Raw genomic sequence first — 61,840 nt, 5'->3', positions numbered from 1 at the left:
CCTAACCCTAACCCTAGCCCTAACCTTAACCCTAACTTAACCCTAACCATAACCCTAATCTAACCCTAAATTAACCCTAGCCCTAATTCTAACTTAACCCTAACCCTAACCCTAACCCTAACCCTAATCTAGCCCTAACGCAAACCCTAACCCTAATCTAGCCCTAACCCTAACCCTAACCCTAACCCTAATCTAGCCCTAAACCTAACCCTAACCCTCTGAGAATGCCAGCACCACCCCCAAAGCAGCTTCCACTTACAACCTCGGAGAGAAGGTTCCACTTGTCTATGGGCCCTGTTTCCAGAAGGCCCTGCAATCCCATCCCTTGCTTCCTCCGCCAGATGGTCTAGCGCCTCTGGTGTAGCCTGGAGCAACCCTGAGGACATCAGGATAAGTGGAGAAAATGCCTGGTGTGAAGCCAACCTGAACTGGGGTGGGGGGTCACTCTGTGCTGTTCGATTAAAAAGCAAGTCACACAGGAAATAGCTACCATTTATTGGGCGCTGCCCATTTGCACTATTGGCACTTTACAGACATTATGTAGTTTCATCCTCACCACTACCCTGTGAGGTAGGTAAATCACCCCCATTTACAAATGAGGAAACTGAGGTTTGGAGCAGTGATTCATTTGCCTGGAGTCATGCAGCTGGTAAACAGGGAAGCTGGAACTTTAATCCAGACGGGCTGAACCCAAGGCTGAATTTCCAAAGTTACGAAGTCAGCAGTGTTTGTTGTGTCTCCTTCAGGGGCCACATGGCCCCAGGTTCCTTTCGAGCTCCGATCTCAGGGTAGGGTCTCAAATTCCTGCCGACAGAAAAGGCTCATGTGCTCTCCCTCCCTGGTGGACCTGTGTCTCACTTGGGGTGCAGCCTGTAGCAAAGGAATTAGGTTGAAATGGTGCAACTGCAGGCAGCAGCCCTGCTGGGTGAGCCCCAGGCCGCACCCCTCCTTGGAGTCTTGCCGCCCTGCTGCCTCTGGTTTTGACAGAAGCGCCGGTTGTTCTGGTTCTGCCCGGCCTGCCATGAGACTTCCTTTCCAGGCTCCCTTTCTCCCCGGGGGAACCACAGAGGAGGCAGAGACCTCACCGTCCATCAGATTAGGTCATGAAACTGGCCAGGAATGGGGTGAGGAAAGGTAGGCTCCTGGAGAACTTTGTGTCCCGCGCATTAGCAGCCGGACCCTGGATCTCCGGGAAGTTGCCCCGCATTAACTCCCGCACTCTGGGGGTCCTGTCTGGCCCTGCGGAGGTCTGCGCACCCACACTCATCAGCACACACCCACTTGCACAAGATGTGTGCCTGGAGTCCTCGTCGTCTTTCGCTCCAGCCATGGCAGGCCCAGTGGCCCCCTTCCTCTGGCTCTCTCCAGGGCCCCCTCGAGGCTGGGCCGTGTGCACGGCGCGGCTGGGTTGGGAGTGTTGGCAGAGGATGTGGGGCTGGGTTGGGGATGAGGAGGAAGCCCAGGCTTGCCCTGCTGTGCACTCAGGGCTCCCACTGCACAGTCAGGGCCAGGCCTCTGAACAGAGAGTCCAGCTCTGCAGGCGGCTCCAGGTCGAAAGCCGGAGGGGCTGCGCTCTTGGCCTCAGTCTCCGACCCTGGACCCTCGTCCTTGGGATACACGAGGGACTCCAGCAGGCCCCAGGGACTTGAAACCTGGTCCAAGGGAGAACACGGCAGGGAAGGAGTATGCAGGGGGAGGGACACGGGGTGGCCCTCGATCTGCACAGAGGAGAGGAGGGGCAGCTGGCCCTTCAGGTATCCCGGGGTCCCTGGCTCCTCTTTGTGCAGCATACTAGTGTCAGGGGCTCTGTCCACGCCGACACACAGATGCTGGTGGAAGGATTTTGCTGCGGAGGCCACCCCCTGCAGAGAGAGGTCACCTGCGATGCCACTTCCAGCTGGTGGCTCTTTCTGAAGCTGACCCTTAGTCCTGGGGTCTTTGGGACTAGAGAGTGTCCCAGATGGGGAGTTTTTGCCAGAAACTTCCATGCACACTCCGTAGGAAGGAGGGCAGCTGTCCAGAGTGGCCTGAGGGGTGTAGGAGGAGATGGCCTGTGGGGTATAGGGCGGGGCTTGAGCTTCGGGGGTGACTTGCGGTGTGTAGGATGAGGGCCTGGCCTCGGGGGCAGCCCGGGGAGCACAGGACAGCGGGGAGAGGAGCTGGTGGGGCGGCACTCTGGAGGGCTGGAGGACGGAGATGTCCGGCTGCCCGAGGTAGGTGGTCTCAGGCAGGCTGCGCCGCGGTGGGGCTCCCGGGGGCTCCCAGGGCACAGGGACCATGACTTGGGAGTACTGAACAGGCTGGGCCAGGCTGCTGCGGCTGCTGAGGTCAAGGACGGGGATCAGGACGTGCTCCTGGATGAGCTGCAGCGGCTGGAAGGTCAGTACGCGCTGGATATTCTGCACAGGGGACAAAACAACCCATCGTTAGGTCCATTCTGAGCCCCTGGAAGGTCCTCCATGGGGAGGCAGAGGCTATGGGCTGGGCCACCGGGTGCCTTTCCAGATGTGCATCCACACATCCCTTCACCCCCCAGAGATTCCCCTAAGTGCCGGGGCTGTCGTGAAGGGACAGGGCGGCCAGCCCTGTGGCTGAGGGCCACTCCTGAGGTCTGGGTTAGCTCAGGAAGAGAAATTTCAGCTGCGGGTTCTCCAGGAGGCTGCTAATCCAGGAAACAGATAACTTCGATTTGGGGTGGCCTTGGGGTGCGCTCTGGAGATGGTGGCCCACACTGCTCTGTGCTCGTGGGTCCCTAAGGACTGATGTAGGGCAAGGTGGGGAAGGTGGCGGTAAGGGAGGCCAGGAGGGTTTACAGGAGACGGCTCGTCAGGGCTGCGCCATTGAGCAGCTGGCCTGGAAGCTCTCGGATGGTGAGGGCCACCCCGCGGGCGGGCAGCGGGGATTCGGCCGCAGATGGCCTGTGGCAGACGCGGCCAGACCGGGGCTGTGGCGGGACTGGTGTGGCTTACAGAGGGCTTCACGTTTTGAGAATGAGTTGTCAACGTTTGAAAATTGAGAGATTTCACATTATAATCTGAAATTCTGACCTCTCTTGAAAAACTATGTGAAGATCCGGCCGCCCTGGGCCTGCATATCCTCGGGTAGCACTTGGCTGCCCTTTGGGGACCCACCAGGCCCACCATGCTCCCGTCCCTGCAGGGGCCTGCTCCCTCGGGCAAGCTGCGTGGATTTTCGGAGAGAAAGTCTTCCTGATCGCCCGCCCTCTTTGTGCCTCCCGCCAAGGCACGTGTTTAGGTCGGAGGGGAGACCGGAGGCCTAGTTTTCTGCATTTCAGGGAGAGCCAGGGGTCCCTGGGCCTCTGCCCTCTGCTGCTGGGCCCCCCCGACCTCGCCCTCCTGGCCCAGGTGGGCTGCTCACCAGGGAGTTGGGAGGCCGAGGCGGCTTGGTGACGTATCTGTAGCTCAGGTAGCACAGTACTGCGATGACAAAGCCCATGACGAACAGGAAGGCCCCGGAGAGGGCGTAGGTCCAGGTCAGGTCTGCGTGAGCAAGGCCAGAGCAGGGAGGGTGAGGCTGGCGCCCGGCTAGGTCCATCCCTGCCGCCCTGGCCAGGCTGGGGAGCCGGTCCCGCCCCCCCCACCCCCGTTCTGCAGGGCAGGGCAAGGGCGCAGAGAGAGGCCCCCCACGATCAAATCTTCAGGATTTGTAAACCATGTTTTCACGCTGCTGTGCAAATATGTTCTATGCTCCCACCTTGATAAGTGTACTTCTCATAAGAACCTGGAAGGCGGGTTTGAAGTATGAGTTCTTGGACTCCTTGGGGTCTGTGCTGCCGCTCGAGGTGCGGAGAGCCTGCCACAGGCCCCCGCCTACCTGCCCTGTCTCCCGCACACCCATAAGGGCACCCCAGCCCACACTGCCAAGCTCATCCCTGCCCCCAACAGAAAGCCACCTATTGGCCATCCTTAGGGCCCAGGGTCTGCACACCAGCAGAGTGTCTCCCCTCAGGAGGAAGGACTCAGAGAAGAGATGTGCCCAGAGTGGACACAGGCTCGGGCATTTCTACAGGTGACTTCGGGGTCCAAGGTATGGCCGTAGGCTGCAGGGGGACAGGTCACTGGGACTTGAGGACTCTTCATCTTGTGGGAGGGTCAAGGCCAGACCCAGGCCTTCTAAAGCAGCCCCTCTTGTCTGGCTCTGAGGACAGCCCTGCTCCTTGGCAGGGGTGGGAAGGACAATGGGAGGGGCCTGTCCTTCCCCCCTCCCTACCCAGGTGAAGGGCTGGGTATCAGGGGAGACCTGGCTCAGCATGCAGTTTGGGGGCACATTTTCTTTCTAAAAGAAGAAAATGGACACCAAGCCTTCTCCTGTGGTCTCCCAGCTCCGGGATGGGCACAGCTGGCTCTTGGCATGTCCCACTTCTGTCACCAACCCAGGAGGGACTGGTAAGGGGCTGGATAAGGAAGAAGCAATTGGAGTTTTTTTGTTAAAACTGGCCATTTGCATTATCCAGGGCTCTTGACTCTCCAAGTCCCCCTCCTGTTCCTGGCCCCGAGCGGCTTCGGCTTGAGGAGCTAGCTGCTCAGCAGCTGACGGTGACCTTGGCAGTCGCCATGAACGCTGTGAACCGGAGCATCTGCTTCTAGCCCACTCCTCGCTCCTCCCCCAGCCCGCTGCCCGGGCCTCTCTGGGGCAGCTTCCCACTTCAATGATACCCTGTCACGTGATGCTCCCAGCACGGCTCCAGGGAGAAGACATGACCCGAATGTCTCTACGTGACATGTCTAATGGAAAACCACGGCTTCTTGTACCAGGATAGGACAGGGACATGGAACACTCCCATATGCTCTTTCACCCACGAGGAGGCAGGGAGAAATGACAGGAATAACACTAGTATGGGGTATTAGATGTCTGTCTCAGCTCTGTGTCCTTTCCTCTGTTGCACAACCCTCTCTGGTCAGTAGCCAGTGATTATTGAATTCTTAAAACATGCCATGCACAGTGTGGGGTGCTCTGCTTATGTAGAGAGCCAGGGATGCTCTCTTCTTACAGATAATGAAGCTGAGTCTCAGAGAGGTTAAGTGACTTGGCTGAGGTCACACAGCCATTCAGTAGAAAAGCCAGGATTGACATGTATGACTCCAAAGCTCATCCTCATAGCCACGGCATAAGGATGCCTACGTTTCCTCGTCTGTAAAAACTGGATATGGGGTGAAATGACCTCTAGAGTCCTCTCCACTTCAGGATACTGGGATGTTTCTCTGTGACCCTGAGAGGTAGATAAAGTAGAGATTCTGGGCTCTGGGGACAAGACAGACCCCAGGACACGGGGTCAAGGACAGGACATATCACTCTGAAATGGCAATGAGAGAAATAAATGTGCAACAGAGGCGATTAGCTGTAAACAAAATCGCAAAAGGGTGGTTAGAGCTCAAGCTTCAGGATCAGATGAACCGAACCAGGTTTACTGACCAGCTGTGTGGTCACTTTCAAGTTGCCCAACCTCTCTGAGCCAGAGTTCCTCCTCTGTAAAAGGGGGATGAGGCTACCCATCTTCCAGGATTGTGATAAAGATTAAATGGTATAATATAGGCAAAACACTTAACACAGTGCTTGGCAAACACTTAACACAGTACTTACTAAATGGTAGGAATTATTATTAATAAACTTTGTTTTCGAGGACAAGGTGCCCTCTATATGCCAGCAGGAAATAGCCAACAAGAAGTGTGATTTATATAAAAGCAGCTCCAGTCTTAGGGGGAAAAAAATGGAACCACACCTTGCAGGACCGGATCCTGCAAGAGCAAGCCAGCAGCAGGATGAGGTGGTCTGCATGTCGTCCAACAGCAAGGGGGCAGGGGCGGCAGGGAATGGGTGAGATTTTCCTCGTTTTGTCCAGGGGAGGGGGTCACAGGTCATCCAGGTGCTCCCAGCTTAGTGCCTGCAACACTGGTTTCCTTCCTCTAGTTTTCCTCTCGCCAAGTGCTAGTCTGGTCTCCTCAGGGGCTCTGTGCCCAGGAAGGGCACAGCCCGGGGCTGGCTGTTCCCCCAGGCGATCTTCCCCTGGGAACTAATGCACCATGGTGGGAAAATCAGTCTCATGTGGGCTCTTAGGGCAAATGATGAGTAAGGTTTTCGAACAAAACTGAGGACTGGAACCTATCTGGTGATGATCCTCCGAGCCCTGGTTATAACCCAGAGCCCACCTTCGCAGCCCCTCACCTCTGTTCATTAGAACAGAAATCACCTACTGACATCATTCATCTGAACGAGGTGACTGAGGTGGAGCCTGGCTTTCCAAATCCATCCCACCCACTGCTAGCTCCTTCATCCTCTGAGCTTGCTGCTCTGAGCATCACATTTCTATCTGCCAATGAAAATGAAATAAAATACCACATAAAAATGCTAATAAGAATACCACAGTGCTTATGATGAGAGTTGAGTTTCGATGTGCAGAGGAAGGGAGCGTGGGGCACCATCTCACTAAGCCACCAACTCAGAACTATCTCTGTGGTAGCCCGAGGCTGAGAATGAGGTCCCCAGAGTCAGGCCAGTTCTATTCCTCACCACCTGTGTGACCTCGGGCACGGCACCAAACCACCCTGAACCTGTTTCCATCTGTGAAACGCGATGGTGACAGCACCCACCTCGCAGGTTGCTCATGAGGATTGCGCTTAGGAGTGCCTGGTCCCTGGTTAGCACGCAGACATGCTAGTTATCATTGCTGCTGATATTACGTGACTCTGGAAAATACTGAGGGATCTTTTTATCTTCTCTGCTCCCCGCCTGCAGATAATCTCCCAGTATCTCTCACCTGGGTTAATATTAAGGTGCAGTTGCTTTGCCAGGGTGCACACTACACCCGCCAGAGAGAGGAAATCCGGACACAGGCTGGGGTGGACATTAAGCACCTGTTACGATAACCATCAGCTAACGCGTTTATGGATGAGCCAGGACTGACTCTAATAACACAGGAAGAACCTTTCCAGGGTGTTTCAGAGCGTAGCCAAGGCCACATTGGTTGGAGGGAGGGAAGCACACAGTAGAGATGGGGATTCAGGAGTCCCACCTCCCTCTAGCTTCAGCCAAACTTACCTGGCAGTGTCTTCACACGGCACATGTAGGGGGCACTCTCTTTGGACCAGGACGGAACAACAGTTGTGATGGTCCCAAGGAACTCCGTGTCAGGGGTCAGGCCAAAGAACTCGTATTCTCTCTGCTCTCCTCCAAGGTGCTGAATTTGACAGAGAACCCAGAGTGACTCCTCTTACACGCAGTCTCCGCGTGGAGCCCTCACTCCCGCCTGGTTTACCGCACTTAGCGAAGGTACCACCAGCTCCCGAGCCAGAAACTGGTGGGTCAGTCTGCGGTGCTCCACTCCCTGCCCCGCCTTCTGCTCTATCCCCCAATTCAGTCAGTCACCAAGTTCCATGAACTCTCACTTAGAATAGTGTCTGTCCATAGCAAGCACTCAAAAATACTAGCTGCTGCTATCACCACCACCAACCACCAGCCACCATTACCAATACCAATGCCACCACCACCACTACTACCGTCACCACCACCACCACCACCACTACCATGACAACCACCACCACCACCACCGCTACTATGACAACCACAAACTACCAACACAATCACCACTACCCTGATAACCACCACCATCACCACTACCATGACAACTACCACCACCACCACCATCACCACCACCAGCAACAACCACCATCATCAATACCACAACCATCCCTACTACTATGACCACCACCACTATCCCCAGTTTATCAGGAGGCTATAATAATCACGAATGTGTCTGTGTTTGATAATAGAGTTTCAAATATGCACAGAATTAAAGGGAAAATAGATAATTCCACAGTCACAGCTGGAGGTTGTAATACTCCCAGCAATGACAAGAACAATCGATTTCTCCCAAATCAGGAAATGCATAGGAGATCTGAATAACACTCCTAGCCACCTTGATCTGATTGATATTTACAGCTCACTCCACCAAACAACTGCAAGACACACATTCTTTTCTTTAAAAATGTTTTTTTCTTTATTGATTTTAGAGAGAGAAGAAGGGAGAGGGAGAGAGAGAGAAACATTGATGAGATTGAACATCAATTGGCCACCTCCTGCATGCTCCCCACTGGTGATTGGGCACACAACCTGGGCATGTGCCCTGACCAGGAATGGAACCGGTGACCTCTTGGTGCATGGGTCAACACTCAACCACTGACCCATACCAGCCGGGCAAGATACACACTCTGTCCAAGTACACATGGAGATAGGCCATATGCTGCACCATAAAACAAGTCTCCATAGTTTATAAGGACTGAAATTACAGAGTATTTTTCTGACCACAAACTGAATTAAATGATGAATTAATAACAATAAAATATTCAATAAAACCTCAAATATTTACCGAAAAGAGTTGTGATAAGGACTCTCCCTGCCCAACAATCTCAAATTGCTCCTCCTAGCTACTGTAATAATGATTCCTCCCCACGCCATCCCAGGCCTGTACAGCGTGGCCCCCACCCGTCTTCGTGGGTTTATCTCCCCTGGTTCCTCTCCATCAGTGGTTCTCAGACTTCAGTGTGGGCACGAAGCACTTGGGATACTCACTAAGATTCAGATCCCAGGGGTGCAACCACAGCATTCAAGTAAGTAGATTGGAAGGGGGAGCATTTTAATAAATGCTGCAAGGAGATTTGGAGGCCCTTGGTTTGGGACCCCGTTCTGAGAACTTGTTCAAATGGCCTCTTGCTCCAGGCAAACTGAGCAGTTTTGTGCCTTCCGACAACATGCTAAGCTTTTCTGCTTCTCTCTGGTCATGGCAAGGCAGTGCGGGCCCGTGGGGGAAATGCGGGCTTCGAACAGAGCTGAGTTTGAATCTTGACTATGCTGTTATTTGCTGAACAATCCGGAGTGAGTGACAACCTCTCTGAGCCTCTGTTTTCTCACTCGGGAAATGGAGGAGATGACAGCACCTACTGCGCAGGGCTTGGGCGAAGATTACGCGGCAAAGTAAGCACGTATTACCCGGGACACCGCAGAAACTGGTATCGGCACCAGAAAGTTTTCCGTCCAGAAGGGTTTCCAGGCTTCTCTGAACTGCTCTCCCCTCTCCCTTGCTCTGCCTCGCACAACACCCTTGTTTTCCTTTACCTGTACCTGCTTGGATTCTGGTTTTAATTCCCTTCCTACCCACTAGATTATAAACTCCTTGAATGCAGAGACAGTCACTTAATGGAATATGGGTTAGTGGCACATGCTGGAGGGAAGGCAATACCACATATTTTCTGAATGCAAAAAGAAAGAATTTGTATATTGTTTGACAATTCATGCCCTTGCTTTCCATCTGTTATCACTATGGATCTCAAGACACTGCCTGTGCCCTGGCCGGTTTGGCTCAGCGGTTAGAGCGTCAGCCCACGGTCCAGAGAAACCCAGGATTGGTTCCTGCTAAGCAGTTTATCCCTGGCCCTGGTTGGGGTCGTGTGGGTGGCAGCCACTTGATGTGTCTCTCTCATGTCCATGTTTCTCTCTCTTCCTCCTTCTCTCTTTCCGCTCTATCTGAAGATAAATGCAAATATGTCCTCGGATGAGGATAAAAAATAAAAAATAGCCCTGGCCAGTTTGGCTCAGCAGTTAGAGCATCAGTCTGTGGTCCCGAGAGACCCGGGTTCGGTTCCTGCTAAGGGCACGTACCTACCTCAGTTGCAGTTTATCCCCAACCCTGGTTGGTTGTGCGGGTGGCAGCCACTCGATGTGTCCCTTTCACGTCGATGTTTCTCTCTCTCTCCCTCCCACTCTACCTGAACAAAAAATGGAAAAATGTCCTTGGGTGAGTATAAAAAAAATAATAATAAAAATAAATAAATAAAATTTACAAAAGACACTGCCTGTATCCAGTTCCCATAAATAGTGGAAAACCAGCAAGAACTGCAGTGGTAGCAGCTGATTTCAGCATCTTCTGAAGCGGACACCTGACGATATTAATAGAGGTTGTTCCCTAGGATGTGAGGAGGCATTAGGTAAAAAATTAAGAAAAACAATATTGTGCAAACTAAGAGGTCAAATAAATCTGAGAGAAATTTTCGTAAATAAACTGGAACTGGAGTCTTGGCTTTGCAGGACTTGTCAGAGACTTTAGTGTGCTATTGTGCATGTGAATTCACTAGGGAGAGGCTGTGGACATGTTTTGGGAAATGTTCTCTGTATAACGCATCTGCTTTCTACTTAAAGCAATGCACATCTAATTGAGAAGGAAATGGGTTTCCTAGGCAGGGAAGGACCAGGGCAGCACATATACTTGCCACTTATTTACCATTTGGTAGGTTTGGTTGACATGGAGTTCTAAGCGGTAGGAGAGGTCATGGAAGATGTCTTTCAGGGTTTGCTGGTGGCCATCCTCTGCGTGGAGGGGTATGGAGGTAGGATGGACAATCATCTGGATGGATCTCACCTTGGGGATACAGGTCACATCAGGTGGTTTGATGGTAGCTAAAAAAAAAGGGAGTAAGAAAAAAGAAAAATAAAGTTGGAATCAGCCAGTAGCGTGTGAGGCTGCCCTGGGCCATGGGAAATGACTGCTTCTCGCTCCCCCCACCCCAGCCCCAGCTATGCTTCTGAGAGCATCAGCTAAACAAGGGTGTAAGGCTGGCAAAGGGATGGCCAAGAGTGAGTAGGCAGACCTCAGGGGGAGGGATACTAGCCCCCTAGGTGTTTGATCATGCTCTTGGCCCAGCCCCCACATATCCTGGGTCCTTCACCACCACCACCACCCCTTGAGTCTGCCAGGAGACCCTTCTCCCTAGCCCACTGGCAACGACAGCTTTGGGGACTGATGTAGGTTCAACAACATATCCTAAATAATGTTTGGGGTGCCCAATATTATTGATTCAGCCTCAGTGGCCAGGCCTAAGAGTTTAGTCTTTCTCCAAATGGAACTTTCTAAGTAACCAAATGACCTTTACTGGTTTACAGGTTCCTTTGGGAACTGGATGAATGCTACGGCTTTTCTCTTCTCCAAATGTACATATACAAAAACCTTGCCCTCAATTTCAGGGATTCGTGGACCCCATTCCGCCTGAAGCTAATTTATAAAAATCTTCAAGGGTCCATTGACCTCCAAGATTAAAAACATCTGAGCCAAAAGAATGTTTACTTCAGCCCAGCTGCTGTGGCTCAATGATTGAGCGTCGACCCGTGCACCAAGAGGTTGCTGGTTTGATTCCTGGTCAGAACACATGCCCGGGTTGTGGGCCTGATCTCCAGTGGGGGGCATGCAGGAGGCCAGTTGATGTTCTCACTCATTGATGTTTCTGTCTCTCTCACCCTCTCCCTTCCTCTCTCTCTCTAAAAAAAAAAAAAAAATCAATACAGAAAAATTAATAAAAAAAAGAATGTCAGTGTTATTTATAAAGTGGAAAAACTGAGTTAAATGTCTTCAAAAGTGACTTAGGGAAGTAAATTAGAGTACCTCTATAGAATGGATCGCTTTTAGCAGTGAAATATCGTGTTATGGAAAAATATTTAATGAGCATGAGCAAATACACGTTCATGATACCACTATATGAAAAGCAAACAGCCAGACTACAAAGGAGCAGATACAGTTGCTAGCAACTGCAGTTATGTTTAAGTGTTCAGATTGCTTGGGGCTTTTATTGTTCTTCGTGTATTTTTATATTTTCCAACATTTCTACAGTAAACATGCATTCATTGAACAAGACAAGGAAAAAATAAAATAGCTTGTTTATTTTAAGTTTTTATTTTATTAAAAAACAAACAAACATGGTCGTTGAGTCAGTGAACATCATCACCGCCTTAACTTGTGTGGAGAGTTTGGCAACGCATATTCCTTCCTTCATTCACTTGTTCCTTCGCTTATTCCTCCCTCCCTTCCTTCCTTCTTCATCAACTGTGCACTGAGCATCTCCTAAGTGCAGGCACTGTGCTAAGGGCTGGGAATACAGTGGATTCCACACCCACCCACACCCCCACGGAGCTTGCGTGTCAGTGGGGGAGGCCAGTGATATACAGGTAAGCAAACACAAGAATCACAGATTGAGATATGAGCTATGAAGACCATGAACAGTGAGTTGTGACAAAAAATGCCAGGTGGTGACCTGGTAAAATCTGGTGGGGACTGGTAGTGGGGACGCTCACTTAGGAGGTGATGTTGAAGCAGAGACCAGACTCAGCATTGGAAAGGAGTCAAAGCAGTAGGTGGGGGACCACGTTCAGAGCTTGGTGGTAGTCAAGAGGGGACGAAGGTGGTCTGTGGGATGGAGGTGAGGATGAACAACCACACTGGGGGTGCTCTCTATCAGGATGCCTTTCCTAAAAGCCACACCCCTAACAGCACCCACCCCTGAAGGCAGAGCCCTCTGGGCCATTCTCCTCCTTACTCACTGTCCTGCGGTAAGCTGAACCGGTCGGTCATCTTGGTGGCTGACCGGCCCCCCTCGCTGGTGGCGTTTACCCTGGCATAGTAGGGCTCCCAGAGGCTGTTCGTCTCCAGGGTCAGGTTGCAGAATTTCCGGGTGATCCGCTGGCAGCCCTTCTTTGCCTTCCACTCTGTGTCTCCGTACCTGCAGGCAAGGGAGGGGCTGGAGCACACCTCGAACGGATAGGCCTGGTGTCAGGCCTGTGGTTTATTAATAATGATAACGATATCTAATATTTACTTAGCATGTTCTGTGTTCCAGGCCTTTTATGTGGATAATTTGTTCGTCCTCACATTGATCCTGTGAGGTTTGTACATTATTCTCTCTCCTTTTCAAATAAGGAAGCTGAGGCTTGGAAGTAAATATGCCCAGGTGTTTGAAGCATGCCTGGGGGGAGCCAGGGTTTAAACCCAGCCAGCTGGATCCACAAGCTGCGCTCATTGTCACCAGAACCCTTTGAGGCAGGCCGTGGTATCCCCCCTCTAGAGGTGAGGCTCAGGGAGGGGACGTGACTTGCCACAGGATGAAGTGGCAGGACCAGGAGTGAAACTCAGGTTTGCAGCTTCCTGAGCCCATGCCAACCCTCCTTCCCTGCCTGGGAATGGGGGCATGGGCTGGACGGGTGAGCACACCTTTGTGTTGACCTAGTCTCATCAGTAATGATAAAACAATTATTTGCTAGGCACCAGTGCCAATGACTATCTTATTTAATCCACCTAACAACCTTATGGTGAAGATACTATCACTCTTCTTACTTCATGGATGGGGAAACTGAGGTTTGGAGTGGTTACCCAATTGCAGCTGGCGTTCAGACCAGAACCCATACTTTCAATCATTATTTCATCCCCCTCTGCAAAAGAAACAAAGGAGCAGAGCTATCCTGAGGGGCATAACACCAGTCAGGGTGGGGGGCGTGGGGCTCACAAAGGTGGGGCATTTCCTTGGAGGGGTTGGTTTCAGAGCAGAGTCAGAAGAGGTCGTGTTGGAAGGGAAGCCTACGTCTTATACTCGACACTGTAGACACTCTCCAGCCCGCTGTCCCAAGTCAGGATGTTCTCAAAGTTGCTGGACTGGAATTTCACATGCTGAAGAAGATCCGAGGTGTCCTCAGCAATGTGAGCTGCGGGAAATGGGAGCAAGGTGAGCGGACGGGCTCGTCCCCCCCCCCGCCCCCCCCAGCACAAACTGTCCGAGGACGGGGAGTGAGAAGCAGCCCCTGGAGACTGCTCGCTGACCGTCACTGCTTCCCTTCTTAGTTTCCTGTTTATTGAGCTAGAATTCGCGTTCCATAGGAGTCACCATTTAAAGCGTACGATTCAGTGGATTTTTTAGTATATTCACAAAGTTGTGCGACCATTCCCACTATCTTAAGTCAGAACATTTTCATCACCCCAAAAAGAAACCCTGTGTCCATTATCAGTCTACTCTCTGTTCCTCTCCTCCACAGCTCTAGGCTACCACTAATCCCCTTTCTGTCTCGATGGATTTGCTTATTTGGACTTTTCATATATGCCCAGCTCCTGTGGCTCACTGGTTGAGTGTTGACCCATGCACCAAGAGGTCACTGGTTTGATACCTGGTCAGGGCACATGCCCAGGTTGTGGGCCTGATCCCCAATGGGGGCCATGCAGGAGGCAGCCAATCAATGTTCTCTCTCATGGATGTTTCTGTCTCTCTCTCCCTTTCCTTTCCTCTCTCTTTAAAATCAATAAAGAAAAAAATATTTAAAAACAAATAGAGTTATATAGTACATGGCCTTTGCATCTAGCTTCTTTCACTTAGCATAATGTCTCAAGGTTCATCCATACTTTAGGATGAATCAGTACTCATTTCCTTTTCATGGCTGAATAACATGCCATTGTATGGATATACCACATTTCATTTATCCATTCATCAGTTGATGGGTTTTTGTGTTGTTTCCGCTTTTTGGTTATTGTAAATAATGCTGGTGTGAACATTTGTATACACATTTTCAAGTTGGCATATGTTTTCGGTTCTCTTGGTTGTACAGCTAGAAGTGGAATAGCTGGGTCATATGGTAACTCTATATTTAAGTTTTTGAAGAACTGCCAACCTGTTTTCCAAAGTGGCTGCATCAGCTTATGTTCCCACCAGCAATGTTTAAGTGGTCCAATTATTTTACACCCTTGCCAACACCTGTTATTGTCTCTCATTGATTTCTTAACACCATCTGAAGCTGGTGTCCTCATTCACATTTTAGAGATAGTCAACTAAGATGCCTAAATCAGTCATTTCAATCCAGGATGAAGATGTTTGTAAATTCTACCTCTCTGTTGGCCAAACCAATCCCTGCCCATCCACTATGTGCCTTCTTAGGAAGGCAAAGGCTCTACTTGAGGTCAGAACTGAATGGTAGCTTCTGGTGGGGTGGTAAGGTCAGGGGCTGGAGAGAGGTTGGGATTTGAGAGAAGGCCAGGGTCTGTCTGGGGGTGGGCTTAGCCTGCCCTGGTGAAGGGCTAGGGTCTGCAGAGGGAAGATTGCTCCCTGGGGTCAGCGTCCTGTGAGCTATGTGGGTTGAGGAGAGACAGGTGGCTGAGGCTGGGACGTGCTCAGGAGGCAATGGCCCTGGTTGGGTGGAGTTTGACACCACTGTTCAGGAGGGAACTGAAGTTGGCTCCCTGAAATGGGGTGGGTGGAACCTGACTGGGCCCCCTCTTTTAGGAGGTTTCAAGGGCTAACAAGTGCTCCCCCCTCCTCCCACCCCACTCCTTTTCCTCCTCAGATCCATCACCCGTCCCTCAGCCTGTGTCATTCCTCCACTTCCCGGATGAAAGTCTACATTGTGAAATCCTGGAAAAACGTGTTGTGGAGACTGACAGGCTGGCAGACTGTATAAAAGGAAGTTCTCACAGTTTTATGAAAAAACAAACAATTTTATGTCAACCAGATAGGAAATTGAGGAAAAGCAAACAAACAAAAACAATTCAACATGCCCTGGAACCAGCCTACGAAAGCTGGAGTGAGGGAATCTGGGTCCTCTGAGTGACCGTACCAACTCAAGCATCTTCTAGGGACTGTTTCCCCGGGTCCCCTGTCTTAAAGGGCCAGGAGCATCCATGATCCCGGCCAGAATGCATGGGAGTCCAAAGGAACACGTCTTGGTGTCTCTTGGGGATGCATATCTTCCGCTAATAAAAGGCCCAGTGTTGGGCCCAGGTGATGCCAGGGGAGAAGAGACTGGAGGGGCCTGAGCAGCAGCTGGAAACACTGTGGACCAGTCAGCGCTGGCCGGTGCAGCTCTGGCCCTCCGTGGGCTCATCCTGCACTTGAATTACAAGGCCTTGTACAGACCACCCCCCCCCCCTCTTCCGTAAGGACTATGCTCTTACTTCTTGAGAAAGTTCCCTGAGTTTTATTAAACTTCTCAGAGAACAGACACAATCTAGGATCTCACGCACCTGCCTGAAAGTTCTCCATGAAGAATCAGAACACCCACCAGCCCCAGCTGGGTGGCTCAGTTGGTTGGAGCACCGTCCCGTGCACCAAAAAGGTTGCGGATTCAATTCCCAGTCAGGGCACTTTCCTAGGTTGTGGGTTTGATTCCCGGTCGAGGAGGTACAGGAGGCAATCGATCAATGTTTCTCTCATATTGATGTATCTTATTTCTCTCCCCCACTCCCTCTCTCTTCCTCTCTCTCTAAAATCAATAAAAACATATCCTTGGGTGAGAATAAAAAAAAATCCACCTAATTGAATTTGAGAACTATGACCTTTCGCCCTGTTTTGAAAGGGCCCAGGTGCTTTAGGGCCTATAATGCGGCAGACCTGGCCCCTGGGGGAGAAAATGCTCTTTCCGATCTAGAAGAAGGGCTGGAAGAGGCCCCCTCGGGTGTGCAGGGAGGCTGGGGTTGGTCCCAGCACAGCTTGGCCCCAGCGGGGAAGAAACTGAAACTGGTTGTCCTGGGCCAGGAAGGGTGCAGGAAGATGACCCTGGTCACTGGCTCTGGGGTAGCTGGGGGCCACAGGGTGATGGGCACTCACCGACCAGGGATCCCGCAGCCAGGATGGTCAGTAGCGTCCTCATTGGGCTGGGCACACAGCCCTCTCTTGGCCTCCACTCTGGGCTGAGCACTGAGCAGAGGCTGGGAAGCTTTGGCGCCTTGGCAGCTGGCTCCGCCCGGGCTCGGGGCGGGGAAAGCAGCGAAGGGTGGAACCCGAGCAGTGGGGAGCGGGTACAAAGGTGCCTGGTGTGGGTGCTTCGAAATTCCAGGTCCTGGGTGGGATCCAAGGGAGTTCCTTTCCTAGATGCAGAAAATAGCAATGGTGACAAGCCAGCCTGTTCATCTGGTCTGGTGGCTGATTCATCCCAAGACTCTTCAGTGGTTATCAGGGAGCTGAGAGGCAGAAAAGGCAAAACAAATCCTGGACATACAGCCTTATCAGAGTGATTTGGCACTGTGTATCAAGCCTGGAACACGTGTGTATCAGAAGCCTGGAACACATGTGTATCAAGCCTGGAACACGTGTGTATCAGAAGCCTGAAACATGCGTCTATCAGAAACCTGAAACATGCATGTATTAGAAGCCTGAAACACGTGTGTACCTTTTGCCCCAGTAACTCCATTAGCAGGGATTTACCCTGAGGAAAATAACTGGACCAGGGAGCAGAAAATATATTCCAGAATGTTCCTTGTGCCAAAGGAAAAGCTATGACCCTTGGCTGTGCTGTGGCAGGAGGAGGTTTAGGATGTCTGCCGCCCTTCCTGTGCCCCATATCAAAGCAGGTCCCGTGCTGCGTGATGGGGTGCAGATAGTCTCCCTCCTAGAGAGGCTGCTGGGGTGAGGAGCCCAGGCACTCTTACCTTGAGCCTTTGGGGTCTGGGATCTGCTAAAGCTTAGGGGGGAAATGGATCTCCAATTTCAGTGACTCTATTGTGCTAAAAGTGGGGGCAAAATTCATGAATAGGCCTTTAGTTTGAGACAATGAAGATTCAAACTGCTCACCCAAGCTATCATTCTACCAAGAGGTGTATCCATAGGGATTAATGTGAAGTCTTTGGGATGGGTGTTTAGGAAATATTTCCTCAGTAATTTAGGAAATAGTTTCTCCTTCTCCCTGAACCACAAGGAAAATCGAAGGGCCTGGACTCTGGGTAGGGTGGACGTGACCATGGCTCTCTGCCCCTGGGGAGAGTCCGGCTGACCCCAGGGAAGCTCAGCAGGCGGAGGCCAGTCACGGGACAGCTGGGCCTGTAGAAGGTTTGCCTTTCCGAGGTAGTAGGCTGTGATGACCAGGAATCTGTATTTAAGTTTTTCTTTTCTGTGTTGTAATTGTTTTCTATCAGCCCTCAGTCTTTGGTAAAGTTTGTTTGACAAAACAGCCACATTTGAGCTGTGCTTTGGGAGAATTAAGGGTTGGCTTGTGCCAGTCATGCCCCGCAATCACGGGCAACTACATTCCCCAGACTCCTCTGTCAACCGCGTCCTGATAGGTTTGACCAGTGGGAGGCACAGGAGAACAAGGGGAGTTCTGGAGGAGAGAAGTCAGGGTGTTTCTTCCCCTTTCTTTGCTTTCAGTGGCGTCCCCAGCAATGGTCGTGTGTCCTCTGGAGCTCCAGCCCCCTCTGGCCAGGCAGCCACCAACATCTTTCTGTCAGGTGGCCAGCCCCTGGTAACAACATCTCTCTACCCCCTTGCCCCCAATTTTTCCCTTTAGCTCAAAGGGTGGAGCAGTTTCCTGCTTGGATTATCAGCTCCTCCATCAACTGGGTAACCAGCTCCCCTGTATTAAAGTCCCTTGGTTTGAGAGACCTGAGAGCTTTCTGTGCTCCTGGATGGGCCATGATGGATGCAGGGCCTCGATGACTCCAGGGACAAGGTGGTGTGGGGAGACCATGGCCCGAGAAACAGGTCACCCAAGGACAGGAGCAGTCGCCGAAGCCATCCTGGCTGCCTTGCGGAGAGGGAACTCTGTGGACCGTGAAACCGTGCTTGGGGACACTTAGAAGCATCTGGAGGGAGGGACTTGATGGAAGAGCTAGACTTCCTGTTGTTCTGAGGGACTATAGTTATATAGGAATTCTTGGGAAGCCCGGCACCTGAACTGTTAAAGAACTTGGGAACACTCAGACTTCATTTCGAGTAGTAAAAAACCAAAACAGTCTCCATGTCCACCAATAGGGGTTTGGTTAAATGAATAACAGTATGTCCACCCAATGCAACCTTCAAAATAATGCTGGAGAAAAATGGCCCGTGGCCTGGTCAAGATTCACTACGTTTTGTCGGTGAAAAGAAGGGCAGCATAGATTAGGCGTAGCACAAGCCTGGTTAAAACACACAGACACACGGAGAGAAAAGTCTTGAAAGATCTAATGGGAAAATATTAACGGAGTTACGTCTGGGTGATAGCAGCATTACAGGTGGTTTGTAAAAATGTTTCTCCTTTGCTCGTTTGCATTTTCTAAAGTTTTTTGAGGAAATATTTTGCCTTAGGAAAAGCAAGGTTCGTGAACAGAGCAAACAGGCATTAAGCAAGTGCTGTTCGAAGTGTTACTAGTACAAAATAATATTGAATGTAAACTGTAATTAAAAAAAAAAAGAAGTGCCTTTGTCTGGGCTGCACCCTGCCCCCAGGTTGCCATTTCCTTCCCCTTAGCCACATGCCCTCATCTTCAAAGTCCCCGGGATGGTTCCTCCTGCTGCAGGATGCTGGGACAGCTCCAGCCCACCACACGCTCACTTGCAAAAGCCTTGCAGAGCTCTGGTCCGCGCACCTTTGGCATTTTCCAATCGCGTTCTTCAGTCGTGCTCCTGTTTCAGAGTGGAAAGGAGAGACTCAAGTCGACGAAGGTCAGGCAGGAGGACCTTCTTCAAATACCAGAGGGGCTGTTTCATGGAGAAGGGCAACTACCTCCACACAGGAAAACCAGGGCACTGTGAGGGGACAAATTAAACAGGCAAACTGCTTTGGATTTAAGGAAAATTGCTCTTGTTACGACGACTCGGCCGACTTGCAGATGGGCTGCTCTTGGTCGCTGGGGTATTCAGTGAGAGGCTGTGATCCCTGGTAGATGGTCCCTAGATAACTTTATTCTCTGGTCTCTAAAGTCCAATGGTTCTTGTCTCCTCAATGAGAGAAAACGTTCTGAGTGCAAAGAGCACAGCTTGTATTTCTCTGTTCCCTCCACGTGGCTGAACACAGAGCAACGGTAGAGCGTTGCCTTATGGAACTGACCTTTACATCAGCAGACGCGCCTGCTGATTCTCGGGCGGGCACTGCCAGGAACGTGCCCTTGTTTTCTCTCCGATAAATGTCTCCAATGCACATTGCATTGTCTTCCCTCTGGGCCTTTGCCCAAGCTGCCCCCGCTGCCCAGAATAGTCTTCCACCCCCTCTGCTGTCTGATTCTTATTCCTTCTTCAGAAATGTTCTCAAATTCACCTCCTCCAGGGAGCCTTGCCTGTGTGAGCCGCTCATGGGGGGGGGAAGGGGGGGTTGGGAGCCCCAGCTCTGTGCTCCCACGGTCCCCTGTCCCTCCCTCATTTGTATTGCACCAAGCATTTAACTTGCTTTTCTTGACATCTCAGCATCCACTACGAGCTGGCACAGGGCAGGTCCCTGGTAATATTTGTTGACTGAATGAGTGAGCTGAGGTGAGCTGGCCAGGGCTTCAATATTGGCTGTGGAACATCCCTAAGCTGTAGAAAAAGCATATTTTAACATAACAAATACTCAGGAATGTGACCTGCTTCTGTCCCTTCTTTCAATACGAAAGGACTGCAGAACCTGTTCTGCAGAAGCAAGAACATCAAAAGACAATGGGGCTCGGCCCATGTGGCTCAGTGGCTGAGTGGTGCCAAGCACCAAGAGGTCGCCAGTTCGATTCCCGGTCGGGGCACATGCCCAGGTTGTGGGTCTGATCCCCAGTGAGGGGCATGCAGGAAGCGGCCAATCGATGTTCTCTCTCATCTCTCTCTCCCTTCCTCTCTCTCTAAAATCAATAAAGAAAAAAATTAAATAAAATGTAATAAAGACAGTGGGTGTGCTTTGGAAGAGGGTGAGTGACTTGCCGTCTCTGTGGGTGGTGGCAGAGCAGTGAGACCCTGAAGCGAGTGGCTGATCGTTCACCGATGGGAAGAGCAAGGAATGAAGCTTTGGCCACGTGCTCGAGCCTCTTCCCAGAGAAAAGCCTGAGAATCACTCACTTTGGAGTCTCCGAACCTGGGCTCTGGGCCTCAGTTTCTCTGTCTGTAAAGGGGGCTTGGTCTAGAAGTCCTCTAAGGGCCCTTGGAACTTGAATGGCCTCTGCTTCTATGTCACTTTGGGGTGGAAAATCTCCCGACACCCTGGAATTCCCTTCATGGCCGTTGTCGGTGACACAGACACACATTCAGCTCAGCAGTTATTGACTCTGCTGATAATTTCAGCTCTCTCTCAGGCCGAGGAGTTCTGGAAGCTTATCACCTGCTTACAGGGCCATGCTTCTTTATAAACGCATTGAGAACCCCCTGCGGCTCATGCCAGGATTAGGGGAGCAGTTCGGTACGGCCCCTGGGAACCTGGAAGTGAGCACACTAGGGCTTTGGGCAGACGGACGCAGCTTTGAGTCCCAGCCCCGCAGTGTGTAGGTCGCGTCGTCGCTCACCCTCGGCTTTCTCATCCGAAAGGGAAGTAAGAGTCTCTGCTCCTCAAGTTGCTGGGAGGGTTACACCAGCCGATGTCTCCAGTTTCTGAGGAAGAGACTTCCTGTATGAGTCTCCCCTGTTACAACAGGAGGAACCAAGGACCAAGAGAGGTTCCTTGAAAATGTTGCAAAAACCCAGACTCCTGGGTGTGTAGGGGTGAGGACGGTGGGAGGGGACAATGAGGACAGTGGCAAACGTTCCCTTGGACGTTCAAGTCGACATTCGCATCTGAGGCCAAACTCCAGCGCTGGAGGAGTGCAGGCTTTGCACCCCACAATTTGGGCATCGGGGCTGAATAGGGGTGTGTAGAGGAGGGGCCTTCCATGAAGGCTCAGAGACGGGTGTGGGACAGAATTCTGAGCCCCTGTTGGAATCTGGCTTCCAAGACGGTTCACTTAGTGCCCAGAGAAACTGAGGCTTAGAGTGGATGGGGGGGCCATCATGCAAGACCCGATGAGACTCACCCTGGAGGTGTGCACCCTTGGAGGGGCCCTCCCACCACCTACTGATGGTTTTTCCCACTAGGAGAGTGTGAGCTGAGGCATCCCTACCTCGGGATCCCCACCTTCTCCCAACCCACTCAGAGAGGCAGTAAGGGGAGAAAGACTTGACAAGTAATAGAGACCTGTCACCTCTGTATCCTGTATCATCACATGCCAAGGGGCGAGGCTCCCGGGGCTGGAACGTGTCCCAGCGCCGACCAGTATCTCTTGAGTAAGTGACTCATGGGACTGACTCACTCATTTAGATACAGACGTAACTTCTGGCCTGTTTATTTTATTTATTTTTTCTACCTTTTATCACCTTATGCACATAGGAATGAGCTCAAGGAAGATGTAAGCAAGCAGCCACTGACCAAGTGCAAAATCACACAGGAAACAGAGTTCATCAGGGGGTTCGATGCCATTGTGTCCCCCGCTTTTGCCCCTCCCTCTCGCCATTTTCCCCTCACCCCGGACCAGGTGCTGGGTCGAGGAAGAACAGTCATCCACATGCGACAGGAATTTGGGACCTGGGATGGTATCATCTAATTCAAGGTCTCTGGCCTTCTCGTAATTCCAGTTATTCATATAAAAATGTAAGTCAGCCACGGGCCAGCTCCTTGCTGACTCCAATTTGTTCATCAGTTCACATGTGCCTTCCTTCCTTCATTTACTCAATACCAAGCTTCCACCTGGTGCCAGGAGCAAAACTGCCCCTTCCTCAGAGGAGTTCTTGGAATGTGGCATCCATCTCCCCAACCCCCCCTCCCAGCGGCCCCGGGCCGTTGTTCTCGTGAGACGCTGTGCTGCCCGCAGCCCTGCGCCCCACCACTGGGAAGCCGGCCACACAGGAGCCAAGAGAAGCTCACAAGGCGACCTGGCACTGGAGGGCAGGGTGGGAGGCACTGGGGATCACCTGAAGAGGAAGGTCTGTCCTGTTTTCTGACAAGGATCTAGCGCACAACCATTCAAGGAGGCAGATGCCCCAAACTGACCACAAGCTGTGATATGTGCATAATGAGAATTGGCAAAGAGAGCCCGGCCAATGTGGGTCAGTGGTTGAGCGTCGACCCATGCACCAAGAGGCCGCTGGTTCAGTTCCCGGTCAGGGCACATGTCCAGGTTGTGGGCCAAACCCCTGATGGGGGGCATGCAGGAGGCGGCCAGTCGATGTTCTCTCTCATCAATGTTTCTATCTCTTGCTCCCCTTCTCTTTCTAAAATCAATAAAGAAAAAGACACCTTTTTTTAATTTAAAAAAAAAAGAGAGAGAATTGGCAAGGATATTTGGTTTAAGTAATAGAAGGTCCCGGGAGATGGTTTAAAAGTAGGACGCAGGGAAGCTAGGCCACAGGAATGGATCGGAACCAGGATTTATTGTTTCTCGTCTCAGCAGCTGGTGTGGCGGCCTCATTCTGGTCTCTTCCACACACTGGATTTTCCCATTTCTCAGAGAGGAAAAGGGGGCAGTAGCGGGTTGGAGCCTGCTCCAGGCCCAGCCAGCCAGGAAGACTCCTGCATCGCAGGGGAAGGATCATCTCAGCGTGGGTCTAGCGCCTGCGCTGGCACCGGTGGAAGGTGGCGCCCTGCAGAGCAGTGCTGAGCGGTCACCAGGTGGCCCGAGAGAATGGCTGGAAGCTGGGAGAGCGCGTTAGCGATCGGCTGGAATGAGGGTGTGCAAGGCCAGCCACCGAGGATGTGCTGTGTGGATGCACCAGAGCTGCAACAGGATGAGCTGCCAGGGCGGTGGGCGCAGCTCCGGCCTCACTGCAGCAGGTGATGTGGGTGTCCTATCCCCGCCCCCCCACTCCCCCCGCGGCATTCACCTTTCGTGCAACTCACCTTGATGGATTCCAGCCGCAAGTACCTGCAACTCTTCGGGAGTGAGCAGCATCTGCACAGAAGAAACCCCCTGGCTCCTGCCCCCCCGCAGAAAAACCTGGAGGGCCCAACACTGAACTCCCCACGCCCCTCAGGGGGACTGGGCCCAGCTGCCCGGGCAGTGGCCTATTTGATTATGCACCTGGACTGGCTGCCCTCCCCCTGTCTGGCCTCCCACTACCTCTATTAGTGCTTTCTGGAATGACTGCTGGGCTTCGTTCTCCGAGATCCTGGTCTCTGCGTCAGCTGCTGGGGACCCAACCCGAGACCCATGTGGTCTAACCAGCTGGACAGTGGTGAGGAGCCTTTGAGAAATAAGAGCAACACTTTTCCATTCAGTTCTGCCTTTTCTCTAAAAATAGAGCTCTTTATTGAAAACAGGGTAACAAGCATAAAGAAATGATTCCAATATGGTATTGACACAAACATAGAAAAATAGAAATAAATACAAAAATCTAATAATAATATATAATATCAGCACAGTTGACCCTTGAACACAGGTTTGAACTGCACAAGTCCATTTACACGCAGACTTTTTTCTTTCAATAAATACAGTTGAGTATGCAAAACAGTTTTTTCTTGTATTACTATTTATATTATTTGTATTCCCGCTGTAAACCTACGTTTGCCTACCCCTGAATACACTTGGCCCTCTGTATCCTCGGGTTTTGAATCAAAGATTCAACCAAATGCGGATGGAAAACAGTATTTTTGATCCGTGGCTGGGGATTCATGGATGCAGAGGGCTGACTGCACTGTTTTACACCACTGATGATAAGGGGCTTGGATTTTGGTATCTGCTGGGGCAGTTCCTGGAATCAGTCCTCTGTGGATTCTGAGCTACAACTGAAGTCTTGGGGGGATTCAAAAGTTGTATCTGAATTTTCTACTGTGATGGGCTGGTCAGCGCCCCCAACCCCTTTAAGAGTCAACTGTGCTCTGAAGAATTATGCTGTTGCTTTAACCCGAGGCATCAGGCATTCTGATGTCCCGCAAGCGTGGCCCTGGACTGTGTACGTGAAAGGGCTTTGAAACAGGTGCTGACCACACTGACAAGTTATTATACTGGTTATCATGCTCTTTCCTAATGTTTCCGAGTTTGTTTTTTTAATGATTTAATGACTCTAAAGGAGCTGGAATTTAGAATTACGAAAAAGCTCAGCTTATCTCTGAAATTAAACTTTGGGGGGGAAAAACTTTAAAAAAACCCTCAAGGTTTAATAACAAAGACAAAGTGGTTCCTTCACCAGAGTGATGATAGCTTTCAGTTTTTCGGAAGAGAACTGCATGATGCTGAACTTCACGAAGCAGCTCTGCATGGTTCCAGAGAGAACTTCAGCCTTGGTCTGGGCATCTCCCTGGGAACCGGCCCTGAGCCACAGCCTTGCCCAGCAACAAGGCTGGCGTTTATTCTTCCACCCTGCGGAAACGCACACACGTGTGCACGGGTATGCGTGTGTGTGAGTCCGGCCATGAAGGCCCCCTGCCAGCCCCCTGCGTGCCCCTTGGGAATCCTTGCTGTGACTTCAGCACTGTACTAACATGGCCAAGGGAGCAAGGGCTGGACCAGCCAGAGACCAAGGACTTCACCCTTAGGGACAAACACAGTAAGTCAACACTTTAGCTTCTTCTGACGAAATCTTGGTCCCTGTGGGTGGAAACTCAGCTCTGCTCATCCATACACTGAAGGGTGTGGGTTAACAAAGTGACCCCCAGCACCACCCCCAGGTAACATCCTGTTTCCAGGAGGTCCTCCTAACTGGAAGGAAACAGGGGACTTCTTTAGAACAACAGTCATCCAAGGTCAAAGTGCTGCCTGCAACCGGATCACAGCCCGGCGGCCCATTCACTACCAGGTTGCTACCCCAACCCCAACAAATCAGACCTCCCTGGGGCGATGGACCATTCGGTTTTTTACTGAGAAAAGGGAGTGGGACCAAGGTCCCCGTTGGCTGGGTTCTGGCTTCTGAAAACCCCGTTTTCTGACCAGGAGGTGGAGGCAGCGGGAGGAAGACATGAGGTAGATGAGAGATGAGGCGGCTGCGTGGGGAATGCTCCCGCGCGCCCGAGCTGAAGGGCTGTAGGTGGGGGATGCCCAGCGGTGTCCTCAGAGCCCGGCACACGGAGACCCAGCAGCCACCACAAAGAGCACCAGTGACGTGCCAGCACCGTGTCACACAGCTTTCAGGGCCCTCCCCCTCCCCAGGTGGGAGCTGCAGATGAGGAAACCCAGGAACAGAGAAGGGAAGCGGCTTACCCAAGGTCACACAGCCAGGAAATGGCAGAGCTGGGATTCGAAGCCAGGTCTGCCTGATAGTAAGCCTGTGCCGTTCCACGACCGGAGACTGGGATTTGAATGACGGCCGCCCTCTGCCAACTAGATTTGTCCTCAGTGGGGCCCGCCCTAGAGGACTCATGAATCAGGAGGCCCAGGCTTGGGGAGGAGGGTGCTGGAGAGAGGCAGCAGGCTCTGATGCCGCTGTGCTTCCAGATGTCCTCCCTCAACCCCGATGGCCCCTGTGGGGTCAGCCCTGATGTCCACTGTGATCCGGCCTCACCTGCTTCACAGTGCCCAGAGATAACTTTTGCACCTGACCCGTCACCGAAGCAACAGTGGGGTGATCTGACCTCAGCCTGCCCTTTTCTCCAGTCCTCTAGGAGCTCAGCTGGTGGGTCATAGGACGGGGTGGCTTCTTGCCACTCAACCTGACCAACAAACAGCCTCTAGCTGGGGTTCTGGAAGCGCTGAAGAGTACTCCGCCACCCCAGGACGATGCTCCCAGGCTTTCAAGTCCAGTGGCCTTGGGAAGCTCAGTAGCACCAGATTCGGCAGGAAGCTGGGGGCCAGCTCACCTGGCCATGTACTGCCCCAGTGCCCTACTCCTGGCTTTGGTCCCCTGGAGGCTGTCAGTCCCCCAGCTGCCAGCACCGCTGTCCTCAATTTCTGATTCCCTCACATCCTCTTCCTCCTCGTCCTCCTCCTCGTCCTCCTCCTCGTCCTCCTCCTCCTCAGTGCTGCAGTCCCAGCAGAAGGTCAGTGTCCGAAGAGAAACTGGAGGCTCCCCAGGAACGAGATTCAGCCTTGATGACGAGGAGCCCCAGCTGGCCCAGGAGGAGATGTCAGCTCTCTGGAGCTCCTCCAGGGAACCCAAGTCCTCGGAGAACTCGGGGAGTGGGAGAGGCTCCTGACTCCTGTTCCTCTCCAGCCCTCGGCCAGGCGCCCTCTTGGCCAAGTAGCCAGAGGTCCCGGCCTCATCCAAGACGGAGGAGCCAGCAGAGCTGGCCCAGCTTCTGTCTGAAGAGTCCCAAGCAGGACAGCCTTCGACCTGGACCCCTGCCTCGTAGTGCCCCGGGGTCTGGTGCTCCCTCTGCAGGAAATAGGGGGCCACTATGTAGGGCTGGAAGCTGACATGGTCATCTGTGTCTTCCTCCTCAGCACTGTCGTTCTCTGGTCCTGCCTGGGCTGGGGCCCTGACACCAGGGGTCAGTCTCACCCTTCTGGTCGGTTCCTTCTGGGGGCAGAGAGTCAAGACATCCAGGCACTCTGGGCCACTGGGCTGAAAGCTTGCCACGGGGTGTCTGTATCCAGAAAAGTCCTGATTTGGGGAAGTGAGACAAGAACAGGAAATTCAGGCTTTCCTGAAGCTCGGCTGCTCTAACGGGGGTTCCCCTGGAAACAGCCTGAGACAGGATGCAAATATACAGAGTTTCTTTGGGAAGTGACCCCAGGGAAGGCCTACCGGGGAGTGAGGAAATCAGACGGGCGCTGGGAGCTGCCGCGAAGACAGGAATTACCAGGCAGTTCCTCCTAAGGCAGCTGGAGCCTAACCCCGCGGGGGACTCAGGGAGCCGGTGCGCCCGCATCTCAGAGCGCCGGTAGGTGAGGGGCGGAGGCGGTGCCACGTCCTTGACCTGCAGCCTGCCACATGCACAGGCACAGTGGACACCAGAAGCCAGAGACAGTAGTCCCCAAGATGCAGTGCTGGCTGCTGGAAGGAACTTTAAAAATACTCCCTCCCATGTGGCAGGGACACTCAAAATCCACCCTCAAAGTCCCCGCCCAGCCTGAGTGCCCACTGAGCCTCACCTGTGGCCCAGCCACCCTCACCAGGCCCTCATCGGGACTAGTGTGACCCACTGACCTCCCAGGCTTCCCCGCCCCCGCTGGCCTCCGCATTCCAAGGCAGTGAGCCAGCAGGCAAGTGAGGAAACCCCAGGGTCAGCCTGGGCAAGACTCACGCGGGTTAGATTATGAACTAAGTGTTGGGACCCTTCTAAGTCTTCCCCTTTTGGCACCTCTTCTGAGTACCGAGGCTGGGGGCTCTGCTCTTGGCATCTGACACATCCTTAGCAGAGATGATGCTATTTAACTAACGGGGGCTTAAGCCAGTTCTGCCCCCCCACCCCAGGTATTTGCATTTGGTGCAAATTACTAATAGTGGAAATTTAGACACAAAGAAAGGAGATGTTTCACAGTTTGGGCCATCTTGATATTCTATCTGCACTACCTCCAAGTCTAGCCCCATTCCCTCCCCCTCTGATGCACAACCCCAGATTTGCCATACCAGAGCCTGGGGCATCTTTGCCCGCTGAAACCAGGGGTTCCTGGCGAAGCCCTTCCAGATCATACCCCCCAGGGCAGTAACCAACAGCAGCGGCGGCAGAAGTGACAGCGGCACCAGGAATGCCCAGTTGACTCCTAAGGAAAAACAATGACAATGACAGAAACAACAATGGTTCCAACTGCATATATCCTGAGGGCTCCACATACCTACCCCGGCCTATTTAATCCTCATCAGAATGAATCCGTGCTACAGCCTGTAGGACCAAGATTCAGAGAGGTTATGTAGGCTGCCCAAAGAGGCACAGTGGGGGTGGCAGAGCCGGGATTTTAATCAAGGTGCATCTGTCTCTAGACTCACGCTCTTAACTACCATATTGGGAAGATCCTGACGCCCAGGAAAGACGTCCTGGATTCTGTACCACTTTGCACCCACCTGGGGTCTTCAGGGAGAAGCAGGTGGGCTTGGAAAACTCGCTGTATCTAGGGTCGCCGAAGGTGTAGATGGTTCTGGCGCTGACGCAGTGGTGTCCACTGGTATTCCGCTGGAGGGGGATCTGGACTTGCTGGCCATGGGGAGCGACTGGGAATCGGGTCTGTTTGGAGAGAGAAGCAAAGGTTAGCTGGCTTGCAGTGGGAACCAGCTCGTCACAGCCAGGATGGGTGGGGTGGCAGGCAGGACCCGCTGTGAGCTGGTGCGTCTTCTTTTCCTGCAGTCGAGTTTGAGCATTAAAGAAGCAGTCGGCGGCACTATCTGGTTTCTTCCTGCTGAGTTTCCAGCTAGAGATGGTCTGGGTTAAAAAGTACCCCTGCCACTCAGGCTCACTGCCCGCCCCCTGCCAGGGCCTGCTGGGCTTCACTTTGAGGGGCATATTCCTCAAGCTTCCTACCATAAGGACCTGTCAACTTCTTTGGAGGGGGGCCTCATTCAGCCATCACAGACATGGAAGACTCTAGGGCTGCCCGTCCAGGACAGTAACCACTGGCCGCACGTGGTTCCTGAGCACCTGACGGGTACGAAATACACACCGGCTTTCAAAGACCAAGTGAAAAAGAATGTAAAATAGTTCAATACTGTATTATAGTAATTACATGTTGAAATGATAACAGTCTAGTAGACAAAATAAAGTATATTATAAAAATTAAATCCACCTGCTTCTCTGTACTTAATTTAACCAGCAGCCCCTAAAGTCACACGCGTGGCTCGCGTTGTTCCTCCCCGTTGTTCCTCCCCGGCAGCGCCGGCCTGGCGCATTTGAAAGGGTCCTGAAGGCCTGGGCCACTCAGATGAAGGCGGACCACCCAGGGCCCAGCGGAGGCAGGAGGTCAGGACAGTGACTGTTGGTTCAGTCAACTCTACAACCTGTGGGCAAATCTGGCCGCCAGCTTTTCAGTAAACAGTTTTGCTGGAAAACACCTCTGCCTGTGCATTTACATATTATCTCTGGTTTCTTTTCTTTCTTTTTTTTTTTTGAATGTTCTTATTAATTTTAGAAAGAGGAAGAGAGAGGGAGGGAGGGAGAGAGAGAGAGAGTGAAACATCAACGTGAGAGAGAAATCGGTTGCCTCCCGGGGGAACTGGACCACACTCGGAGCCTGGGCACGTGCCCTGACCGGGATGAACGGGCGACCCCTCGGCGTACAGGCCGACGCTCACCCAGCTGAGCCGCGCCTGCCAGGCTGCCTCCGGTTCATTCTGTTACAGACGCAGAGAGGAACGGTTCCGACACACCATTTGGTCTGCAAAGCCACAGATATTCACTATCTGGCCCTCAACGGAAAACGTTTGCCAGCCTACCATAAATAAACACAGACAGAAATACACCCGCAGAAAGCAGTGAAACTGGACAGACACCAAAGAGTCATCTGTGGTCATCTCTGGTACTTTTGGTTTTCCCCATAGAGCTTATGTGTATTTTCTGATTTTTCTATAATGAGTCTGGTGGCTTACTGAGCAGGCCTCCGGTAGCTCGCCACATTTCAATCAGATTTTTATTATAAAAAAAGAAAAATTTCATTAAGTAAAAATAAAATTATGTAGAAAACTGCTGTGCTGTTACCACCTGTAAGGCACAGCGACATGATGCCTTGTACTTGTCCTCTTAGGTGGAGGAGGACTGGGGTGGGCCACAGGCCATTCACACTCTGCAGAGTCCAGAGTGAGGGGTGTGTGGGGAAGACTTCCTGGAGGAGGTGTGCAGGTAGGCTGGGAAGGTGAGGAGCACTGGGGTTTGGTGGAGCAGTGGGGGAAGGAGGCCCACTAGGGGGCAGGAAAGGGGCTTCCCACCTTGTTTTCAATCCCCTCCTTCCAGAAATCCACCTCATACTTCAGATTCGATAAAGGCATGCAGGGGGGCAGCTGGTACGTGGCATTGACCTTCAGGATCTCCTCTGTATGAGTGACTATCAGGATGGGCGGGGCTGGCTCCACTGGCAGAAACAGAACAGGATTCGTCAGTACCCTCTGGGGCCACCGTGCACCCAGCCCTGCCTCCCGGTGAGCCTGCCGCTCGCCCAGCCCGAGGAGCTGTCCTGGCAAGGGGCACCCAGCACTAGTGTTTGTCAAACACCAACTGTGCATCAGGGGCCTCCCAGCCACTGTATTAAGTCCTGCAGTGTCCCTGGGAGGAGAGCTCACTAGTCCCATTTTAAAGAAGGGTAAACTGAGGCTTAGAGAGGTCAAGCTCACAATGACCTGTCTTTGTTTGTGCTGTCCCTTCCACCTGAGTTCCCTTCACAGACCGCTGGTCTGCCAGAATCCTGCCCTTGTCTATTAGCTTTCCACAGCTCCTCTAACACATTGCCACAGACTTACTATCTCAGTACTGCAGCTCAGGGTCCAGGGGACAATGACTATGTATTAAGCTCTGGGCAGGGAACTGAGGGCAATGGAGAGATGAGGCCTCCATGGATCCTGACCCGCAGGAGTTGAAAGAAATTAGGGGGAAATGAAATATGCAAACTACCAAAACTCAAGAAAGAACGTGACCAGGGTCAGAAAAAGGCAGGAAGTGTCATTCAGGCTTAGGGTGTGCTGCGGGGGAATCAGGGAGGAGGAGGCAAAACCATTAATTTAAAAAAGTAATGTCCTCTCTGCATTTCCCCCTCCATTTCTATCTCGTTCCTATTTTTCCAACCATTCCAGTGGTTCACCCATAATTCTTCCAGCCAGACAGCCTTCCTTCCTGCCTTCCTAGCCTTCCTTTCCAACCAACATTCCTTCCTTCCTATCCATCCTTTATGCCAATCACCCTACTTTTCTACTCATCCATCCATTCTTCTTTCCTTTCTCTATCTCTTTCCTTCTTGATTTTCCTACCTTCATTTGCCTCCCCTTCCTTCCAGCCCTTCCCAGGCAGCCAGCCTTGTCTCTATCCTCTCCAGCCCCTGATCCACCCATCCTTCCCACCCTCCACCTCTCCATCCACACCTGCTTCCTTCCTAGTAGGCATCTGTCCTTCCACCAGGCCTCCTTCCTCCCACTCATCCACTGTGTCCCTCTCCATCCTCTCCACGCTTCCTTTCTTCTATTATCCATCCATCCTTTTATCCATCCACCCAGCCAGTATTCTCCCATCCAGGGCATCTGTTCTCTCTTCTCTGCTATCCTTCAACCTCTTCTTCCCCTCCTTTCAAGCTCTATTTTGCCCTCAAGTATCTTGAGAAGCCTGGGCAACAAGCAACAGAACTCAGCTCCGCGAGGCTATGGTCTGAGTATGTGTCCTCATTCTGACCACCCTACCCCGCTCTGGGTCTGGTCCAGCACCTTGCCCAGGACCAGAAAGACCCAGAGTCATATCCCATCTCTGCCACTTTCTAGCTGTGTATCCTGGCAAGTTACTTAACTTCTCTGAGTCTTGCTTTATTTTTTTTAAAAATGGGTTGAAGAAAATGAACCTCACAGGTTTGCTGCAAGGACTAGAAATAAAACATATCGGAGGGAAAAGTGCTCTCTTGGCTCAGTGTTAACACTGGAGATTTCTGAATGCATGAAGCATGGGAAATGTTTTCCTCTCTATTTTTATATTCTTTCCCTCCCAAATTTCTATAGTGTACAGAAATTACTTTTATAACCAGAATTTAAAAAGTTGTTTCTCAAAGAGAGAGGTTGAACATAAAAAAATAAAAATAAGTATACAAAGTGCCTCTTTAGCTCATGACCAAGGTGCTCGACAGAAGATAATAAATGCAGCAGGAGGGACAAGCTGCATTGCCAGCAACCCGGCACTGCCCTCCCTTCCTGCATCAAGTCAGGGCACGGGCCGTGGCCCTGGCGGCTGCCCGCGGGGCTGCTCTCTGCTTCGGGGAAGCAGAAGGACCGTAGCGGGGCAGTGCCCGAGCCAAGTTCCGGGCCAGAGCGCCTCCCACTCGGTCCCACCCACAGACCTACCTTCAAAGAGGTACTCCAGGTACTGGGACTCCACCCAGGGGGACCGTGCGCTGCCAGACGCCGCCCGCACGCGCCCTCTGAACTTGTTGAATAGGTCCTGATTCTTCAGGCACATCAGAGAGCAGGTCAGCTCTTTGGTTTCTGTACACTTTTCCACTCTTCGCCAGCGTTTGGGGGTTGTTGCAGAGCTGAGGGAGGAAGCAGAAGAGCTTGGGCCATGGACTCAGCCTCCCGGGGCAAGAGAACTTAGAGAACATGTGATCGCTCGTCCCCTCCAATCTGCCTAATCAATCCGTTCACCCACCCATCTGTCCTCATCTGTCCATCTGCCCAAGCAGCCAGCCTTTGGTTGGGACAGAACGAGAACAGCCCAGTTAGGAGCTCACTAGGGTGGGAACCGTGGCTCTGACCCTCACCAGCTCTGGGACCCTACGCAGGTAACCACCCTGGAGCCCCAGTCTCCTCACCTGTCACGAGGCTGCTATTGCCGGTACTAGTAACAATTTGCCACATATTTATTCATTCAGGAATTTATGGACCAACCACCTGCTATATACCAGGCACCCTGCTGGGGCTATGTGGATGTCAGAGGGGGACACTCAGGTCCATACTCCCACCTCCTGAGAACACTGAGGTCCACAGATGGGACCTAAGCCCTGGGCATTGTTCCTGGGAATTCAGCAATGCGTGACAGAGAAGGTTCTCGAGAACTTACACTCCAGTGAGAGGGGATGAGAGCTCATCAGCACAACGAGATAAATCCAGGAGCTGGTAAATGCAGTGGGAACAGGGTAAGGTGGGGGTGACTGCTTTCTAAAGGTGGCTCCGGAAAACGGAGGCCGCAAGACGGAAGGGAGCCAGGTGAAGGCTTGGGGTAGAACGGCAAAAGCCAAAGCCCTGTGATAGGAAGGATCTTGACCTATCCAGACAAAAACAAGGAGGCTGGTGAGGCTGAAACCCAGTGGACAAGGGAGGAAGAAGTTGTGAACAGACTGGAGATGAGGGCAGAGAGGGGGCTGGGCAGAGCAGGTGGGCCTCACTGTCTTGGTAAGGAGTTTGGATTTTATTCCAAGTATAATAGGAAGTCACTGGAAGGTTCTGAATATGGGGATTGATCTAATTTATGTTTTTAAAAGATCACTGATAGCCCTGGCCAGTTTTCTCAGTGGTTAGAGCATCGGCCCACGGATCAAAGGGTTAAGGGTTCAATTCAGGTTAAGGGCATGTACCTGGGTTGCAGATTCTATCCCCTGCCCCAGTTGGGGTCATGCGGGAGACAACCAATTGATATGTCTCTCTCACATCGATGTTTCTCTCACTCCCTTCCACTCTCTAAAAAGCAATGGAAAAATATCCTTGGGTGAGGATTAAAAAAAGAAAGAAAGAAAAGAAACTTAAATAAATAAATAAGCAATTATTGATAAACCAGCTAGGAGGCTGTAGCAATGATCCAAGAGAGAATGGTGGTAGACTTGGGAAGAAGGGGTTGAATTCAGGATATATTTTGGAGCAAAAATAGACAAACTACAGGAAGAAACAGAAAACCCATAATTATAATGAGAAATTTTTTATTAATTTATTTATTTATTTATTTATTTTTTTTTTTTATCCTCACCTGAGGACATTTTTCCATTTTTTGTACAGATAGAGTGGGAGGGAGAGAGAGAGGAAGAGATAGAGAGAGAGAAACATCGATGTGAAAGGGACACATCGAGTGGCTGCTAATTTATTTTTTATTACAGATGTTTCTCCTTTTTTTCTCCATTGACACCCTCCTCCCTATGCCCCCCGAGAAATGTTTTAATACAACTGACTCAGTAATTGACAAATGAACAAAAATAATAATAATTTAAAATATGTAAAAAATGAACAACATAATTATCAAAGTTAGTCTATTGACCATATATATAGAACAAAATGAAAAAAACTGGTTAAGTCACACCTGAACATTAATAACATATTAAAAATATTGACAAGTATTAACAAAAATAAAGCAACTCTCAGGAAATTTCAAAGAGTAGTTATCTCATAAACTATTTCCTCTGACAGCAAACAATCCAGTTTAATGCAAAGAAAACTAAAGAAAGGTTGAAAATTTTTAAATGTTTTAAAATAACTCATGGGATTTTCAGCGAGGATTTGGTACAAGGAACAAAAGAGCATCAGGTCCACACAGTCGGCCAAGAAAAACAAAGATGATTTCCTCTGGTCCCTACTTTAGTTTTACTCTTTGAACTCCTTATTTATTATTGTTGTTATTTTTTATTGGGCACAGATTGCCTCAGGAATCATCTTGGTTCCCTTTGTTCCTTTTTCTTTTTTCAATTTGTTGAAATCGGTTTGTGAAGTGCTCCACTTCCACTACCTGCACTACATGGGGCTGTGATTTAGATAATACTCCTCAGTTCTGAGTTCAGCTGTGGACTGGATGGTGAAGGGCAGTGGCAGGAGGAGGTAGAGGTTTGGATTTGGAGACCAACAGAAGAAAATTAAAGGGAAAGCAGATTTCACCTGTTTTCTTTGGACCTATAACACCTTGAAAAGTTGTTGCCAGGGGTTCACTGTTATCTAAGAAGTTTGGAGTTTGTAATCAAGGATATGTGTAAATTTAATTTGCTATAATGACTCTGGATAATTTATTCCTGATTCATCTCTTAAAACATTTTGAAACAATAGGTCTAGAAATCTGCATTAAAAGAAAACAAAACAGCGCCAGTGGTTAGAGCATTGGCCCATGGAGTCGCGGGTACAACTCCGGTCAAGGACACATACCTCATTTGCGATTTGTCCCTGGCCCTGGTTGGGTTGTGCGGGAGGTAACCACTCGATGTGTCCCTTTTACGTTGATGTCTCTCTCTCTCTCTCTCTCTCTCTCTCTCTCTCTCACTCTCACTCTCTCTCTCTCTCCCCCTCCCACTCAATCTGAACAAAAATGAAAGTTCTCAGGTGAGGACAAAAAAAGAAACAAAACAGATCAACCAGCCTGCAGGCAGAGATGGGTCTCTGGATGCTTTGACCCTCAGGCCTGGCTTGTGGTTGTTGGGTTTTGTGGCTCTGGGGTCTGAGCTGTGAAGGCAGCTGCCTGGACCATTGTGCTAAGCCATTAGCCCATGCCACAGAAACCATCTTTCTCAGGCAGAGTTTTCCCATCACAGCAGCTATAGCCCAGGAGGGTGGGGGATGTAACTGCTCCACATATTGGAATTTCACCCCACCTGCTGGAAAGAGTCTGCACTTAGCACACAACTACAACCTGAGGCTCATTAACTGTCAAAAGCTATCAACCAGTCTGCAGGCAGAGACAGGAGGACTCTGGGTGCTTTGACCCTTGGGCCTGGCTTGTGGTTGTTAGTTTTTGTGGCTCTAGGGAGTGAGCTGTGAAGACAGCACCTAGGTCTTTGTACTGAGTCATTAACCCACACCGCAAGAACCATCTTTCTCAAGCAATGCTTTCCTTTCAAAGCAGCTTTAGCCTGGGGGGGGGGGGGGGGAGCAACTGCCCCACCCACTTGAAATCCTCTCACCCTGCCCTCAGGGAGGGTGGGGGTAGTTTACATCCAGCTGAGGACTACAATCTGAGGCTCATTAAGTAACTGAGACTATTACTCAGCTGGATCTCTGGGATATATGAGTCTTTCCCTGGCCTGCAACTCTACCTAGGAGAGTAAGACCAAACATTGGTATTCAGCTTGGTCCCTTCCATACACACCCAAACCCAGTAGAGAGCTTGGTCCCTTCCATACACATCCAAACCCAGTAGAGAGAGCCACAATCTGCAGAAAACTGATATCCACAGGAAGATTTTGGCAGGCTCCAAACCCTGCTGAGACAGCCAAAATGGTGAAATAAAGAAATAAGTCTCAAATAAAAGAAGAGAATTATCCAGAGGAAAGGCTAAATGAAATGGACATAAGCAAGTTATCAGATATGGAGTTCAGAGCAATGATTATAAGCATGCTCAACAGCATGAGAAAAGATATAGAAACAATGAAAAACGACCAATCAGAAATCAAGAATGACATAGCAGAAATAAAGAACACATTGGAAGGAATAACCAGCAGATTAGAGGCAGCCAAGGAGTGGATCAGCAAATTAGAAGACAGGGTAGGAAAAAAAAATAATAATAATGGGAAAAAAGGAAGACAGTTTAAGAGAGCTGTGAGACAACAAGAAACATAACAACATCCACCTCATAGGAGTATCAGAAGAATAAGAAAGTGAGCAAGGGTTAGAGAATCTGTTTAAAGAAATAGTGGCAGAAAACTTCCCTAACTTGGTAAAGAAAGAAGACACACAAGATCAGGAAGCACAGAGAGTTCCAAGAAAGAAGAACCCAAAGAGGCCCACACCAAGACACATTATAATTAAAATGCCAAAAATTAAACACAAATCTTAAAGGCTGCAAAAGACAAGCAACAGGTTACCTACAAAGGTGCTTCCAAAAGGCTGTCAGTTGATTTCTCAATGGAAACACTATAGGCCAGAAGGGAAGTATTCATGATATTGAGAAACAAGGGTTTGAATCCAAGACTACTCTATCCAGCAAGGCTATCATTCAAAATAGAAGGTGAAATAAAGAGCTTCCCAGACAAAAAGAAATAAAACAAAAAAAAGCTAAAGGAATATATTACCACCAAACCAGCATTGCAAGAAATTTTAAAGGAGCTGTTGTACTAAGCAGAGAAAATATATAGAGAGAAACATAGGCATAATAAATACAAATGGTCATATATAAATACATATCAATAATAACCTTAAATGTAAATAGATTAAATGCTCCAATCAAAAGACACAGAGTAGCTGAATGAATAAGAAAGCATGACACGCCCTGGCCAGTTTGGCTCAGCGGTTAGAGCGTCCGCCTGCGGTCCAGAGAGACCCGGGTTCGGTTCCCGCTAAGGGCATGTACCTCGGTTGCAGTTTGTCCCCGGCCCTGGTTGGTCGTGCGGGTGGCAGCCACTCGATGTGTCCCTTCCACATCGATGTTTCCCTCTCTCTCTCTTCCTCTCTCTCCCTCCCACTCTATCTGTACAAAAAAATGGAAAAATGTCCTCGGGTGAGGATAAAAAAAGAAAGCATGACACATATATATGCTGTCTACAAGAGACCCACCTCAGAACAAGAGACTCACACAGCATGAAAGTAAAGGAATGACAAAAAATTTTCCAAGCAAATGAAAACAAAACAAAAAAAAAGCTGGGGTACGAATACTCATATCTGATAAAATAGACTTCAAAATGAAGGCCATAACAAAAGGCAAAGAGGACCACTACATACTATTAAAAGGATCAATCCAACAAGAAGATATAACCTTGGTAAATATATATGCACCTAATATAGGAGCACCAAAATATATTTAAAAACTTCTGGAGGACTTCAGGGGAGAGAACAACAACAATAAAATCATAGTAGGGGACTTCAACACCCCACTGACATCACTGAATAGATCATCTAGGCAAAAATTAACATGGAAACAGATACCCTAAATGATGTACTAGATCAGATGGATATAATTGATATTTATAGAGAATTACACCCTAAAGCTGCAAAAAATACATTCTTCTCAAGTGCACACAGGACATTCTCAAAGATAGATCACATATTAGGACAAAAACTAAGTCTCTAAAAGTTCAAGGAGATTGAAATCATATCAAGCATCTTCTCAGATCACAATGGCATGAAACTGGAAATCAATTATAATAAAAACACTCAAAAATATTCAAACACGTGGAGGCTAAATAGCATGTTATTAAACAATGAGTTAACAAGGAAATCAAGGAATAAATAAATAAATAAACTTCCTGGAAATCAATGAAAATAAACACTCAACAACACAAAATCATGGGACACAGCAAAAGCAGTCCTGAGAGGGAAGTTCATAGCATTATAGGCCTACCTCAAGAAACAAGAAAAATGTTTAATAGACTATCTAGTTAAAGAACTAGAGAGTGAACAACAACAACAAAAACCCAGAGGAGCCCTGGCCGGTTTGGCACAGCGGTTAGAGCGTCGGCCTGCAGTCCGGAGAGACCCAGGTTCGGTTCCCGCTAAGGGCATGTACCTCGGTTGCAGTTTGTTCCCAGCCCTGGTTAGTTGTGCGGGTGGCAGCCACTCGATGTGTCCCTTTCACATCGATGTTTCTCTCTCTCTCTCTCCCTCCTGCTCTATCTGAACAAAGAATGAAAAAGTGTCCTCGGGTGAGGATAAAAAAAAACAACAACAAAAAACCCAGAGTAAGTAAAAGGAAATAAATGATCAAGGTTAGAGTGGAAATAAATGGCATAGAGGCTTAAAAAAAACAAAAACAAAAGATCAATGAAACCAAGAGCTGGTTCTTTGAAAAGATAATCGAGATGGATGAACCTGCCCGGCCGGTGTGGCTCAGTGGCTGAGAGTCGACCTAAGCACCAAGAGGTCACTAGTTTGATTCCTGATCAGGGCACATGCCCAGGTTGTGGGCCTGATCCCCAGAGGAGGGCATGCAGGAGGTGGCCAATCGATGTTCTCTCTCATCGATGTTTCTATCTCTCTCTCCCTAAAATCAATAAAGAAATTAAAAAAAGATGAATGAACCTTTAGCCAGACTCATGGAGAAACAAAGGGGACCCAAATAAAATCAGAAACAAAAGAGAAGTAACAACTGACAAAAATACAAAGGATTGTTAGAAAATACTATGAATAATTATATGACAAAAAATTGGACAACCTAAATGAAATAGACAAATTCCTAGAATCATACAGTCTTCCAAAACTCAACCAGGAAGAGTCAGAAAACCTGAACAGACCAATAACAACTAAGGAAATTGAGGCAGTAATCAATAAACTCTCTGCAAACAAAAGCCTGGGTCCAGACAGCTTCACAGGGGAGTTTTACTAAACATTCAAAGAAGAACTAACACCTATTCTCTTCAAACTAGTCCAAAAAATTCAAGAGGAAGAAAGACTTCCAAGCACTTTTTATGAGGCCAGCATAATCCTAATTCTAAAACCATATAAAGACACTACAAAGAAAGAAAATTACAGGTCAATAGTCCTGATGAACATAGATGCCAAAACCCTCAAAAAATATTAGCCAATTAGATTCAGCAATACATTAAAAATATTATTCACCACAACTAAGTGGGATTTATCCTAGGGATGCAAAGCTGGTACAACATTTGCAAATCAATAAATGTGATACACCACATAAACAAAATAAAAGATAAAAATCATATGATCTTATCAATAGATGCTAAAAAAGCACTTGACAAAATCCAGCACCCATTTCTGATAAAAATGCTCAGCAAAGTGGGACTAGAAGGATCACATCTCAATATAACAAAAGCCATATATAAAAAACCTATAGCCAATATCATACTCAATGGACAAAAACTAAAAGCATTTCCTTTAAGAACAGGAATAAGAGAGGGATGTCTACTTTCACCACTCTTATTCAACATAGTACTGGAAGTCTTAGCCACAGCAATCAGACAAGAAGAAAAAATAAAAGGCATCCAAATTGGAAAGAAGGAAGTGAAACTGTTATTATTCACAGATTACATCATGATATTATACATAGAAAACCCTAAAGACTTCATAAAAAGATTACTAAATTTAATAAATAAATTTGTCAGAGTAGCAGGATACAAAATTAACACCCAGAAATCGTTGGCATTCTTATACACCAATAATAAACACTAAGAAAGGAAAACTAAAATAATAATCCCATTTACCACTGCAACAAAAAAAATTAAGGTACATGGGAATAAACTTAACCAAGGAGGTAATAGACCTATTCTTGGAAAACTACAGGACACTGCAAAAAAGAAATAGAGGAAGATATTAAAAAGTGGAAGCATATACCATATTCATGGATTAGAAGAATGAACATCATTAAAATGTCCATACTACCCAAAGCATTGTATAGATTCAATGCAATCCCTATTAAATGACATATTTCACAGATCTAGAACAAACACTCTAAAAGTTTATATGAAACCAAAAAAGACCACAGCAATGGCCACAGCAATTCAAAGAAAAGAACTGTGTTGGAGGGATCATAATACTGGATATCAAGCTATACTACAAAGCCATCATAATCAAAACAACCTGGTATTGGCACAAGAACAGGTAAATAGATCAATGACACAGAACAGAGAACCCAAAAATTGGCCGAACATATTATGTGCAATTAATGTTCGATAAAGGAGGCAAGAGCATACAATGGAGAAAAGACAGTCTCTTCAATAAATGGTGTTGGGAAAAATGGACAAGTACATGCAAAAGAAAAAAAGAAGAAGAAGAAGAAGAAGAAAAGAAATTAGCCCTGGCTGGTATCGCTCAGTGGTTAGAGCATTAGTCCGTGGACCAGAGCGCCCCGAGTTCAGTTCCCACTAAGGGCATGTACCTCAGTTGTAGTATGTCCCCGGCCCCAGTTGGGGTCATGTGGGTGGCAACCACTCGATGTGTCTCTTTCACATCGATGTCTTTCTCTCTCTCTCTTCCTCCCTCTCTCCCTCCCGCTCCATCTGAAGATAAATACAAAAATGTCCTTGGGTGAGGATAAAAAAAAAAAATGAAATTACATCACCAACTTACACCATACACAAGAATAAACTAAAAATGGATAAAAGACTTAAATGTACATCATGAAACCATAAAAATCCTATAAGAAAATGTAGGCAGCAAAATATCAGATATCACACATAGCAGAATTTTCACCAATATATTGCCTAGGGCAAGAGAAACAAAGGAAACATTAATAAACGGGACTACATCAAACTAAAAAGCTTTCGCATGGCAAAAGAAACCAGCATCAAAATGAAAAAGGAACCCATTCTTTGGGAGAACGTAATTGCCAAAGATACATCAGGTAAGGGGTTCATACATATCCAAAGTATATAAAGTACTCATACAGCTCAACAAAAACAAAACAAAACAATCCAATTAAAAAAATGGACAGAGGACCTGAATAGACACTTCTGCAAATAGGACATACAAATGGCCTAGAGACATATGAAAAAATGTTCAACATCACTAATCATCAGAGAGATACAAATTAAAACTACTATGAGGTATCACCTCATACCTGCCAGAATGGCTGCCATCAACCAATCATCAAACAACAAGTGCTGGTGAGGATATAGAGAAAAGGTACTCTAGTACACTGCTGGTGGGAATGCAGACTGGTGCAGCCACTATGGAAAACAATATGGTGTTTCCTCAAAAAATGAAAAAGGAACTGCTAGTTGATCCAGTGATCCCACTTCTCAGAATATATCCTAAGAAGCCTGAAACACCAATCAGAAACAATATATATACCCCTGTGTTCATAGCAGCACTATTTACAATAGCTAAGATCTGGAAACAGCCCAAGTGCCCATCAGCAGATGAGCAGATAAAAAAGCCTTTGTACATTTACACAATGGAATACTATGCAGCTATAAGAAAGATCCCTTACCCGCTGAGATGACATGGAGGGACCAGGAGAGTATTTTGCTAAGTGAAATAATCCAGTCAAAGAAAGACAAGTACCACTTGATCTCACTTATTTGTGGAATATAATGAACAAAATAAGCTGATGATCAAAATAGATCCAGAGGCTTGTAAGTAGGGAAACTTACAAACCTCGGAGGAAAGCGGGGTAGGGGGACAGAAAGAGATAAACTAAAGAATTTATATGCATATATACAAAACCAATGGACATGGACAACAGTGTGGGGAAGGCTGGAGGAGGTTGGGAGTAAGGAGAAGGGGGTCAATTGGGGAAAATGGGGGTACATCTGTAATACTTTCAACAACAAAGATAAAATATAAAATAAAATAACTCATGGATCAAAGAAAGAATTATAATGAAAATTCATAAATATCTAAAACAAAATGATTACAAAAGTAATATAATTTATGAGCCCGGCCAGTGTGGCTCAGTGGCTGAGCGTTAACCCATGCACCAAGAGGTTGCCGGTTCGATTCCTGGTCAGGGCACATGCCCAGGGTGTGGGCCAGATCCCCAGTGGAGGGCATGAAGGTGGCAGCCAATCGATGTTCTCTCTCATCAATGTTTCTGTTTCTCTCTCTCCCTCTCTCTCTAAAGTCAATAAAGAAAATTAAAAAATGTTTTAAAAGAATTTATGAGATACAGCTAAGTAATACTTAGAGAGTAACAGATAACTTTAAATACTCACAACAGAAAATAAGAAAGGATAGAAATTGCCCTGGCCGGTTTGGCTCAGCAGTTAAAGCGTTAGCCTGCGGTCCGGAGGGACCCGGGTTCAGTTCCCGCTAAGGGCATGTACCTCGGTTGCAGTTTGTCTCTGGCCCTGGTTGGATCATGTGGATGGTAGCCACTTGATGTGTCCTGTCCCTTGCACATGGATGTTTCTCTCTCTCTCTCCCTCCCACTCTATCTGAACAAAAAAATGGAAAAATGTCCTCCAGTGAGGATAAATAAATAAGAAATTAATAAGCTAAAGAGCAACCAGCTGAAGAAGTCAGAAAATACATGCAAAATACCCCATACATGAACAGGTCAAAACTATAACCTTCTCCTTCACAATGGTCTAAAAGACATTACAAAATGATACAACACATGGAAGAACAACATAAACAGAGAAGCTTAGGAAAAAAATGAGATTTTTTTAAAAACCTCATTTCAGAAATGAAAAATAAATTAGAATATGAGAGCAAGTTAACACAACAGATAATGTCTTAAAAGAAATAGAAGGTAAAAAAAAAAAAGTTAAAAATAAACAAAGAACAGAAATATAAATGCTAAAATTATAAACTTCTAGAAGAAAGCAACAGAAGACTATCTTCATGACCATGAGTCCAGCAAATATTTTTAAGGACACCAAAAACCTTCACCACTGAAGAAAAGAAACCTGATGAACAGTCAGCTCAGGCTGCCATGATAAAAATACCAGACTAGGCCCGGCCAATGTGGCTCAGGCACCAAGAGGTTGCCAATTCAATCCCCAGTCAGGGCACATGCCCAGGTTGCGGGCCTGATCCCCAGTGGGGGGCATGCAGGAGGCAGCCATCGATGTTCTCTCTCATCGATGTTTCTATCTCTCTCTCACTCTCCCTTCCTCTCTCTCTAAAAATCAATAAAGAAGAAAAAAAAATTTTTTTTTAAATACCAGACTAGGTAGCCTAAACACCAGAAATGTATTTCTCACAGCTCTGGAACCTGGAAGTCCAAGATCAAGGTGTCTGCAAGTTTGTTTTCTCCTGAGGTCAGCTCCTTGGCTTACAGATGGCCACTTTCTTTCTCCTTGTGTCCTTATATGGCCTTTTCCCTGTGTGTGAGCATCCTTGGTGGCCCTTTCTCTTCTCATAAAGACAACTATCTTAGTGGGTTGGGTCCCCACCCTTATGACCAAATTTAATCTTAATTACCTCTTTAAAGGCCCTATTTCCAAATACAGTCACATAGGGGATTGGGGATTTAACATATAAACATATATATGGGGCTGAGGGTAAATAATTCAGTCCACAACAGGGCTGTTGTGAATTCAGCTGCTGTGAACATTCATGTACAAGTCTTTGTACAGACATTTTTGTTTCTCTTGGGTAAAGATCTAGAAATAGAAACTGGGAGATTTGGGAACTTGAATGTGTAACTATAAGAAACTAGCAAGCTGTTCTCCAACTGGAGTGTACCTTTGTACATTCCCACCAACAATGTATGAGAGTTCTAGTTACCCAAGTGCTTGTCAGCACTTAGCATTGTCAGTCTTTTTAATTTAACCATTCTAGTGAGTGTAGTATTGTCTCATTGTAGCTATAATTTACATTTCCCTAATGACTAATGATACTGAACATTTTTTATGTGCTTATTGGCCATTCACATATCTTCTTTTATGAAGTGACTTTTCAAGTCTTTTTGGGTGATTTGTCTTCTTAATACTGAGATGTAGGAGTTCTTTATTTTTGATACAAGTCCTTTATCAGTGTATATATTATGAATATGTTTGCTCAGTTGCTGGCTTTTTCATTTTCTTCAGTCTTTGTTTTGAAGAGCAAAAGTTTTAAATCTGATGAAATTCAGTTTATTAGGTACTAAATTGTGTTCCCTTCATATTTGTATATTGAAGCCCTAACCCTCAATGTAATTGTATAGTAGTCCCCCTTAGGTTTTGTATGTTCCAAAACCCCCAGTGGATGCCAGAAACTGTTGATAGTATCAAACCCTATATATATGAATTTTTTTCCCTATACATACATATGTATGATAAAGGTTAAATTACAAATTAGGCACAGTAAGAGTAACAATAACTAATAACAAAGTACGTCAGCCCTGGCTGGTTTGGCTCAGCGTTTAGATCATCAGCTGCGGGCCAGAGTCGTGGGTTCAATTCTGATCAAGGGCATGTACCTCACCTGCAGTTTGATCCCTGGCCCTGGTCAGGGTCATGTGGGAGGCAACCAGTGGATGTGTTTCTCTCTCACTGATGTTTCTCTCTCTCTCTATTTCTCCTTCTCTCTCTCTACCCCTCCCTCCCACTCTAAAAATAAATGGAAAAATAACCTCAGGTGAAGATTAAAAAAAAATAATAATAATAAAATAAAATACAACAACTATAACAATATACTGTAATAAAGGTTATGTGAATGTGGTCTCTCAGTCTCTGATAACCAAACTGATAATCATGACGGCTACTAAGTGATTAGTAGGTAGGTAGCTTACACAGCATGGATACGCTGGACCAAGGGATGACTCATGTCCCGGAATGAAGTGGGATGGTTCGAGATTTCATTATACTACTCAGAATGGCATGCAGTTTAACACTTATAAATTGTTTATTTCTGGAATTTTCCATTTAATATTTTTGAACCACAGTTGACTTAAAGTAACTGAAACTACCAGAAAGCAAAACCACAAATACGGTGAGACTACTATATGGTGAGACTACTACTACTATATAAAGAAGTAACTAATATTAAATTTGGTCATAAGGATGGGGCCCTAAACCAGTGAGACGGTATTCTCCTAAGAAGAGGAAGGGACACCAAGGATGCTTGTATGTAGAAAAAAGGCCAAGTAAAGAGGTGGCCATCTGCAGGCCAAGGAGAGAAGCCTCCAGAGAAAGCAAACCTGCCAACACCTTGATCTTGGACCGGCAGCCTCAGAACCGTGAGAACTGAATTTCTGTTGTGTAACCTTGCCTACACCCCAGTCTGTGATATTATGTTACGGCAGCCCTAGCAAACTAAGTCAAAAGGACTCAGATTTCGGTACCATAGGAGGGTGCTAATGTAACAAATATCTAAAACTGTGGAGGTGGTTTTGCAACTGGCTAATGGATGGAGGCTGTAAGAGTTTTGAGGTGCATGTTGGAAAAAGTCCAGACTGCCTTGGAAAGACCACGAACGTTGGTAGGAATACGAACGTTCAAGGTGATTCTGGGGAGATCGCAGGTGGAAAGGAGGAAGGTCTTACTAGAAACTGAAGGAAAGGTGATCCTTGGTATAAAGAGGCAAAAAACACAGTTGAATCTTGTCCTCGTGTTTTGTGGAAAGTAAAGTTAAGAGGGATGAACTTGGGTATTTAGCTGAGGAGATTTCTAAGCAACATATTAAAGATGTAACCTGATTTCTCCTTACTGCTTTAAGTAAAATGATAGAGGAGAGCAATCAGTGGAAGGAACTGTTAAGCAAAAATGGAAGATTTGAACAATTCCCAGCTTATGCATGTTGCAGAAAGTGAGAAAACACATTCTGAAGAGAACAAGAGGGTGGCTAAAATAGCTTTTTCAAACAAAAAATTAATCCTCACCTGAGGACATTTTTCCATTGATTTTTCAGATAGAGTGAGAGGGAGGAAGAGAGAGAAATATCAATGTGAGAGAGACATTTCGGTTGGTTGCCTTTTGCACAACCCCAACCAGGGTCAGAGATCAAAATGCAACCCAGGTACATGCCCTTGACAGGAATTGAACCTGAGTTTCTTTGGCCTATGGGCTGTTGCTCTAACCACTGAGGCAAACCAGCCAGGACTGAAATATCTTTTGATAAAATCTTAGTTGCGACTTTTTGTTTTGTTTGTTAATTCTCACCTGAGGATATTTCCCCATTGATTTTTAGATAGACTGGAAGGAAGGGAGGGAGGGGAAGAGAGAGAAACATCAATGTAAAAGAGCCACACTGATTGATTGCCTCCCACACAACCCCTACTGGGGCCAGAGATCGAACCTGCAACCCACGTACGTGCTCTTGCCTGGGAATCAAACCCAAGACCCATTGGTCTGTGGGCCAACGCTCTAACTGCTCAGCCAAATGGGCCAGGACACGACTTGTAGATTTAATCAGCCGTCTCAGTAGAAGCCAGAGAAAGATCTAAAAGCAATAGCTAAATAGCGATCAGTATAACAAGCACACAGACTGTGCTCTTTAAAACCATATCCTACTAAATGGAGAAATGGCCGATTTCAGGTTTTAGGTTAGGGATTGTGTGAATGAGCCTGGAACATCTTGTCATAACAATAAAGATGTCAAAGACCAGTAGGTCAAGTTAAAAGGACTCAGGAGCCAACTTGAAGAGCCTTTTCATTGGCCAAAGATGGGACAATTCAAGCTTCATTGAGTAGAATAAGTTGCAACAGATTGAAACCATCAGATATGTTTAAATACTTGAGTTCAAATGGTAAAAAAAAAAAATTAATCAATCACTATTGGGAGATGTTAGGGAACCAATTCACTATTTTGAAAACTGGTAAATAAAAGGGGGAAAAAAATGAAGCATTTCTCTTGTCTATTTGAAAAGTACCCCCTGAAGATCAAATACTACACAGAGAAAGCATCTCTTTCTAAAACAATTCTAACTATAAAATAAGAAATAATACAATTAGAATATTACCATTTTGCAATTCTCACAGGTGTTTAAAAAGTATAAAAGAGAAGAAAAATATTGTAACGGTCCAGAGGACGGCCTTTATCCCAGCCCCACTATGCCCAGCTGTGAGATGCTGAGCACATCACTTCTAGAGCTTCCGTTTACCCCACCTGCAGAGTGGAGCCGCCGCACCCTTCCTCCAGGGACTGTGCGAGATGAAATATGTTTAATGCACAGCCTCAGCGCTGACCTACCAGCAAACACCTGTTCAGTGCTTCCTGCCTCCTGACACAGCTCTATACAGGCCTTTCTTTTGGAAGCTCTCTAGCAGTCTGTCCTCCAAGCCAGGCCCCCATCACTCACATCTGGATGCTGTGGGCAGAGGGACAATAATGGAACAGGAAGAGCACAAGCTCTGGGGTTAGACAGACTTGGGGTTTTCTTTGGACTCCATCACCAGCTTCCTCAGGCAATCATGGCACCTCTCTGAGCTCAGTCTCCTCACTTCTAAAATAGTCCTGCCTGGTGATACTGGAAGAAGTGAAATCCGCATGGGAGGCCCTTAGCACGCAGCCTAGCACGCAGTGGGTCCTGCTTCCTCCTTCTCACTAACCCTGGATCAGTCCTCCTGAGTGTTTGCCTTTAGCATCTTACTCTCCTACTAAGGAACTTCAAATGATTCCCGTCTCTGCATAAAGATGGCGAAGCTGTTCGCATTTTCAGGGGCCTCTGGATGAGTAGCGGCTGCCAGGCCTGCCAAGGTGGGAAGGACCCCAAGGCTCTGCGTAGGTTCCGTGGGGAAAAGGGTGATCATCTACGGATGCCTAACACAGGCTCTCAGGAGACCCATGAGACCTCCCTTATCTGCTGAAACAACTCCAAGCCCTGAATCCAGGCCCCCACGAATTCCGTTGCTGGGCCTCAGAGCTCCACCCAAGCCCTGCTCTGACTTTTCTCAAAGATCCACCTTCAGCACTGGCAGGCCTATCACCTGTGCGCTGTCCTTCATTCAACTTCATTCCCACCTCCAGACCTTTATCAAGTGCCCTCTCCAAGTACCTGCCACATGTCATCTCCCCAGGGACCCAGAGAACCAGCCAATACTGCCCACACTGAGGACAACTTTCCCAGAGAAGCCCCTCCCGCCCCTGCCCACCTCCTCAGTCTCCCCACCCACCAGCCTGGAGGCTCCCCTTTACCTCTGATACGCCACAAGATAGATTACGTTCTGGGGGTTGCCAGGCCCTGGGAGCCATGTCAGGTACACACTGAAGTTCCGGGACAGCAACGTCACGTTCTGGGGAGGGGCCAGATGGGGCCTCCCTGTGAGAGAGAAAGAGGTCATAAAGCCTGGAACTCCTGGCTGGTCTTGATTTTGGCCATTGGGAGCTGAAGAGAGGCATGGCAGGCAGTCACGTGCTCACGGAGTCTGAGGAGTCATCGGGTGGCTGAAGCGTGGGGAACATGGTGGAGGCTGGGAACCTGGGGGTCAGGATCCCCATGACAGCCATGCCATGGCTGGCTGCACTGCAGCCCCATACCCTCCCCAGGCCTCAGCAGCCCGCCTGTGCATTGAGAGGAAGGCCTTCCCACTCTGACACCTGAGGGTTCCAGTAGCCCCCAGAGCAGGAAGCATCTAACAGACTCCCGGGTCTCCTGGGCTACAGGAGGGAACAGCCCCAAGGGTCTCAATGAGCAAGGTACTCTGACTGGGTCTCAGCCATGTCCCCAGAGCCTGTCTGCAATAGTCACTGCACATAGTAGATGCACAATAAACATCTGTTGAGTGAATGAACAAATATTGTGATAACCTGGATTATTCTGAAGGCCTCCTACCTGATCTCCCTGCTTCTAACCTTGTCTCCTCAGTCTGTTCTCCACACAACAGCCAAAGTTCGAATGAAAGTCAGATCAGGTCGCTCTCCTGCTTTAAACCCTCTAACGGCTTCCATTTCACGCAAAGTAAAATCCAGTCTTTACAATCACCCACGAGACCCTATCCAACCTGACCCACTGCTCCCTCTTCTCCAGCCACACTGGCCTTTCTGCTGTTCCCAAAGAACGTCAGGCACTCTTTGGAAATAGCAAGTGAACAGCAAGTATCACTGCCTTGGAGACAATTTCTTTAACCACCTTTATTTTCCCTTCTTGGCTCCTCCTCCTTCTCATTGCTAACCTTCTTTTTCTGAAATATGCATCTGATTACACAACTGCTCAGCTTCATGCCCTTCCCTTGCCTTCAGAATAAAGTCCATAGTCCTTATCAGGGCACATGAGGCCCTGCTCAGCTTGGCCTGGTCGGATCATTTGGCTGACCTCTTCCCCACCCGTTCATTAAGCTGTGACAATCTTCCTTCTTGACCTTCTCAAACCACTGCATTCTTATGGGTGCCTTTGACTGCCTGGTGTTCTTCATCTAATCTTTTAATGACTCAATTCCAACGTCACCTCCTCCAGGGAGTCTCCTGACATCTCTAAGAATTGGTGGTGATGGTGATGCTGCTGCTGCTGGTGATAGCAGCCAATGTATATTGCGTCCTAACGATGTGCCAGGCACTATGCTAAGTACATTGCCTGCATTTTCTCTTTCAATCCTCCCCACCCCTCTAGGTAGGTCCTAATTATGACCATCACATTATAGATGAGGAAACTGAGGCCCTCTCAGCTACTAAGTTGTAGAATCAGAATTCAAAAAGAGGCCTAGCCAACTCCAAAGTCTGGCTCTTGGCCACATAAGCCTCCTCTGGGTTCTCATGGGGCCTGTTCAGCTTTATTCTTCCAGCATCAATGGATCATTATTGGTCAACAACACCTGCTGACCACTGTGTGCCAGAGGTTTCAGAGAAGAATAAAACCCCCTTCCTGCTTTTTAGGAGCTCATGGCCCCATGGAGAATTCAGTGCCCCGAAGTGCCACCTGGGCCATGAGAGAAACCCAGACAAGTTACAGAGCAGCATTAGGGAGAGAGGGGTCAGTTCTACTGACAGCTCTCCGCTGGGCTCCCTAACCCCAGGCCTTTTAGGCCCAAATATGGGTGCCTGTTTCCACCCCATCCTGGGTCCTCAAGTTGGAAAAAGATCGCTGGGGTGCTGGTGCTGTCACTGCTCCCAGCTTCTGGATTGTCTAGAAGACTGGCAGGGGGCCAAAGTCTGAGCCTAGCCACAGTGGAAAAATAGCAGCTAGAGTAGCTACCCTCTTTTGAGCCTTCAACAGGTGCCAGGCACGGGTTTGGCATTTTATACACAAAACCTCAATCTATCCTCAGGACAAACCACCGGATGGGGTAGCTGTTATTTCCCTTCCATGGAGGGGCACGAGGCTCGGAGACAGATGATGAATAATTTGCTTGAGGCTACCCAGCTAGTTCATGTGGGAGCCAGAATTTGAACCTGGATCTAGGTGAATTTTACCCTAAATCACACACCACAGTTTGTGTTGCATAAATTAAAAGTCCCTCGGGGAAAGTAGTCAGGTCTAGACAAACATGTACTGAATTTGACAGTGAAACAGGGGACAGAGGATCCCTTTTCCCCTCCCTCACACTGTCCCTCATCAGCTGCAAAAACACTGCTAGAGCCCTGGCCAGTTTGGCTCAGCGATTAGAGCGTGGGCCTGCGGTCCGGAGAGACCCAGGTTCGATTTCCACTAAGGGCATGTACTTCAGTTGTGGTTTGTCCCCGGCCCTGGTTGGTCGTGCGGGTGGCAGCCACTCGATGTGTCCCTTCACGTCGATGTTTCTCTCTCTCTCTCCCTTCCTCTCTCTCCCTCCCACTCTATCTGTACAAAAAATGGAAAAATATCCTCGGGTGAGGATAAAAAAAAAAAAACACACACAAAAAACACAAAACACTGCTAGGAGGCACCAGTGGCTGGGCATTCCTGAACTGACCTGGGTGGGTGGTCAGCCCTATGCCAGCTACCCACCCCACAGTAGAAGCTGTCCATACTTGCTTCAACCTGTCATCTCTGTTCTGTGTCTTGCCTCTGCCTTCCTTCTTGAGCAATACCAGTAATTGCTCTGAGCCTCAGTTTCTACACTTGAAAACGGAGAAACATAATATCCATGTAATAGAATGGCTGGGTTAATAAAGTTAAATAGAATAATGTGGTGCCCAGCATAAAGAAGTTGCTCAATGAAAACTGGCTTTAAATATAATTATTAGATTATGCCCAAGGGCTCTTTTAGGTCTTAAATTGTGAGTCTAAAACTAGGAAAATATCCTGGGGACAATTTCAGGACCATCTCCCTGGATTGGTTGGGGCTGGTGGTATTTTGCACCCAGCCACCTTATTTACCCACCAGTGGGGGCTCAGGAAGAGGTGGCTTGACAGAGTAACAGCAGGGCACAGGCTAAGCCCCAGGGCCTCTCCCCCGGGCCCAGGTGGAGCATCTGACACCCTCAGCTGGAGGAAGGAGGGGACGGCGGGGACCGGCAGGGCGCTTCGATCTGTCTTCCCCCACTAGTGAGGGTCGAGCGTGGTCTTTACTAATGCAGAAGACAGCGCTTTTAGACCTTGAAATGCACTTTATACATAAATGCAGCTACTTTATAAACAGTCTCCTTTTTCCAGTTCCCCGGAAACTGAACTGGCATTAGGAAACGGGGTCAGTTTCCTCCCGTAAAGGAATTTCAAAGATTCGAGTCCATTTAATCCTTGGAAGAACAGTGGTGGCGAGTGGGCAGGGCAATTAGCACTCCGCTGCGGAGGCTGCAGGAAGGCTCGGTCCACGCCCCTCCCTCCTCGGAGCTCGGGGTCCGAGAGCGAGCGCGCCCCCTCCCCTCCCCGCACCCTTACCTCCAGCGGACTTCAGCAGGCTCAGGAGCAGGAGGGCCAAGCGCCCACCCCGGGTCATGTCAGCCCTTCTCCGGCCGCGCCGAAGGGGCCAGGTCCCGCCTCCCGGCACACCGGCGGCCAGGTGACGCGGCCGACAGCCAATGGGAGGCCGAGCCTCGGGCCCGCCCCTCGTGGGCCCAGGCGCTGCCGGGGTTGCTCCGGGGCGCAGCAGGGCGACTCCCGGCTCCCCGCGCAGACCCTGCTCATAGCCCCCCAGGGCGTCCCCTTCGTTTGCTTGCCCAGTTCCGGGGTGGCTGAGGGGGTGGCGTGGGAACAGTAAATCCGTGTATGGGGGGATGTCGTTTATGACTGATAACCACAGAAGTCCAAGAGAGGACTTTTAAGAGGACCATGAAAAGAGCTCAGGGCCAGTTTAGCAACAAAGCCTCGGACACCACTGGCGGGATCTGAGCGTGTTTTATGTGCCACATACTAAGCCAAACTCTTGGACACACTATCTACTTTATTCTCCAGTGGGTTGCCCTGTTTTTCTCTGTATTCTTCACGCGGGGCAGGGCGGGCGGGCATGCAACCCCCAGATCTTCATAGGCTTGTTCAGGAGAAAACTGGTCCCAGGACGCCAAAGCCTGTGGTTGGTTGTCCCTCACCTGAAGAGTAATTGCTTCCAAATAATGGAACCAGTCTCACTGCAGAATGGTCTACAGTCATTAAAATGGTTACTACCCATGCATGTGCTGAGTACTCAGGGATGTGTACGATACATTCACTCAGTAGCAGAAAAGCAGTGTTACCAAAATATCCGCCCATTAAAAAAAAATGTGTATCTGTAGGCATGAGGAACAGATTTGAGAGGATATACACCCATATGTTAATGGTTGTTCTCTCTGGGTGGTAAGGATTTTTTTCTTCTTCGTTCTGTTCATGTTTATAAGTTTCTCATAATTTGTGTATTGCTTTTCCAACAAGAAAATCACTCTGTTCTAAAAATAACCATAGCTCTTCTTTATTAAATATCGACTTTTCTGTCCTTCCACAACTCTGAAGGGAGGTATTGCCTCCTCTTTAGATGAGGAAACTGCCATCTAAGAGAACCCGGAGGGCTTATGCAGGTGCCTGGTACTGGATTCGGTCCCAGGCCCCCGGGTTCCACACTGCCTCCCTCAGGCCAGGTGACCACTGTTCAGCCCATGAACTGGGACCAGACATGCAGGCAGCAGAGAGAAATATCTGTCGCAGATGCTGGCTCTACCTTGGATCCCAGCAGTCCTTGGGAGAGAGAATGCATTTTCACAGAACTCAGTGGACTCCAAAGTTGCTCTGAGTTTGGCCCTGCATGCAAACATTCAGAAATGTCAGGTTAGTTCTGGAATTTGCATCCTACCTTCGGCTCAATTGGTACTTCTTTTTTTTTAATCCTCACCTGAAGATATTTTTACATTTATCTTCAGAAAGAGTTGGAGGGAGGGAGAGAGAGAGAGAGGAAGAGAAACATCAATGTGAGAGAGGCACATCGATTGGCTGCCACCTGCACAACCCCAACCAGGGCTGGGGACAAACCACAACCGAGGTATGTGCCCTTGGCTGGAATCGAACCCGGGACTCTTTGGTCTGCAGGCTGACCACTGAGTCAAACCGGCCAGGGCTCAATCAGTACTTCTAAACAGGGGCTCACAATGGCCATATTTGGATCTCAAAGACAAGGAAGATGGAAGGGGCCTCATGTGGGAGGCACACTTACATATCTTGGAATTTCCTCTAAATTATGACTTTGTAATAGAATAAAATCGTCTTTCTGACTCCCTCTTGTTTGAGCCTGTCCAGTTCCCATAACATGTCAGTAACTTCTGCTTAGTCTTATACATAGGTATACCAATCACTAGATTCTGACCTGTAGCCTAGAAATTCCTGAAACAACCACTCTGCTTAAAACTACATCTCCACGGAGATAAAGAAGTGTGTACAGAAGTAGATTATTCACTTAAAGACTTAAAGGAACTTCATGCCTGGACCGTGGCAGACAGAATTTGTTGAGCAATAGCAAAGAATTTTCACCGTCCGCTTGGACCTTTCCTAACATCCAGATTTCTGTCTGTGGTCACCAATCACCTCTTGCCTCCGAATTCCTCCCATTTTCCCTCTTCCCCTGACATAAAGGAAGCCTAAATTCTGTACTTTCTCAAGATGGGTCTTTAGGACACTAGGCTGCCATCTTCTTGGCTTGCTGGCTTTTTAAAATAAAGTTGCTTTCCTTGCACCAACTCCATGACTTACTGGCTGTCATGCAGCAAGCAGTTCAAGCTCTCGCTTGATTACAACTTCATTCAACTCATTGCAATTCTTTCAGACCCAGAAGCCCCCTGAACACGAGCAGTTCCGCAATGGGGATAGACTTGTCTTCATGTGCCATCTGCTCCACCCTCTCTGCTGGTGTGATATTAGTCCGAATGTGGCACCTGCTCTTTTCACTTGTTCTCCCCTGTTCCCTTTCCCTCCACCCCATCATTTCAAGTTAGGAGACTGTGTGTCTGGATGTCTTGGTGCATCAGTAGAGGGTGGTGCAAAAGTAGGCTTACAGTTGTGAATATGCAAAACACAGTTTATTCTTGTATTATTATTTATTAAGTATGTATTATTATCCGTATAAACAACTGTAAACTGACTTTTGCCCTACCCTGTATAAAAGGACATTTTGTGACCACAAACTCGAGTAAGTTGCATCTCTCAAAACCTTAAAAGAGCCATCTTAGATGCAGGTCAGAAAGTCAGCCAGTTACCAGGACATGGGCTCTACGTATGTCCTCAGTGTGCTGCTTTAGTTCTTTCCAGTAAAGAAAGAGAGGCAGGTTAGGCAGTAAGGGACGGGACCATGGAAAGGGAAGGCTGAGACACTTGGGGGAGTTTACAAGGATTTGGAGCTCGGCACACAGGCAGAACCCAGTAAAAAGTATATCCGGAGGTTTATTTGAACTCCACAGATCTCAAAATAAAACTAAAGTCAACATGGGAAAATGTGTCTAAAAGGCCAGCAATTCCCAGCCCCCATTAACACTCCTGACTTATAGAAATGAAGGCTTATCTTGGTTACAAATTAGAAGCTCTTGGAAGGAGCACAGGTCAATTATGTAACAACAACAACTCAGAAAGGCTGGTTTCAGGCAAGAGGGAAACAGAGATTGTATAGTTCCTTATTCTGGTACTCTGATGGGTTTGCAAATGAATTTTATTTCCTGTTAAAGAACATAGTACTGGCGATTCTGACCTATTTCAATTAATAAACCTACTGGTTTCTGGGAGCAAGGCAACAAGATTGCTGAATGAGTTCTACTGCGAAACTATGGAGTGTGTTTCTATTGCAGAAAGCCAGGTTACCTTAAAGAAGGTTATAGGAAACCAAAATTGGATTTAGAAAATAAACCAAAAGCAAGCATAGAGTTGCTCCAAGGGCGTTTCCCTCCTCCTCACTAATAGTCTGGGAGAAGTTGAAAGTATCATAAAAAGGGAAGTCACTAAGGCCCCTATAGATACCTGGGGCTACTTTATTTGTTCTTAACCACAATCAACTAAGCTGTCTCCTCCCTGAGAGTAAAGCTTCTGTGCAAATGTCAGGAATAGCTAATCAATGTCTGTTTTAAAATCTAAAACTGTCCACTTCCAATTAGGGAATGTTATGGGACAATATACATCTTTGCTAATCAAATCTGCTCCAATTCACCTGATAGGTAGAGCTTTTTTTTTTAATCCTCACCGGAGGACATTTTTTGCATTTATCTTCAGATAGAGCAGGAGGGAGAGAAGGGGAAAGAGAGAGAGAGAAACATCGATGTGAGAGAGACACATCGACTGGTTGCCACCCACACGACCCCAACAGGACCAGGGACAAACTGCAACCAAGGTACATGCCCTTAGCGGGAACCAAACCGGGGACTCTCTGGTCCGCTGGCCGATGCTCTAACCACGGAGCCAAACTGGCCAGGGCAGGGAGAGCTTTTTTTAAATCAGTGATGCCCACACATGCTTTTTCCAGAAGGGTAATATGAATTTAGAGCTAGATGACCTAGGACAACCTTAATTAGGTGGGAAACACAAGCTTTAAAATGTATGGATGTTGCTAAGGCAGAATTCTTTGAGAGGACCAATCAGAGGTTAGCAAAGCATATATCTACTCCTAGACCAAGGAGCTTCACCGGCAACCCACTTGGGTCCCCTCCCTTCCGCAGGGAGTCTTAATATTTCTCAGATAAATTTTGCTCTCACTTACCCCTTTGTCTGTGACTCATTCTTGGATTTTGCAAGACAATGAACCCAGATCTGATGACTGCCACCTAGTTTCACCAGTATCTCAAATACTGATAAGTTGATTCTGGAAGTAACATTGCTTGCCTAAGGTCACACAACTGATTAGTGACAGGGCTGGGTTTCAGACCTCCATCTGGCTGTCCTCAAAGCCTGTGGGTTTAAAACTTCTGCTACTTGGCCTCCAAGTGGTTAAGGACAGATAAAAATAAAATTCCCCAGCCACTTTCACTTCCTGATTTGCAAAGATCACAGCATGAAACTCTCACGAGTGGCAAGGTGTGTTCCGGAGTGCCAGCCTCCTCTTCGGATGAGATTATTCCTCCTCTTCGGGTGGAAACAGAGGAGCTAGTCAGGGTTTCTCAGGGAGCCTTCCTGAACTCCAACTTTGATTTGTTTCCAATCCCCAGATAAGTCTTCTTGGTAGTACTTAATCACTATTTCATAGACATCATTTTTATGCCTTTAATATCTCTTTCCTGGATACATCCTCAGGGCCTGGCACATAGCAGGTACTCAATGAAGAGTAACAGACCTCAACTGTCTGGAGCTCAGTAAAACACAAATCTAGATGCCCAAAACAACTCAGCCACTCACTAAATGTGTACCAAGCTGACCTGGGCATGTGACTCGTGGTTAAAAGAACTCAGTATCTCTTCTGAAAATATGACATCACAGTCATGCCTCTCTCAGCAGGTGGGATTTTACAGTCACGCCTCTGCCACTAAACCTGAAAATAACATGTAAAACCACATTGCTGTGTGAGGGTTTAAAGCCTCTTCCTCTCCTGCCTGGGCAGGCAAAGGGTCCAACAAGGTTGGATTGGTGGACTTTAGAAAAGGTAGGAGAAGAGGAAAAAGCTTAAAGCTAACTGGGGCTTGGGCATTTAAAGAAGAAAGGAGAAAGTTTAGGGGCCAGCTACTGTGACTACAAGCTGTATGAAGAGAGAGGTGGAGAAAATGGATTTGAAAACTTTTTGCTTGGTATTAGGACTGGAATCCTTTTTAGCAGGGTTTTTTGTTTGTTTGTTTGTTTGTTTTGTTTTGTTTGAGTCTAAAGTAAAGATTTTAGGTGGTCTGAAATGATTGTTGTTTTGACTGTCGTTTTTCTTGCTGTTGTTTTAATGCAGTGTGGAGGGAGGCAGGCCCCAATACAAGAACAGGACCACCCATTTTGATATGGTTTTAGACTTTATTAGCAGTAAGGACAAAAAGCCCAAACTGGCTTAAGCAAAAAAGAAATTCTGCAGTATCACCAGATTGGAAAATTCAAGGGATTCAAGGGTGGGTGTGGCTATTAAACGGTTCTCGTAGAAAAAGATTCTGATTGGCCTGTGTTGGGTCACATGTCATTTCTTGAACCAATCAGTGTGGTCAGGCAAATTGGGATACTCTAATTGGCCAGCCTGAATAGTATGCCCTCCCCTGGCAGAAGGGGTGAATGGGGTACCCTGATTGGTATTCCCTCCAAACACTGGAGCAGAAAAAAGGTGGCTCCCCAAAGAAAGGATGCTGTTGAGACAAACAGCACACATCCACTACAGAGGGTTACACACGAGGAGCCCTCAGACATCACCCAGCCAACTTCCTACCCTGAGTGTCTCCCCTCTCCAACACGGGAGAGATGGGCATTCAGATACTGCTTGGAATCTTCCAGTGATGAGCTCTCACTACACATTGGAACTTCCAATTCTGTTTCTGAACAATTCCAGTTAGAAATATTCCCCCTTCAATTAACCTACCTTCTTGTAACTTCCTTTTGGGCCTCACAGAATAAAACAAGGCCCTCCTCTCCATGGGAAACTTTCATGTGTTAGGGTTTCTGGAGCCTTCGTATTAGATGGTGTAGGAGTGACAGCCACTTTCTTGAGGATAAATGCACTAGCCTGGAAATTAAGAGGCCTGAGCTCCAGCCCTCATTCAGCTTTTCATGCAGAACAGTGACCACCCAGGAATAGGTGTATACTGTTCCCATTTAGCAGATGAGGCTGCATGTACCCCCATATTCATATGTTAATATCCTAACCCCTAAAGTGATATTTTGAGGTGGGGCCTTTGAGGGATAATAAGGTCATGAGGGTGGCACTCTCATAAATGCGATTAGGGCTCTTGTGAGAAAAGATAGGAGCCCTGGCCGGTTTGGCTCAGCGGTTAGAGGGTCGGGCCCTCAGACTGAAGAGTCGTAGGTTTGATTCCGGACAAGGCATGCACCTCGGTTGTGGTTTGGCCCCTGGCCCTGGATGTTTCTCTCTCTCCCTCCCACTCTGTCTGAAAATAAATGGGAAAATATCCTTGGGTGAAGATTAAAAAAAAAAAAAAAAGTAAAGACACGAGAGAGATCATTTTTCTTTTGGGAATGTGGGAAACAGGGAGATGTCTGCTGTTTGCAAACCAGGAAGAGGGCCCTCTGCAGGAAAAGAGACAGCAAACTCCTTGATTTTGAACTTCCCGTCCTCCAGAACTGGGAGACACAGATGTTGTTGAAGTCATCCAGTCTATGGTATTCCATGACAGCAGCCTGAACTTAGATACAGAGGTAAAGGGACATGCCCAAGTTCCCACAATTGGAAACGGGAAGCTGGACTTTGCATCCAGGACCCCATGATTACAAAGCTTTCATTCTTTACCACTTTATGGCCTTGAGCAGTTATAGCTTTCCTCTGGGCCCCAGTTTCTCTTCTATAACTTGGGAACTTTAGTTTGCATTATAATCACCTAAAGGATGGTTTTTTTGTTTTTGTTAATCCTCACCTGAGGACATTTTTGCATTTATCTTCAGATAGAGTGGGAGGGAGAGAGGGAAGAAGAGAGAGAAAGAAACATTGACTGGTTGCCACCCACATGACCCCAACAGGGGCCAGAGACAAACTGCAACTGGGTACGTGCCCTTAGTGGGAACTGAACCCTGGACTCTCTGGTCCGTGGGCCGACGCTCTAACTGCTGAGCAAAACCGGCCAGGAACTGAAGGACTGTTAAGACACACATTGCTGGGGCTCATCCCCAGAGATCCCAATTCAGTGTTTCTGGGGCGACGTCTGAAGATTTACATTTTAACAAGTTCCCAGGTGCTGGAAGTCTGGTTTCCACACTTCGAGAACCACTGCAGTAGTTGATCCCAGTTCTAACATTACTTTTCCATTTAGCTTGGCTCAGGCCTTTATTAAATGGTGTGTGGCTCAGTTGATTGGAGCATCGTCCCGTACACCGAAAGGTGGTGGGTTTGATTCCCAGTAAGGGCACATACCCAGGTTTTGGGTTGGATCTCCGGTTGGGGCACATGCTGGAGGCAACCAATGGATGTTTCTCTCACATGGATCTTGTAAGGAATCGGGGGCGCCGCCGAATAAAACAGAGAAGAGACTGGAGAGCCAATCAGCCGAATAAACAGGGATCAGGCTTTATTGGGTGCACTCCGGGCGGGTTCACAAACTCCGGGGGGTCGAGTCCTAGAAGCCGCGCTCAATGTAGGGGCTCATGTCTTTTATATCTGCCTGTTGTAGCTGGAATTTGTCCCTTAGGGTTTGGCCCTGCGGCGGCTATGCATGGAGCCTCTGGAATGTGAATCGATAAGAGCAAAATGGGAGTTAATCTACAAGCTCGAGGCAGGCCGTTCAGGGTGGGAGACAAGGCTGAGCAAGGTGACAGTGGTCGAGCACTTTGCCTGGCACCAGTCCCCAGGCCATCGGACAGATCTTTCTCTCTCTCTCTCTCTCTCTCTCTCTCTCTCTCTCTCCCTCCCCTCTCTAAAATCAATAAAATAAAAATATTTACATACTACAAAAAGAAGTTGTGCGTGTGTGTAGTTTTGCTCCACGGTAAAGTTAATTCAAGGGAAATTCAAGATGCAGTAAAACAAGTGGGGATAATGAGGCGCAGTAGATGCCCAGTCAGATTTGGAAGAACGGAAAGGAACAGGCTGAGTCTCACAGGTTTCCGAGTTACGATGATCCACTAGCTGAGCACCTGCTATGTGCCAACTGCTTTCATTCTTGTATCACATCTAATGGTCACAGCCATTCTTTAAGGTGAGCATCAATACCAGTGCTTTGCCCGTGGAAAACAGGTTCGGAGGTTAAGAAACGCAGCTGCGCTAGAAAACTGTTTGGCAGTTCCTCAAAAAGTTAAACATCAAGCCACCACAGCAGTGCCACTCCTAGGTGTGCCCCCAGGAGAACTGAAAACACGCCCACTGCAACCTGGACCTGAATGTTCCTTCCAGCATTATTCGTAACAGTTACAAAATGGTCCGACTGGTGTGGCTCAGTGGTTGAGCGTTGACCCCTGCACCAAGGGGCCACTGGTTTGATTCCCGGTCAGGACACATGCCCAGGTTGTGGGCCTGATCCCCAGTGGGGGGCATGAAGGAGGCAGCCAATCAATGTTCCTCTCATCGGTGTTTCTATCTCTCTTTTTCCTTTCCTCTCTCTCTCAAATTGATAAAAAAAAAAAAAAAAAGGAAGCAGCTCAGCCTTCTATCAGATAAACAAAATGTGGAACATCCACAGAGTGGAATACTGTTCAGCAATAAACGGAACGAAGCCCGATACGTTACGACATGCATGAATTTTGAAATCATTATGTTAAATGAAATGAGCCCGTTACAAAAGACCACATATTGTATTATTCCATTTATAGGAAATGTCTAGAATGTGCAAATCTATAGACATTAAGTGTATTGTGGTTGCCAGTGGCTGGCGGAAGGGCGGGAATGGAGGCGGGTCTGCCGGTACTGGGGGTTTCTCTTTCCAGGTGATGAAAGTGTTCTGGAATTAGATAGTGATGATGGCGCTGAAGGCATCCCATGATAGGCGCCTCTGTGAATACAGTAAACATTCTACACTTCAAAAGAGTGAATTTTATGATAAATAGATTATATCTCAATTAAGGAGATTTGGGAGGAAATGCCAAGGGCACAAAGAGAGAGAAGAGGTGGAGCTGGGATTTGAACCCAGGGGTAGAGCAGCCTGGAAAGAGCCCACGGTGATGACCTATCTTGGTTCAGCCCTTATCTTTGGGCAAGCTCCGTCCTTCCCTTCTGGCTTCAGCCTCCCCTGATGCTCCTTTGGGCCCTGATGACGTGGGAAGGGCTCCAAGTGTGGCGCTGCCCTTAGGATGGAGGTTGGGGAGCAAGGGGCGGGACCGCAGAGAGGAGGAGGGGCTGTTATTACAGAATTACCTCTCCCTTTCCAATAAGAACACCTAGTCTCTTTCTAAATAAGCCTTTATCTGCTCCTATCAGTTCCGGGAAGGCCCCCCAGGCACAGATGCCGCCTGCCAAGACCTGAAGACCCAGCCCAGGGCCTGGAGCATTAACGCCCCGCCCCCTTTTTTTCTGGGAAAGCGGAGGGGGCGGTGCGCGAGCCTGAAACCTGGAGCCTGGCATCTCTGCGCCCAGCCTCTGCTCCCGGCAGGTTTAGTGGGGTCACCGTTCCTGTGTGCCTGTCCTTGTCTTTGTGGGCCTGTGTGCTGCATCCTCCTGGGGGCTCCTTCTTCCCACCCTCCTTTCTTTTTATTCTTTCTCTTTCTAATAATTAGCACACACTCACCATCCCCCATTCTCCCCCCC

General features: G+C 48.3%; 2 protein-coding genes across 3 annotated transcripts; both read right to left on the bottom strand.

Moving 5' to 3' along the window:
- Nucleotides 1-1,481: 1,481 nt before the first annotated feature.
- Nucleotides 1,482-16,458, bottom strand: IL22RA1 (interleukin 22 receptor subunit alpha 1). The gene is made up of 7 exons (XM_036257554.1): nucleotides 16,419-16,458; nucleotides 13,413-13,539; nucleotides 12,379-12,557; nucleotides 10,292-10,467; nucleotides 7,057-7,195; nucleotides 3,379-3,500; nucleotides 1,482-2,399 (listed from the first exon to the last, which is right to left on the bottom strand). The coding sequence occupies exons 1-7, from the start codon at nucleotides 16,456-16,458 to the stop codon at nucleotides 1,482-1,484; spliced, it is 1,701 nt and encodes a 566-aa protein (XP_036113447.1).
- Nucleotides 16,459-26,078: 9,620 nt separating this feature from the next.
- IFNLR1 (interferon lambda receptor 1) lies at nucleotides 26,079-52,040 on the bottom strand. 2 transcript variants are annotated; one of them, XM_036256392.1, is made up of 7 exons: nucleotides 51,982-52,040; nucleotides 48,384-48,507; nucleotides 32,373-32,560; nucleotides 30,270-30,412; nucleotides 28,419-28,578; nucleotides 27,987-28,120; nucleotides 26,079-27,017 (listed from the first exon to the last, which is right to left on the bottom strand). In XM_036256392.1, the coding sequence occupies exons 1-7, from the start codon at nucleotides 52,037-52,039 to the stop codon at nucleotides 26,271-26,273; spliced, it is 1,554 nt and encodes a 517-aa protein (XP_036112285.1). In that variant the 5' UTR covers nucleotide 52,040; the 3' UTR covers nucleotides 26,079-26,270. The 2 variants fall into 2 exon arrangements, with proteins under 2 accessions (XP_036112285.1, XP_036112286.1); XM_036256393.1 differs by lacking the exons at nucleotides 48,384-48,507; nucleotides 51,982-52,040 and adding an exon at nucleotides 47,439-47,585.
- Nucleotides 52,041-61,840: the final 9,800 nt, after the last annotated feature.

This window comes from Molossus molossus, unplaced genomic scaffold (assembly GCF_014108415.1).
Source record: "Molossus molossus isolate mMolMol1 unplaced genomic scaffold, mMolMol1.p scaffold_m16_p_12, whole genome shotgun sequence".
Taxonomy (NCBI): domain Eukaryota; kingdom Metazoa; phylum Chordata; class Mammalia; order Chiroptera; family Molossidae; genus Molossus; species Molossus molossus.
Note: the sequence above shows the minus strand (reverse complement) of the source record. Positions and strands in the feature narration are given on the sequence as shown.

What these genes read in the sequence shown, in the direction of transcription:
- IL22RA1 (XM_036257554.1), bottom strand. Translation starts at nt 16,458, where the DNA reads ATGAGGACGCTACTGACCATCCTGGCTGCGGGATCCCTGG. An exon ending in TACAGTGTCGAGTATAAGAC is followed by an intron (nt 12,558 to 13,412) that starts GTAGGCTTCCCT and finishes CCTTGCCTGCAG; the next exon opens with GTACGGAGACACAGAGTGGA. An exon ending in TCAACCAAACCTACCAAATG is followed by an intron (nt 7,196 to 10,291) that starts GTAAATAAGTGG and finishes TGTCAAATTCAG; the next exon opens with CACCTTGGAGGAGAGCAGAG.
- IFNLR1 (XM_036256392.1), bottom strand. Translation starts at nt 52,039, where the DNA reads ATGACCCGGGGTGGGCGCTTGGCCCTCCTGCTCCTGAGCCTGCTGAAG. An exon ending in CCTGCTGAAGTCCGCTGGAG is followed by an intron (nt 48,508 to 51,981) that starts GTAAGGGTGCGG and finishes TCTCTCTCACAG; the next exon opens with GGAGGCCCCATCTGGCCCCT. An exon ending in TATCTTGTGGCGTATCAGAG is followed by an intron (nt 32,561 to 48,383) that starts GTAAAGGGGAGC and finishes TTCCTCCCTCAG; the next exon opens with CTCTGCAACAACCCCCAAAC.